The sequence below is a fragment of the Dermacentor variabilis genome, chromosome 4, assembly GCF_050947875.1.
Source record: "Dermacentor variabilis isolate Ectoservices chromosome 4, ASM5094787v1, whole genome shotgun sequence".
NCBI classification, from domain to species: domain Eukaryota; kingdom Metazoa; phylum Arthropoda; class Arachnida; order Ixodida; family Ixodidae; genus Dermacentor; species Dermacentor variabilis.
Genome location: NC_134571.1, coordinates 186665713 through 186737801, shown reverse-complemented (window position 1 = coordinate 186737801; position 72089 = coordinate 186665713). Strand labels below are relative to the sequence as shown.

Sequence of the window (72089 nt, the reverse complement as noted above, 5' to 3'; positions counted from 1 at the left end):
GGATTTCAACATTTGTCCCATTGTCCTGTATTCTCTTTAGCTTTTTTCTGGTGTCGTTGGCCACCGCATCATCTGTCGTAGGCCCCGTTAATTCGGCCACTGCTTCGTACGAATCAGTAAGGATCCGATAATTATTTCGCACACTCTGCTCTACAATGTCTCCCATGTCCATGGGAATGGTGTTGACCGCTCCCCATATAGCTAAGAGCTCAGCGTGCAAGGTTGCACCCCCAGGAAGCTGACATGTGCGATAGCCATTGTGTTGGGGTGCAGATGTGCTAACTCAGGCGATGCTTGCTATGTCGTTTGTGGTTGCAGCGTCCGTGTAGATGTCAGTGGTGTGCTGCGGCGTGCTTAATCCCAATCTCTTTTCAAATATTTTTCTAGCTTCCGCGTTTCTTCTGGCGATAGGGCGTTGTTGCCTCCGTATGCCCAGTGGTGCTTCCCATGGTGGCGTTATGGTCGCTTCCGCGGGCTCTGGCTTCGCATGGACTTGTTTATCCCATGCCATGATCTGTTTTCCTTGGGTCGTGTTTTCCAACCGGGATCGCATTCGAATTCGTGCTTCACTGATTATGTCCCGTATGGGTGGAATCGCTACGAGCTTGAGCAGGTCCTCGTTCCTCGTGTGCTTTGATAGCCCAGTGATCGTACGGAGGGTGGCCCTGTGTAACTTTTCGATGTCGCCGAGGTCTCGTTCAGAGAATTCGTACAAGGGTGCCCCGTAAAGAATCCTTCCAACCGCGACCGCTTTTGCAAGCGTTTGGCACGCTTTCTGACGCGCTCCGCCATACTTACTCGATATTCGTCTAACCATGTGCAACAGCGGTCTCCATTTTTGCTTTAGTGTGCGAATCCATAGCTAGGGGCTGTTGCAGCTAGCAATCTGTGCTCCAAGAATCCTAATTTGTCCATTGGCCGACGTAATATCGCTTTGGCCGATGTGTAAAGTGATCTGCTTGTTTACATTGGTTGCTTTCTTTCCGTCTACGCTGATCGATTCTGTCTTCTCTGGCGAGAGTTGCAGTCCGAGGTTATCTAAAGTGTTGCTAAGGCTCAGGATCGCTGCTTGCAGCTCAGTTTGCATGCTCTGTATGTCGGAATAATCCGCCGCTTCCGTCCATATTGTTATATCGTCGGCGTAAATTGTAAAACGGGCCGAAGTGTCTCGCTCAAGACTTTCTGCCACACGTGTCATGGCCAGATTGAATAGCATAGGTCCGAGGATGGAGCCCTGGGGCACTCCCCTATCCAAGTAATAGGTCTTCGGACTCCATCCCGGTGCCTTGCCATGGAGCTGGATTGGTCTGCTTTGGAGGAAGCTACGTATCCAATTGTATGTTCTTTGGCTAGGGTACCTGGTAGCCAGTTCCTGTAAGATGGCCTCTTGTTTCACGTTATCGAATGCTTTACGCATATCGACTGCAAGAATATAGTCAGGCATCTGTTTGCGAGACTTACGGTTGATCACTCTGCGGAGCAACCAGAGGCAGTCATGTGTGCCCATGTTCGGCCGAAAACCTGCCTGCGCAGGATGCACACCCGGTTGTACATATTCGATGTAGTGCTGCATTCTTGTGTGTAGCATTCTTTCTATCAATTTGCAGACAGTTGACGTTAGAGCTATGGGGCGTAGGTTAGCTGGTTTCGTGTGGCCTTTGCCCGGCTTCGTTATGGGGTAGATGAGAGATAGTTTTAGTGAATCTGGCACTAGTCCGGATTCCCAGGATTCATTGATAATTGTTAAGAGCTGTTCTTGAGCTTCATTGCTGAGGTTTCGAAGTTCTTGCCAAGTCACTCCATCCTGCCCGGGAGCTGATTTCGTTTTGCCTTGTGCAAGGGCTGCTACGAGTTCACCCAGCGTAAAGGGCGTGTCTAGCTCCTCTTTCGCGTTGTTTATCGTTGCAGAAGGCAGCGGTTCAGGAGGCGCCTCGGCAGCATGTGGGAAGAAAGTGTGGATGACGCGGTCCTCCAGCACGGCAGGCTCATCTCGCAAAAAGAGCTCCGCGAGAGGAGGTGCGCCTTTTTTGCTCCCAAGCAGGCTCCTTAAAATCTGCCATAGCCTTTTTAGGCCGGGTTCCCTGCCAAGCTTCGCGCACGTATTGTGCCACGTGTCTGCTTCGAGTTGTTGTTGGTATTCCTTGATGAGTCGGTATTGATGTTTAAGGCGCATTAGATCTTTGTGACGCTTTCCTTTATACCGGTATTGCTGTGTGAGGCGGTTGACCTTCCGCCATAGATTTGCAAGGTGCATATCCATGTGAGTTGCAGTGTCATCGCATGGGATAGTTTCCCTGGCCTCCGGCCGTGCCTCCGCTACCATAGCGCTGAATTGTTCAAAGTCCGCAAAAGAGTCCCCGGTAGCCATTCTAAATTTTTTCCAGTCAAAAAGCACCGTTTCTCTCCTCTCTCGGATCTTTTTGCGATTGAGCGTGATAATTATTGGTAAATGGTCGCTTCCGCATGTCGTCGATTCTACGTTCCATTGCCTTATGAGCCCTGGAGTGGCTAGTGTCAGATCGGGCGTTGTGTCCTGTTGTCGCGCGTGTAGCCCTATGCGGGTTGGTGTTTCTGGTGTGTTGCATATGTCCAGAGTTGACATTTCTATTGCATCGTGCAGTATGCGTCCTCTCGGGTCAGCTTTGGCGTAGCCCCATGTTTGGTGCTTGGCGTTAAAATCACCCCCCACTAGAATGGGAGGGCCTCCGGCTTGTGCCTGCACCTTACTGAGCCATTGGTAGGAGTCATTCCGGTGCTTGCCCGTTAGGGGTCTGTAGTACGTGGAGACTGCAACCATTGGCCGGTGGCCGCGTGGACATAGCTTTACTGCCACAATTTCTCTAAAATCATTGCACAAATCTGGTATCTGCAGTTGGGTTCCGGTGCAGTCATGTCTTGGCAGCTTGGCCTTGCGCTTGTTGGTTTCCTTTGCCCTGGTGTCGTATCGTAGCCCAGGTTCGAGTCGCCGGTGAGTTGGCCCTTGTGGTGATACGCGGGCGGCCGATGCAGTGCCTGCGCTGCCATGGCACGGGCCATGTTCGCCGTGACTGCAAGGTGCCCAGGTGCTCGAAGTGCAGACGCTACGGACACGCGGACGCTGACTGCGTCCGTACCTACGCGTCGGCAACCGGGCTGGGAAAGACGGACGAGATCGCGGAACTCATGGACGTCGTTGAAGCCGAGGATGCAGCGAGGGGAACGGACGAGGCGGGCAAGCAGACGGGGCCACTCGACTCGTCAGCGTCTACCGGCGGAGACGCCCTCACTGGGGATGATTCAGCGAGCCAACAACCAGCCGATGACTTGCCTATGTCAAACGAGACAACGGGAAAGGATGGGGAGACCACTTCGGAGCCCAAGGTCTCGAGCCCAAGGGTCCGAACGAGCTGCAACCGGACAAGAGTGGTGCACGCACGCCGACCAGTGTCTCCGCGGCGGCGAAGCGTTCCCACGCCCAAACCAGCACCGACGGTGACCAGACGGCGACGCCTGGAGCCGAGGATCCCCGGCAAAGGCGCCTCGAGGCCGGCGTTCATCGTTCCGGCTGCGCCCTAACGTTCCGGTAGACAAGCGTGCCGGAAATTCGGAGTCCCTAGGACACGCTCATGTTCTTCCGCCGGACCGCAATGGCGGCGATGGCGGCGTCTAGCCTCGTACTAGACGCGAGAGGTAAGCACCATATTGCCGGTCTCTGTTTATTGTTAATATGGCTCCAACGTGTCCGTTGAAAGTCGCTACTGTAAATGTTCGAGGACTGGCAGGGAAAAGAAAGCAAGTCCAGCTTTACCGGCTTATAACGGAGCACGACATTGATGTGCTAGCCGTGCAGGAGACGAAAGTCGATGGTGAAGAAGAGACCGGCGTTATGGTGCGGCGTTTCACGTCTAGGTTTTCTGCCGCAGTCTCTCATGTGGTGGGCACATCCGCTGGCTGTGTCCTTTTTGTTAAGAAGCTGCCGGGGCTAGAGGTGCATGCAATTTATTCGTGTGTCGTGCCGGTGTGTTGTCGTCGATTTTTCGTTCAACAACAACGAGTGGCGTATTGTATGCTTTTACGCGCGCAATAAGGTGGATGAAAGGGCTCAGTTATTTCACCACATTGAAGAGCGTCTATGCAAGCGAAGACAGCTCATAGTAATGGGCGATTTCAACTGTGTCCTCAGTGCGCGGGATAAAACAAGCGTTCTTGGTTTTAGAGACAAAAGCACGAAAGTGTTGTCGCGAATTGTAGAGAACTGGGGCCTTGAGGATGTGGCAGAGTGCCTCGAAGGAGCGCGTGCTGTGAAGTACACACGGTTTGAGGGCTCTAGTCACGCACGGCTTGACCGCATTTATGCGTCTGTTGACATCCTTCCGGAATGTAAGAGTTACGAAGTGGTACCAGTATCGTTTTCTGACCATTGTTTAGTTCAGTGCTACATAGGAATTCCAAAGCGAGGTAACGCTTTCTCATGGGAAACGTGGAAATTAAATAACAAGCTTCTTCAAGATGAACCGTTTAACCGAGCAGTAAGAGAAGAAATGAGGAAAGTAGACCCCACTAAAAACCTTCATGTATGGCAACAGTGGGAGCTGAGTAAGGAAACCCTAAAAATAAAGGCAATAGAGAGGGCTACCTGTATTCGTTACGCAGAGAAACAAAAAGAGACCGAGTTAAAGACGCTTCTTCATAAACTGCTCAGGCAGGAATCTCAGGCACCGGGCAAATGGATAGAAAACAAAAGAAAAGTGAAACAACAGTTAGAGCAACTCGAAGAGCAACGCTATCGGGGAGCCCTGGTGAGGGCAAGGGTTGAAGACACAGCTGCAGGTGAAGCGCCTTCGAAACGAGCGCTAGGGTTAGAAAAAGCACGCACTGAAAGGAACCACATCGACGGAATAGAATGGCGCGGGACCTTATCAACAGACATTGACGACATCAAAGCAGCTTTTCATGAGCATTACCAGGCGCTATTCTCGTACCAGAAAGTAGACGCTACCACATTTGGGAATGAGTTTTTGCGTGCTGTACCCCGACTGGACGACGAAAGAAAACAAAGATTGGAACTAGAGATAACAGAATCCGAAGTTCAACAGACCATAGACAACTTAAACCCCGGAAGATCGCCTGGACCAGACGGCTTTAGCGCCGGTTTTTATAAAGAATTTAAGCACGAAATTAGCCCTGTATTGAATGTAATCTTTAACGAAGCTTACAAATTGAACACATTGCCTCCGCCCTATGGGTCGTCACACACCGTACTCATTCCTAAAACTGATGATGCAGCGAAATTAAGATATGTTACGGCGTATCGTCCCATAGCACTCACCAAGATCGAGTATAAAATATTTATGAAGATATTGGCCCGTAGATTACAGTCAGTGATACAGGACATCGTCGGGCTTCACCAGACATGTGGTATAAAAGGCCGATGCTAATATTCACAAAGCGCGCAGTATACTTGAGTGCTGTGATGAAATTAATGGTCGGATTGCCATTTTACAAATGGACCTCGAGATTCCGTGGCTCATTAAATCTTGTTTGCCGTTTTACACTATGCCAATCTCGGATCTGTAATCTGCGAGGGGGTCGCCCTGGCGTACCGTAACTGCACGACCAGATTGATCGTGAATAAGAGTTTGGGGACTCGCATTAGGCTGCAGCGCTCGGTGCGTCAGGGCTGCCCCCTCAGCCGTCTCTTGTTTTGTATCTACATTGAAACCCTGTGCATGAGATTGATAGAAAACAATAGAATTACTGGATTTAAGCTACAAGCTGTAGAAGTGAAGCTGCTGGCTTATGCAGATGACTTCGCTGTTTTCGCTGAGGATCAGGTGAGCATAATTGAGGCTGTCAAATGTGTCCGTAAATTTAGCCATGTCACTGGTAGTGGAGTTTACTGGTCGAAGTGCCTAGGCCTCTGGCATGGATCGTGGCCAACGAAGCCAGATCATTTCGCCAACGTACAATGGGTGACGACCCCGGGCAAGTATTTGGGCGTCCCGCTCGATGCTTATTGTGATAGCGAGCAGCACTGGAAAGGGCAGGTCAAGGAGACGCGGGAGAGAGCTGAGAAGTGGAAAGGCACTAACATTTCTATTTTTGCCAGAGCCACCGTTTGCAACCTTTTCTTTATTAGCAAGCTTTGGTACGTACGTAATGCAGGTATAGCACTGTTCACGGTAAAATGTTCAGAAGCTACACAGGATTTTCGCCGTCTTTGTCTGGGCGTCGGAATAGGAGCGCTGTAGCCGGACCAACTTGTTCCGGCGGGTGAAAGTCGGGGGGCTGGGATTGGGCCACCTCTTTGTACGGCAGCTCGTAAACCGGTTTTTGTCTTTAGGAACGTAACAGACCCTTTCTTGCGCACGATATGCCAAATGAGGCTCAGTAGACGGCTGCCAGAGTATGTTGTTTAAACCGAAGAGTTTTCGGGAGGGATTCGAGGTTTTTACAAAGAAGTCGTATAGAGTGTCAGATTTCTTTCAGTGCGCTTTTCGAATGATTACCTGTCCGGTGTGAACAAAAAGAAACTGTATTGTGCTTTGTGCGACATTCTTTTCCCAGTGCCGTTGTACAGGTCCTTGTACGGTGGAGGTTCAAGCAGCGATGTTTTAGAAAGAGTGAAGAAAATGCAGTTTCCGCCAGGAACAAAAACCTTCTTTTTTAAATTACACACCAGAACATTACCAGTTAAGAAGTTTTTGGAGGGAAAAGGAGTATTTTTACCGTGGGGAATGCACTGTTTAATTCGCAAGCAGCCAGAGACAATAGATCATGTTTTTTTTTAAACTGTTGGGAAGGCGTGTTCTTCTGGGATGTATTGCAGAGGACACTTAAGAAAGAATTTCCACTAGACCCGTATGGAATTCGTTACTTAAGCATAGATACTGAGGATGGGGTGCCTTTTGATCTAATTATGCTCTTAGGCCTCCACTGTATTTAGAATGGCAGGATACCATGTTGATAAAGATGCGCGGCCTGCGCGGATGTATTTCAGGAAACAGATGCACTGGTTTGTCGCTCTCCATAAAGCTACATAGGCACCACCCGAGTGGCTCCCAAGAGTAGAGCCGTTGGTGGATTTGCGCGAATTTTGATTACACTAAGCCACTAAGCCAGTACGATAGTGGTTGAATACAAGCGCACACAGCAAATGTATATTGTACTTTGGTTATCGTTACGGTGATTTTTGTCTCTTGTGAAAAGTTATGTACCAAAGATCAGGCAATAAAGAAAAAATAGAACTCATGGCTGACTGGTAGCGTCTCTGTCTCGCACTCCGGAGACCCTGGTTCGATTCCCTCCCAGCCCATCTTGCAAGTTGTTTTTATTTATGAATTGCCTAACGCTATTTCTCGCTCACGGCCAACGCCGCCGTCGAAACCGGCTTTTCTGCGACACGAGCTCCTTAGCGGTGTCGCATTAAAAATTATTCTTGGGTTTTTTGTGCCAAAACCACGATCTGATTATCAGGACGCCGTAATAGGGGACCCCGAATTACTTTTGATCAGCTGGGATTCTTTAACGTGCCCCTAATGGACGGGACACTGGCGTCTTTGCACATCGCCCCTATCGAAATTCGGCCGCCGGGGCCACGAATTGTTGCCGCGACCCCCCGCGATCAATCCATCTGCGCGTACTGTCGTCGCGCTAGACCAGCACTGACGTTCGGAGCGCCGCCCTGGAAAGAAAAAATAACAAAAGCGCAACGCGTGCTTCCACGTGACACAGATTGGCCAATGGGGTAGCGGAGGAGGCTGGGGCGACAGGAGGCCTGAAGGAGGAAACGCCGCGGAGTGTGGGGTGGCGGAAAGATCTAAGAATGACGCTACTTTTGGAAAATTGAGGGGTTTTACAGCCCCCTCGTCTGCGTGCCTCCTAGCGGCGTCCCAACAGTAGTGAGACCACGGCCGGTCTCGACACGCTCTCCCCTTACGGCCTGAGCAGAGGCCGAGGGGCCAATGCATATTTTTCTGCGCTGCCGCACCGCTATTCTCTGCGAGAGGGCGCCACGAGCCAACCCTCGCTGCGGCGTGCGGCGCCGGGTTTTGAACAAGTCGGTGCGCGTCCGGGCACGTCTTTTCATGTGCTGGTTTCTTTCACAGTGTTGAAACGCGTGAGTGAAAGGTTTGTCCCGTGAAGTTACCTATCAACACGCCTGCCGCATGCTTCGCTCGCCTTGCTGACAAGGTCACGTTTCTTAGCAAGTTTCTGCATCTGACTTTTCATGGATACTCGCGTCAGAGACTTGTGAAGTTTCACATGTCAAGATCGTCGCTATTGTGTACTGCAGTGTGCCCTTTTGTCAGTCGCGGTCCGGAAAGACTCCCGGTGTGTCGTTTCACCAGTTTCCAGCTGATCAGGAACTGTGCGCCAAGTGGCAAAGAAACATTTCTCAGGAAAATATCGTCATTGATGACAAATCGCCATCTACTACAGTATGCAGTAGGCACTTTTTGGTGACTGACTATGTTAGTGATTGCAAAATAAGAAAAGTGGTTCCCGGTGCGATTCCAACCGTATTTGAAGGCTATCCGTCTTACTTAGCACCCAGTGCGAAGAAACCAAGCAGGATCCCAAAAGTCCGAGACACTGCTCCTCCTAGGAAGCGAGAAAAACGAAAAGCAGACCCAGAAGATCGCGACAATGCAGTTTTAGAGTCGACGAAGCATGAAACCGAGCAGAAAGCTGGTACATGTACGCAAACAGCAAACACGTACGGTCCGCAGCAGCCAAGTCGTAGCCGATTAATGGTGGCAAGGCTTCGTTCACAGGTAGCGTATTACCGCTTCAAGTGTTCGAAAGCACAGCAGCAACTAGAAGCACACACAAAGGTGATCTCTTCATATCGTAACGACAAGCGCTACTTATTGTTGAAAAATATTGCTGCGGACGCCGAAAACGGAGAGAAAAAGTTGTCTTCCTGCTTCCCCAAATTGACGGCTACAAGAAGAAACCCCAGTCTTACCCTGAAGGAGTAATCAGAGAGTGCATCATATGGCGCTTTCTTTCGCCAAAACGCTATGATCACGCCTGAACTGAACTGCTCACACTGCCACACAAGTGCACACTGCAGCGCTCTGTCCGCCCTAGCTCAACTTCTGGAATGAGTAGCGCCATAAGGGAGGTGTTGGTACACGAGGCTTACCTTCTCAGCCGCACACAGCACATGGCCTTATTAATAATAGATGAAGCTGCTCTAAAGCCGAAGTGCATATATGATCACAAGTCCGACGTAGTGTTAGGAATAAAAGACAAGCCAGAAAACGGTGCGCCATGCACTAAGAGCGAAATACTTGCTAACCGTGTCATGTTTCGTACTCCATGGAGTGTCCAGCTCGTACAAGATCCCATGTTCGTATTACTTTATAAAGCGGCTCAGCGATAGAGATTTGTATGCCTGGTCAAGATGCGTCATCTCTGCAGTTGAGGAATGTGGCTTTGTAGTCATTCGTATTGTCACTCATAACTACTCTGCGAATAGAACGATGTTTAAGCTCATGGCGAATGGGTCGTTCTCAACTGTCGTAAAGCATTCTCATGGCCATGAAAGAGTAATTTTTTAAGCTTCGATCCTTGCCACGTTTTCAAAAATGTCCGCAGTCAATTTTTGGAACGTGAGCTCACATATGGCACTGGCATCATCAGTGGCAACATTAGTGCAGAAACTATACGAGCACCGGAAGGAAATGACCATAACGTTGGCCAGAAATCTGACAATAAAACATGTGTATCCATCGAACCTTGAGAAAATGAACATGCTCCGCGCCGTGCAGGTGTTTTCACCCCAAGTCATTGCAGCACTGGAACCTCTCCAGCAGAACTCTCGAGCCAACTCTGCCCTCTTTGCTTTCAAGGATGCAACATCTACGATCATCTTCATGAAAGTGATGAAGTGTTTCGACATTCATTACACAACGTACAAGGGAAGCGATTGCAAAACGCCCATTTCCAGAGAAAATGATGACCGACTCCTGTGGCTGCAAAATGAATTTTGCACCTACGTGAAGACGATTCAAGACTGTTCCATCACAGGTGGCGTTGGGAGCTTCACAGAGGAAACACACAGCGCCCTACTTTTTTGCAGAAAGTCAACAGTGGAGGTAACCCGATTTCTGCTGAGAAGAGGGCTCAACTACGTTTTGACTAGGAAATTCAACAGTGGTCCTATCGAGGCATTATTCGGAAGGCTACGGTTTATGTGCGGAGGTAACGACGCGCTGGACGCAAGAGCCGTTTCCGCAGATTTGGATCACATTGTAAAGGAAAAGGCAGTGCCATCAAAAGAAGCCACCGTAGAAGGTGACGACGCTGAAGAAACGGTCACTTCTGTTTCTCAAGATCTAGTTCAAGAATTGGAAGGTCTGCGAGCACATTCACCAGCTCCGCCTCCGTCTGTTGCATACTCAGGCTTGGTGTATGTAGGTGGCTATTTTGCCAAGCTTATCAGTGATCTTGGGTGTGACGCTTGCGTCATGCTTGTGACGACGAACAAGGCAAGCAGTCCTCTGTACAAACTTCTGCGTGCACAAGAAAAAGGCGAACTCCACTATCCAAAGCCGGAGTTTCTTGCTCTCCTGGAAAAGATTTCGACCTTTTTTGAAAAGGTAGTCAAAGAACTTCCAAGTTCAATAATTCTCGAAGCCTTGCTGCTTATCGTTGAGTCGCATCTAGAAGACTCACCCCTCCTATGCTGCTCGGAGGGTGTTGGCAAGAGTCACAACAAACGCTTAGCACATCTGATCTCAGAAAAGTTTCTCCGAATTCTTCTCGTCAGCTGTGCAAAGAAATTAACGGACCAAAATGACAAGCCGCCTGGTTTTATCCACAAACCAACGCGGAAACATTTCAGGCTGTGAAGGACATGCCTCGGAACTGTGAGTCGCACGATAATGTTGTACAGTTTATTACAAGCAGTGCTTGTTACTGCTATCAGTTTTCTTAAGTATGTTTTCTTAAGTATGTTGCAAGTCAACAGATGCTTTTTCCTTTGAAACTGTGACAACCTTTGTCAGTTTCAAAGGAAAAAGCATCTGTCGCACCTTGTGTGTGTTGCACAATGAGAACAGATTCAGCAGACCCATCTGAATGTTATCGACTTGCAAATGTTATTATTGTTATAATACAAATTCAAGTACCGCCAGTCTGTGCTGGCCTTTAAGATTAAAATAAATGTTCCCTAACCCTTGTTTCTCACTAAAGTATCTTGCTTTACTGTTACATCTGGCAGTCACAAATGATCCACCCGTGCATGCTAATGCTATACACCATCACTAATTCTGCATGCTAACTTTAATGTTTTCAGCTCCATCTACCGGTCTCCAGCTTAGCATGCTTATTGCGTTGGCTGCAGAATTGTCAAGCTCTTGTTCAACGTTGGCAGCAGCCGTTCAGAAACCTATGCAAGGTGCCCGAACCAGCGTGCACCGTGAGGCTCGTGCGAATATTTCTGCGGCTACACTCGAGCGGAGAGGGTTGGCTCGCAGCGCCCCCGGAGAGTTGCGGCGGTAGCTGGCAGCTCTTGCACAGGCCATAAAAGGAGAGCGCGCGCGCGTCTCGCGACCAGCCGTGGTGAGACGTGCCACATAATTCCGTCGGAGCACCTTTTTTTTTTCTTAATGCGATTGGCTGAAACGCCAGCCGATCGATGCTCGCGCTACCACAGATTTACTATACTCACTCTAGAGGTTCAACCTACCCGTAGGGCCCATACATTGATATCGGGAACTGCAAGTGTACCGCCATGTTTCTACTCTGACATTGCCAGCTCCTGAAATCCTTGCTAAACTTGGCGACAGTAGCCAGTTTTAATGTGGCAGCCAATAGCTTCTAGGGGTGCCAGCAGCACAGAATACCTATGGTAGCAGCGTCTCCCTTTTAGTGGTGTGATGTGGTGTGCGTGCAGCCGTATGTGTGGGCTTTATAAGTGGTTCTTCATTCTATGGTGTGGGTGTGGTCGATGTTGGCCGTGCATGTGGCAGTTAAGCAACCGAAGGACGATTCTGTTAAAGTTCCCGGCGGTGTGCGGTTTTCAGCGGTCACACACTTTTTGCTGTTGCAAGTGTCACTCGACGAGGTCATGAGTTAAGAGCTCAAAGCTATGGTCGGCAGATTCATAGCTGGCGTTCCCTAATTCTCTTCGCATGGGCGCGGTATGTAGCAGAAGTCGCGGGGCGCTTTTTCCGTTGCAGGGTGCTTTTCTCGTCGCGACGATAGATGGCTCTCTACAAGTGCTGATCCAGCTGGAGGGCTCATGTAACCGATAAACGAATGTCTCAGGACAGCACCAGACATTATAACAAAGCAGGCGGCGCAGGATTTCCAGGGCACCCAAGGGGCAGTGAGAGGATCAAACCTCGAACCAGGGTTGTCCGTAGGTGCCAGAGAGCGTTCGCCCGGCATGTGCAGGGGTGCCTCGCAAAGTCGAGATACATTAAAGGCACCTGCGCCCGTGATCTTTCTTTTCTCTCGGTGCAGTGAGCACGATTAACCAGAAGAATATCGAAGGCATCCGGAGCAGTCGCGGATGCGAGTGAGGGCATATACAGCTCGCGTCGCCGGGCGTGTGTAGTATTACCAAAGTTAGTTGTATGAATTGTGTGCATAATACGCTTTGTTACTGTACCTTAAAAGAATGGGTCTAGAGCACGTTGTATATGCTGCATGCATTTGGTACTTTTCATTGTGCCGCGTCTAATCCTATCCCCCTTTTTTTACTATATAATCCCTTAATTCCCATGACAGATTGACCAGTTCATGAAGTCCACTCGCAATAGAAAATAACTGTCATATGCATTGCCGTAATTAATACAATTAGACGACGAGATTACTTGTGTTTATTTTTTATTGTAACACTGAGAACTCTACGTAAAACCTCATTTTGTATTTTTAAGAGAAGCATTGGCTTTTCGCACATGTGGATATCACAAGATTAATCCAGTGTGCAATACACAAACCAGCTACTACATGAACTGCAGCCATTGAGGGCCACACAACACATACATAATTAAATGTTTTTTTGGGAAAGATACAGGGAAGCTTCAAAATACGCTCTGTATAGTGCTGCAAAGTATAACATATATGTGTACACTAAATGTTCAAGAAAGCAATGCATCAATGTCCCATTTGCCTTCAAGTTCATGATCAAGTTCAAGTTTATTGAAGTTTATTATTAGCATATATGTACAACAGAAATCTGCTGACACAACCGCAGCCCAGGTGGTTGTTCGAGGTGTGCTGGTTGCCTCAGCGTAAGCAAAAGAAAGAAATTGCGTGAATGTCAACACCAGGGTTATTGCTTCTTGCCTCTGACCTGCACGTGCCTCCGCGGCATCTTTTTTTGGTAGCGTCTGCAAAGGTGGGCTGGCGTGGCGAGGCGTAGGAGTCAGTCGAGAGAAAGAGTATCGTTTACATGTGGAAGTGGCTGTTCACATTGCCTGTCGCTTTCCCTCAAACACCTGCTTGGCGACTTGGGCGACACACCCGCAGTCGAGGTGTCTGTTCGAGGTATATGTGATGGCTGCCTCAGCGTAAGAAAAAGAAAGAAGTTGGGTGAATGTCAATACCAGAAGAAGGTGGGAACCGAAACACGTCCGAAAGACGTCCAAAGACGTCCGAAGAAGTCGAAGGAGAAGAAGTCGTTCGGATCGCAACAGTGAGCTTTCGGGGTTTTGGCTAAGTGTCGGGCGGATTTAATCCAACTTTGTAGATACCAAGCAGGGTTTTAAGATAAATTTACGTTGTCTGCTACGGAGATGGAGCCACAAATGTCTAAATGTTCTCCAGGGGACGGCACGGGGCGATCTCCGCCCTGGTCGGCCTCGCTACCACCTGATCACATGCCTCTTGAAGCTTTCTTTCGTAGTGGGGTGAGCAGCATTCCTGTGGCGCTGGTGCCTCTGCATGGAGGAGCCATCCGGCTCAACCCGAAGGCAGTGCAGGCGGAACTTCAGGCGGCAACGCATCACTACTTGAACATCACTGATGTGCGACAGTTTGGCAGAGGTGGGATTGTTTGCCGTTCGCCAGACCAGGCGTGTGTGTACGACTTACTTAAGTGCTCATCATTTGGATCGATGCAAGTGAGTGCCTTCATTCCCCCGCATCTTGCCTGCACTAAGGGAATAGTTCGAGGTGTAGACTCCTCCTTAAGTCCGACAGAGACCCTAGAAAAGCTCTCCGCGGCTGGAGTAATTGCTGTTTACCGGTGTAACAGAATGGTGGACAATACACGCGTCCCTACTGAATCAGTAATTGCCACGTTTGCAGGTACGTCTTGCCCTACAGAGATAAAAGTCTGGCCTCTAATATTCAGAGTGGACCCGCTTGCCTCGCGCCCATTACAATGTCGAAATTGTTGGCGCTATGGTCACAGCATGGGTGGTTGCAAATCCAGCCTTCGTTGTTGCGTCTGCGGCGGGAGCCATTCCGCTAGTAATTGCTCGGCCGAGTCGGACTCTTGCTGCCTCTGCGGTGGAGCCCACAAAGCTGATTGCTCAAACTGCCCTGCGAGAACGCAAGAAGTCAAATAATAGAGGTTATGGACAAAAGGCGCTGCTCACGTGAAGAGGCAGTTGCGGCGGTAAAGGAAAGAGCCCACGGTTATGCGAGTGTGACAGCACGAACCCAAGCTGTCGTTGATGGAAGCCTGTCAGAGGTAATCGCACAAGCTATTGAAAAGTCTATGGCTAAAATTATGGAGCGCATAGTAGAAAGCGTCACGGAATGCTTCAATGGACTGGTTACCTCAAAGTTAGAAAAATTATTACCGAGTGTTACTGCCATGCCATCATGCTCTGACATGAATGCTTGTTTAACCCACTCTCAGGAAAATGGAGCAATTGCGTCCGCAACCCATATAGAGCAAGTCGGGTCTGTCGCAGGTACCTCAAACAAGGCAACTCATAGTCCAGACAACCCTGATTATCCAGATACCTCAAACATGGAAATTGACGTGAGGGCACATAAAAGGAGGTGTTCTCCCCTTGAGGCTACCACTTCACACTCAGTTAGTAAATCCAAGAAAATCCTCCCTGAAGTCAACCCGAAAGGTAATATATTGGAGGAAGCTGTGGCCTCTGCGGTGCTCTCATCACTGGAAGGTAGATGAGGGTATTGCAGTGGAACTGCAGATCAGTATTCGCTGCTTCTACAGATTTAAACGTTCTATCGTCTCAAATTTCTCCAGATGTAATTTTACTGCAAGAAACCTGGTTATCCCCTGAAAAACAATTTTCTCTGCGCAATTTTAGGTCCTTTCGCCTAGATCGTCCATAGAGAGGTGGGGGACTGTTAATTATGGTCTCAAGCAAGTTTTGCCACAGCTGATGTCTCCAGAATGTGAAATTCTAGCAGTAGAAATTACTCTCCCTGGCAGTAGGCCTTTCTGATTAGTCACTATATACTTTCCCTCGGGTGTGCAGGCCACATACCCACTAGACTCGAAATGCGGTAAAGATATAATTTTGGCAGGTGACTTCAACTCTCATCATGTATCATGGGGATCCAGGACAGACCCGTGCGGAAAGCGTCTATGGGACTGGGCAATCACAAATAACTTTTCGTGTCAAAATTCGGGATCAGTTACGTTTCTTCGCGGACAGTTCAGATCTGTGCTGGATCTTACATTTTCAGGTCCAGGTATTCTCACATCCGCATGGGAAACAGCGAATGTCGGGACGACCAGCGATCATTTGCCTGTTGTGTTTGAAGTGGTAGGTCCGCAGTCCACCGTGCAGGCTCGAATCCACTCTTTTGTGGATTACCGTACATTTAAAAATTGCTTGCGGACTACTTTCAAATCAATGGAAAATTCTCCATTGAAAGCCGAGGATATTTGCGGAATCATTGATACCTCGCGCAAAAGATCAGAGTTCCAGTTAAAGGCATGTAAAAACACTGCTTCTACAAATTGGTGGAATTACGATTGCTCGCGGGACTACAAGCGACGCAAGGCTGCATGGAAACAACTCATGCATAATCAATCTCCCAAAAACTGGAAAAACTATAAATTTATTGCTGGAACATTTAAAAGAACGGTAGGTAAGGCAAAAGACGATTACAAGGTCCGACATTTCGAATTCCTTTCGAAAGCAAATAATAAGCGTGCATTATTTCAGTTTTTAAGATCCCAAAAAATGATTCCACGCCCCTTGAACCGGGAGTCGGTAGTTTTAACCACAAGTGAAAAAGCTGACTCCCTAAATGTAATCGCGCAAGGGTTAGAGACCCGCTTCGCTACCTCTCTCCCCTTCTCTCCTTACGCGCAGGGCACTTCAGAAGATTTCGAAGAGTTTTCCATGGCAGAATTGTCCCAAGCCGTTTCCTGTTTACCAGCTGCAGCCCCAGGTCCCGATGAAGTCACTACCAAAATGATTAAACTTCTCTTTGAAGTCGCTCCTAACGGCTTGTTAGATACCATAAATTACTCAGTACAATATGCATGGTTCCCTCCTGTGTGGAGAATTGCGAAGGTGATTCCTCTGCTGAAAGACCAAACCAAAGGGTATGTCCTAGACAATATTCGGCCTATTTCTCTAACATCAAATTTCGTAAAATTAATAGAAAGATTATTAAACGCACGTATGGTTCAGTTTGTGACCACAAGAGAATTGTTGAGCCCCTGCCAAATTGTATTTAGACCAGGGATGTCCATTTGGTGCGCACATATCGACCTAGAAAGCCGAATTCAGTTGGCTCGTTACCAAAAACAATATGCTGCCTTAGTCACATTAGACATTTCTGAAGCATACGATCGTGTGGAATACCCTTTATTAATAAAGAGGATGCAGGATATTGGATTGCCAGACTACTTCGTGACGTGGACTGCAGAGTTCTTGCAGGGCAGGGAGTTTTACTGTGCACAAAGCGGAATTTCATCGGGAAAATTCAGACAAACACGCGGGGTTCCTCAAGGGGAAGTTTTGTCCCCGCTGCTGTTTAACATCCTACTCAGCTCCATTCCTCATCATCAAAATGTAAGCACGTACGTTTACGCTGATGATATAGCGTTTTTTGCATCAGCAAGTGATATTCAGTCACTGTACGAATGCTTACAGGAATACTTATGCGAGCTAGACGCATGGCTGGACAATATTCGCTTGTCCCTTAATGTAAATAAGAGTACCGTTCTTGTCTTTCCCCTACAAGACCCAGTTACTATATCCCTTTCATACCGTCACTCCACGATCCCACAAGTTGAAAAGGTCAAGTACCTTGGAATTATTTATGATGGTAATCTTGATTGGCGTCAGCATATTGAACATATAACTTCAAAAGCTTCTCGTGCAATGGGGATATTACGAAGGATAAGTAATTATCGATGGGGCATGCGCAGAGACACACTCATAATGATTTACCGCATGTATATTCGACCTATACTAGAGTTCGGTTGTGTGTTATTCTCCGGCGCCGCGGCTTACAAGCTACGCCCACTAGTTTTGCTGGAACGGGAAGCGCTTCGCTTATGTCTGGGGCTACCAAAGTTTGTAGCCAACGCTGTGCTCTACAAGGAAGCACGATTACCTTCCCTTGAAATGAGATTTAAAATACTTACCGTTCAAACATTTATAAGGCTCTATGAATCCCCACTAAGAAGATCCCAGTCCATCTTCATCAAACAACGAATCCAATTTTTTGGAGTCAGATGGCCACGGTTTCACAAGCCACGAGTCATTGTATCGCAATCGTTATTGATTCCGTTAGACGTAAATATAAATGATATAATCACGGAAAACAGCCTCTCAAATTCACTAGTTATTACTTATGATGACCAATACCCAAATAATGCAAAGCAGCTTCCCTCGCATATTCTTAACGGCTTACTCCAGGATCACTTGAATCAACTCCACACTAACGTAATTATAGCAACGGATGCTTCGCAGAGTGAAGAAAAGGCAGGAGTTGGAATCTTCTCATCATCATTGGACTGGTCTTTTTCTATTCGGCTTCCCGACTTCACTCCAATATACCTAGCGGAATTCCTAGCTGTTGTCCTAGCTTTACGAAAGCTACAATCTTCCAGGTCAACGGCGGCAATAATCACAGATTCTTTGTCGCTGTGCACCTCACTTACTGCTCCCGGCGAGACACACATATTGAAAACTTTGTACTCACTGGCTCCAAGTCATTTGAGAAGTTTACGATTAATATGGGTACCTGGGCACAGAGGCATATTTATGAATGAGGTGGCAGACAGCTTGGCCAAGGCTTCTATCAGCGGCCCAGTGCTTCCCCTTCTTCCAACGATGGGCTTGATCACATCCGCCAGGTTCAGAAGATACATCCTTTTAACATCTCAATCGAACGTCAAATCATCCTTGGAACTACGCCACTTACAATTCCCTTGGAGCAGGAAGTTTTGCAAAACAAGACAAACGGAAGTTACATTAACGAGACTACGTTGTCGAGTCCCATCTCTAAATTTTTACATGAACCGATCTGGTCTGGCAATATCCCCATTGTGCCATTTTCGCAATGCATTAGAGACGATTGAGCACTACCTACTGGAATGCCGGCGTTTCTCCTCCATGAGGAAAATGAGATTAGAAATTACAGTGCGACAGCTTGGCCTGCCATTGAACACTCCGGTACTGCTGTCTTTCGGAGCGTCTGAGCTTGGGCACTGACACAGGAATGTGTGCTTCGCCTTGGAAAAATATATTATTGCATCAAACCGATTTCATTGAGGACCGTATTATTCTATTCATTCCTCCTCTATTGCCTCATTGATATATTATAGACAATTACTTTTTTTCCTCTACGTAGCATGACAATCTACTGAACCGTTTCGATTTTTCCTCGCCTAAATTCATGTAACAAAATTTTAGATTATTACCTCCATTTTCTGAACACATAAGCAAAGTCTGCCCGACTCTTGGCCAATCCCCGCGAGTGGATAAGCGCCAAACTCATCAAGGACATCATCATCATCATCCAGTGCCATTGCTTCTTCTTACCTGCATGTGCCTCCACGGCGTGTTGGCTTGTGGAGTCGGCATGAGAAAGCTGCTGCGGATAGGCGTAGGCATTGTCTAAGCGACAACAAAGGCCATTCAAATGGGGAATTATGGAAATAAATGCAGTTCCTATGTCTGCTTCTTGCACTGTTCTCGCCTAAAAGTTTTCAAACATAAAGTCCAGAATGCGCCAACACTTTTACTGGTTTTGTTTTTTACCTGCATACCCGCCGTGTTTGCTCAGTGGCTATGATGTGCTGCTGAGCACGAGGTTACGGGATCGAATCCCCGCCACGGTGGCCGCATTTCGATGGCGAGGTGAAATGCGAAAACACCCGTGTACTTTGATTTAGGTGCACGTTCTAAATTCCCCAGGTGTTCTAAATTTCCGTAGTCCTCCACTACGACGTGCCTCATTGTATAACATTTTTTTTTACCTGAAGATGTTGCTGTGAGATCCTTGGTCTGACTGCGTGCAGCATTGTAACGCTTGGGGGAGGCATTTGAAGTGGTAGCCAAAAATATTAAGAATCATCCTTGTCTGCATGGACACTTTCAATTTCTAAAAGCAGTGATAACTATCACTATTTATGCAAGGCCCTCTACACCTATGTGGCAAGTGCGATGGCTCTAAATTGAATTTTTACTTTATTGTTTCACAAGGTCTCTGATATGTACACATTAGACGTGATCCATTTTTATGGACTCCAGTGTGGTGAGCCCATCATTAAATAGTTTTATTTTGGCGTGGCTTGTTTTTTGGTTTGTTTATGAATTTATCAAGCAATGAACTCACGATGCTAAAGTCACTCATGTAATGACAATCATCAGCGTACGTTTTGCAGAAAAACAACACATTTCTTGACCCACTGTTTGCTGTCCCCTTACTCGCATAATTTTGCAGAGTAGTCTACGTAATTGACTTGCTTGAACTCCACTAAAGAGTCTTGCATTTTCAAATTCCATTCTTTCCTAAACTCATTTGACATATTTCTGTACCGTAGGCTTCTGATACTATACATTCACCATTTTTGCTTGTTGTTTCTGACTAGAAATGCCTTCTTTTATTTAGAGCTTAAATTTTTGATTTAGAACGCACAGAAGGGCTTCCCACTGCATATCTGCATAACCGGGAACCATGTTTCATCGAACATTTGCAAGATCCAACGGAAGATTGATGAATGCAGCTTGCAGTGCGATTTGACAACGGCAACGGCAGTCGTCACCTCCATCGATAAACTGGTCACAGGCACGTCGATATGGACGACGAATACGGCCGAAGCTGAAGAAGTGGCCGTGGCCCTCGCACAACCGGTAGTCAGGACCGTGGTCACAGACTCCAACACCGCATACGCAAGCTACCGCAAGGGGAACATCTCTCCCGCGGCACTAGCGATCCTCGCAAAACGCAAAGCACCGGGACGCGCCGTTGAGCTCATGTGGGTCCCCGTTCGCTCGCAAGTAGAAGGCAACGCACTCGCCGACCACTATGCCCGAGAACTGTCAATCCGGGCCGAGGACGAGCCAGAGCTACCGCACACCGTGGCAAATTGCAAAGACATCACCCAAATGTATAGAGGCGGCAGATTTAGACTTCCCCGTCCGCATCCGCAACTCAGCCGAAGGCAGCGAACGATCGTGCGACGCGCGCAAGCGGGGTCACTAGCGCATCCAGTGCTCTTGCACAAGATGTTCCCAGCAGAGCATGACACTTCATGCCCGTTTTGCAGACGATCGGAAGGCAATCTAGCACACATCCTTGCAGAGTGCACTAAGCTCAAGAACCCTCCACCATCCCTACCCCCCCCCCTCCCCAGCCCCAGCCCCCCCCCCCGAGCGATGGGAGACATAGTTGTCCAGCACCGACCTGTCGACTTAGCTCGCGCTGGCGGCTAGGGGCCAGGAACTGCTGGACGCATATGGGACCTGAGAAGATGGTTCCACCCCATCAGGTGCCAGCGCGCACCAACCTTTACTAAGGGCTCAGTAAAAGTTGATTCTCTCTCTCTCTCACTCTCTCTACCTCTGACTGAATAAACCACAAAAATAACTCATCTCACTTGAAGTACGATACTGTACACTTCTCAGGCTATAATTATTTTTCACTGTCCCGAAGATATAAAAAAGAGGGTGGTGTAACTTTTTTGCAAAACACGATCTATGCATTCATGTAATTTCTGAGTTTTCTGTAATGCACGAACACTTTGAATCCCTCATGATCAAGTGTGCTAATACTATATTTGTGGTTATTTACAGGCCTCCATCCGGTGTTGTATCCAGGTTATCAGATTTCATTGAATGTATGTTGGATTTCTGTACACAGCTTGGCACTCCCTTCATTGTAACGGGCGATATTAATATTAACCTGCTTTCAATAGACCGATCCAATCGAGCATTTCTTCATGTTTTCTTTTTATTTGGCTACGAAAATGATATTTATGTTCCAACCAGGGTGACGAACAATTCTGAAAGCTTACTTGTGTTTTACAACGCGATTAACTGGATTAGATTCGGGTGTCCTCATCTCTGATGTAAGTGATCACATGCCTATTTTCCTGTTCTTTACACGTGAGACGAAAGTATGCCGACAGCGCAAAAGTGACAGGCGCTCACAGTACAGACTGATAACCAAGAACACGATTGCTGATTTTGAAGCATCAGTCAGCAAAGCGGAATGGTCCAAAATATACGCATTTACGGATCCTGTCAAGGCATTCCATCGCTTTCTCGGCATAATCAAAGACCTTTATCACAAAGCTTTCCCTCTAAGAGAAGCTAGAAGAAGCAAGAAATGCTGGAAACCGTGGGTTGACACTGAACTTCTAAAACGAATAAAGGAACGCGATAGACTTTTCGCTACTTTTATAAAGACAAAGCAACCAGAGTACTTAACGAAATACGAAAAGGTAAGGAATAAATTAGGCCGTGGTATAAAGCTGGCAAGGGAGACGTATTATGAGAATAAGTTCGCTCATATTCTTAATGATCCAAAAAAAGTTTGGAAAACATTGAATGATCTGCTTCCGAACAGTGACCGAAATTCTGTTTTTGAGGTTATGGATAAAGGCGTATCTTTCACTGGGACTGCGCTGGCTGATAAGTTTAATCAGCATTGCTTACAATGTGGTGAGTCTCGTGTATTTGATGCTGAAAGCCCAACTTGCAGGTCTCATATTCCATGTAGTATAAGCAGGGCGCTATTTCTTGCACCGACAGTTGAGGCTGAAATAAGTGACTTATTTCTAAAGCTAAAGAATTCCACAGCATGTGGTGTGGATGGCATAAAGGCAGGACCAATAAAAGCTGTGCCGCTGCATATTTGTAAAACAATGTCACACATATGCAATTTAATTTTGTGTACTGGCACATTCCCCGATGAATAAGAGATTGCACGGGTATCGGTAGTTTTTAAAGGGGGAGACAGGAATGACGTGAACAACTGCAGAACGATTTCAGTTCCCTCAATCTTTTCCAAAATATTAGAGCAGGTCATTAACGAAAGAACATTAAATTTCTGTACCCAAAATAATATTATAAAAGAAAAGCAATACATTTTCCGAAAGCACCAATGTACTGAAATGGCGTTGTTAAAGAAAAAGAAAAAATAATGAGTAACTTTGAGGACAAGCTGTACACAATAGGAATATTGACGCGAAATAAGTTTGCACGTGATGACACGGGACCCTGAAGGCGAGAACGACGAAGTTTGTGGTAGCGCGCGCGTTTTCCGAGGACCAGATATCGCTAAAGGCAGACGTTTTTTTGCCAATCTGTCAGTGGTAAACTGTTTTAGTTGTAATTGCTGGGTGACATTTCTGGTGGAGGTGCTGGGTACGGTCGATGTTAAGATCTCCGGAGCATACCCCAGACCTATGCCCGGCGAGTAGTTCAGCCGAGCTTACGCATGTGCACGTACGTGCCAGCCGACGTCTCCAGGGACTCCAGCCAGAGCACGGTCTGCTACCCGAACGAACTAGAAAGACGAACCAAGCAACTCCTGCCACTCCTGCAGCATCGCACGTTGTCGTCAATTACATCCGGACGCCGAATCTGTTCCACGGAAGTGCTTCAGGGGACGCCGACGACTGGCTTGACCATTTTGACCGGGTTGACAACCTCAACGACTGGAACCACGAGCGTAAGCTACGCTACGTGTACTTCGCTCTTGAGGATTCCGCGAAAACATGGTTTGAGAACCACGAGGCGACACTGACGTCATGGGAAGAATTTCGTAGGCAGTTCCTCAATGCCTTCGCCAGGGCGGACAGGAAGGAGAGGGCGGAGTTAGCGTTGGAGGCAAGAATTCAAGGCCCGAATGAGCGAGTGACGGCGTACGTAGAAGACATGAATCGGCTTTTCAGACGTGTGGACCCTTCTATGACTGAAACAAAGAAGGTGCGCCATCTCATGCGCGGCGTCAAAGAGGAAATCTTTGCTGGCCTCATTCGAAATCCGCCGACGACACCTGCAGGGTTCCATGACGAAGCCACTACTATGGAAAAGGTCCTTCAACAGCGGGCCAGGCAAAACAACTGCGACGCCGATTCAAGGGAGCTCTCTGCCGTTATCCTCGGTAACGACGTTGGCGCCTTGCGAGAACTCATCAGGGCTGTCGTCAAGGAGGAACTGCAGAAGATGCAGACGACCACTGCCCCTGTGGGACAACTTTCCATTGCGGTAATGTTGCGCGCCGAGGTCCGACAGGCCGTCCATATTCCTGGACAGTACGAGGCACCACAGCAGGGACCGCACGCCGAAATGAGTTACGCCGTCCGCCACCTTCAAGTGCGTGCAGTATGGTACACCCCACTCAACAAATGGACGTAAGCTTCAGGCCGCCTCGCAGCCCACCGCACACCACCTAAGCAAGGACTAGGAAGAGCGATGTCTGGCGCACCAGACTACAAGCCCCTTTGTTTTCATTGTGGCGAAGCCGGACACATCTACAGAATGCGTCCTTATCGTCATGTGGGGCTCGGTGGATTCTCGCCGAACGCACCTCGTCCACGAACTGGTGAGCGGCCGCCGGAAATAGAGAGTTTCGTCGCGAATCGTTGCAATGTTGATCAGCGATGGCAGGAGTGGCATTAGTCGTCTCCTGCTCGTTACAGGTCACCATCACCAAGCCAAACCTTTACTAGCGGTGCTCTGAGACGCCGCTCGCCTAGCCCGGCGGGTTGGGACGAAAACGACGAAAACAGAACGATGCAGACGTACAGACGGAGTCAAACACCTTACGAGAGGTAGTAACGTCGAACATTCCCGCCACCATAGACGACGAAAAAATAACGGCGTAAATCGACACTGGAGCGGACACCTTAGTTATGAGCATGGACCTTGCCTGCAAGCTGAAGAAAGTTTCTACCGAGTGGACTGGATCGCACATTCGCACTGCAGGAGGCCATCTGCTAACCCCGCTAGGAAGATGCACAGCGCGGGTGAGCATTCGTGGGTTTACGTACCTCGGAGATTTCGTTATCCTCCCAAGCTGTTCTAGGGACCTAATTCTGGGAATGGACTTTCTGCAGGCTAATGGAGCTGTGATTAACTTACAAAAGTCGCAGGTAACGTTTTAGACGGCGCAGGCCTTAGCAGGGAGCAGCACCGACGACACGTATGTCAACGCCTTGATGATTGTTGACGAGAACATCACGGTGCCGCCAAGGAGCAGCGAAGTGACCCTCGTCACCTGGGACGCATTAGACGGCTATGAGGATATTGACGGCTATGAGGCCGAGGCAAATATCCCGCTGCTGCTCGAAAGACACATCTGCATCGCCCGGAGCCTTGCTCGAATACAGCATAAGTGCTCGCAAGTTTTGTTGACAAACTTCAGCCATGAGTATCAGCACGTTCCTCAAGGTACAGCTGTGGCATTCCTGAACGACATCGCTGACTTCTCCGACATCGGCACGTTACAAGTGACTTCACCGGATGCAACAACTCACGCCAGCCTGAATACCTGCGTCCACATTAATGCTGACTTAACAGATGTACAGAAGGATCAGCTGCTGGGCCTACTGACAGAATTCTCCGGCTGTTTTTCCACGGAATCTAAAGTCCAGCGCACTTCCGTTAAGCAACACCGGATCCGTACATAGGAGTCGGCGCGGCCTGTTCGTCAGCATCCGTATCGCGTGTCACCTATGGAGCGGGAGGCGATTAAGCGTCAAGTTCAAGAAATGCTAAATGATGACGTCATCCAGCCGTCGACAAGTCCGTGGGCATCGCCTGTCCTACTAGTAAAAATGAAAGACAACACACTCCGGGCTTCTGCGTTGACTACAGACGGCTTAACCGAATCACCAAACGCGACGTTTATCCCCTGTCAGGGATCGATGACGCTTTGAACCGTCTGCGTCATGCTCAGTTCTTTACTTCGTCAGACCTAAAGTCAGGCTACTGGCAAATCGAAGTGGACGAGCGTGACTGTTAAAAAACCGCCTTCGTGACTCCCGATAGGCAGTATGAATTTAAAGTGCTGCCTTTCGGTCTCTGTTCCTCTCCTGCTACGTTCCAACGAATGATGGACACTCCACTCGTTGGACTAAAGTGGCAGACGTGTCTAGGGTACCTAGTCGACGTTGTTGTGTTTTCCAGCACGTTCGATGAACATCTCGCCCGGCTACGAAGTGTCCTTACCGCAATACGCAAGGCCAACCTCATCATCAAGCCTGAAAAATTTTACTTTGGCTTCCAGGAACTAAAGTTTCTAGGCCACGTGGTCCGCTCCCAAGGAGTATGACCAGACCCAGAAAACTCGCTGCCGTTGCGGAGTTTCCTCGTCCTAAAGACAAAAAGGCTGTTCAGCGGTTCCTGGGCCTCTGCGCTTACTACCGTCGTTTCGTTGAAGGCTTCTCAAGGATTGCTGAACCGCTCACGAGACTGACGCGACAAGATGTGCCCTTTGCGTGGACGGAAGACGAAGAGCAGGCCTTCACCGAATCGCCTAAACGCCTTCAATCCGCACCAGTGCTGGCGCTTTTTGATGACACCGCGGCAACTGAAATACACACCGAAGCCAGCAATGTAGGACTCGGGGCCATTCTGGTTCAATGGCAAGATGGCGCAGAACGTGTAATTTCGTACGCGAGTCGTAGTCTGACAAATCGCGTCGCATTCGTATTCATTGGCTGAACGTGTGGTCGAGGGCAACAAAGTGTCTAAGGGCAACGCGGGTTCTCGGCGATAGGAGATAGAATGGTGAATAGCCGGCGGTGTCGTGACGCGATGAATTATACGCGAACGTCACATATGGTAAGTGAAGATCCCAGTCGTGAGTCGTGATGGTCGGTCGCGACGTACTTGGATAGCATGTCGGTGATGGTCCGGTTGAGGCGCTCCGTGAGGCCGTTCGTCTGTGGGTGGTAGGACGTGCTAAACTTGTGCTTAGTCGAGCAGGAATGGAGGATGTCCTCGACGACTGCCGACAAAGCTGCGGCCACGGTCAGTGAGTAATTGGCGCGGGGCACCGTGCACTAAAATGATGTCACAGAGCAGAAAGCCAGCAACGTCAGTAGCGCAACTTGTCGGAAGGGCTCTGGTGATTGCGTACCGCGTAGCATAATCAGTAGCGACGGCGACCCATTTATTTCCGGAGCCCGAGAGGAAACAGTCCAAGAAGGTCTACACCAACACGGAACAAGGGTTCTGGTAAGATGTTCTGGTGATGGTGGAGGGCTTCTTCCGGCGCTGACATGGCTCACAAGCGGCAACCTAGCGCCGCACGGAGCGGGCGAGACCCGGCCAAAAGGATCGACGGCGTACACGGTCGTATGTGCGCGAGACGCCCAAGTGTCCAGCCACGGCAGCGTCGTGAAGTTGTTGGAGGACAGTCGAACGCAGGTGTGATGTAATTACGAGCAGAAGGTCATGGCTGTGTGGATCGAGATTGCGGCGGTATAGGGTCCCTTCCTTAAGGAGAAACATCCGGAGAGAGGCGTTGCCAGGCGTTGACTCCAGATGGTCGATGAGGGCTCGTAATGAAGGATTGCGGCGTTGCTCGTTGCCAATTTCAAGCAACTGGGACACAGAGAAAACGCAAGCGATGGTGTCCGCATCAGCCGGGTCGTCGACGGGGTAGCGGGACAACCAATCGGCATCCTGGTGCAAGCGTCCCGTCTTGTATACCACGGAGAAGGTATATTCTTGCAGGCGTAACGCCCAGCGAGCGAGTCGTCCCGTGGGGTCCTTGAGCGAGGATAGCCAGCAGAGCGCGTCGTGATCAGTGATGACAAAGAAGGGGCGTCTGTACAAGTATGGACGAAACTTGGCAACAGCCCACACAAGAGCGAGGCACTCGCGCTCTGTGATTGAATAATTGCGCTCGGCGGGTGATAGAAGTCGGCTGGCATAGGCTATAACGCGATCATGTTTACGCTGGCGTTGTGCTAACACTGCTCCTATGTCGTGACCACTGGCATCTGTTCGAACTGCCGTTGAAGCAGACGGGTCAAAATGGGCCAGAATTGGAGGCGTGGTAAGGATAGTAGTGAGCTGCGAAAAAGATGCGGCATGGTCAGGTCCCCAAGAAAATAGGGCGTCTTTCTTCAAGAGGTCGGTAAGGGGACGGGCGATGGTCGCAAAATCCTTCACAAAGCGTCGGAAATAAGAGCACAGCCCTACGAAACTACGAACGTCCTTGGTAGACTTCGGAACAGGATAGTTCGTAACGGCGCGAATTTTTTCCGGATCAGGTCGCACGCCTCTGGCGACCACGAGGTGTCCAAGGACGGTGATTTGGCGGCGAGCGAAGTGACATTTTGACGAGTTCAACTGGAGACCAGCGCGGCGGAACAAGTCAAGAATCGCTGAACGACGGTCTAGATGCCTGTCAAATGTGGGTGAATAAACGATGACGTCGCTCAGATACCACAAACAGGTGGACCACTTGAACCCCTGAAGCAAAGAGTGCATCATTGGTTCGAAGGTGGCGGAGGCGTTAGAGACCGAAAGGCGTCACCTTGAACTGATAAAGGCCGTCAGGGGTAATAAATGCAGTCTTCTCTCGGTCCATGTCTTCGACGGATATCTGCCAGTAGCCGGACCGTAAGCTGATAGAAGAAAAATAGGTGACACCGTACAGGCAGTCGATAGCGTCATCAATACGTGGCAGAGGACCAGCCAATGCTAAAGGCAGACATTTTTTTGCCAATCTGTCGGTGGTAAACTTTTTTAGTTGTAATAGCTGGGTGACAATATTGTTACGTGTACCTGATGTACAAGTCTATTTACAATATATTTACACGTAGACAAACGGTGGCAAGGATGGCGATGCTATATCAAGCGGTGGTCACGTCGTCTTCTTTCTCCTCAGTGCAGCCGCACTGTGGCGGCTGTTCCGTAGCAATATTTCTTGACTTTAAAAAGTCATTCTATTCCATTAAACACGATATCTTGTTACAAAAATTAAATGAGTACGGCATTAGGGGAAGTGCTCTTCAACTAATTAAGAATTATTTAACCAACCGGCTACAGTACACATACATTTGTCATTCCAAATCAGCAATGCGTGAAATCAAATACGGTGTTCCGCAGGGGTACATCCTAGGGCCACTTCTTTTTTTTATTATACAATAATGGCATCACAAACGTGCATCTAACACCTGAAATAATCATGTATGCTGATGACACTAATATCTTCTCTTCTGGTGGAAACTTGCTTACTCTCGAGCAAGAAGAAAATATTTGGCTCAGTAATCTTTCAGACTGGCTTAGAGCAAATAATTTGGAATTAAACACTAAAAAGACAAAATAAATTATTTTTCGGCCTTGTAACAAGGGTAGTGATGATAGCTTAGTATTACAATTCTGCGAAAAAGTCATTATACGTTCTACGTCCCAAAAGTTCCTTGGTGCTACGTCTAAAGAAAACTTAAACTGGTCCAGTCATGTCGGTAACATTAAAACCAGCACTGCAATATCCATCGGTGCTACTAATAAATGAAAGCTTCTAGTACCTTCTAGATTAATATCACAATTATACTATAGCCTAGTGCATTCGTGCCTCCAATATTGTTTATCTGTCTGATGTACCCCGACGAAAACCAACATCCATAGTTTACTAACCTTGCAGAAACGCGTGATTCGGGTAATTGAGAATGCGTCCTATAGAAGCCACTCCACTCCGCTTTTCAAGAAGAATGATATTTTAACAATAGAGAACCTTAGTAACGAAAAAACTGCCATTGAAATTTAAAGAGGTAAAACTAAAAAAAGCGCCTTCTTAAAAGCATACCTCCCGAATAAACATAAGTACAACACAAGGCAATTAACTTAGAAGGCAAGAACCGTACAAATTACGGCATGCAAAAGCAGGAATTCATAGTTGCAGATTTTCTTAATCATGACCCTAGCATACTCACTATAATAAATGGACCACCGTCCCTAAGCACTTTAAAAAAAAGTGAATATGTATTTGCTCTCGCTTCAGGTTTGACTGTTCATTCTTTTGTACACAAATCGCATTCAATATTTCTGTTACGTTTTTCATATACTTATCATTTTTTGTATATGTATCCACTTTGTGTACCATGCTTACACTGTGTGCTTGAGTGTTTTGTGCACTGGGAACGGGTCGGGGAAGGGGACTGACACTTAGTCAGCCATTCGTGTCTTTTTGTCAGCCTCTTTGACAGAGATTCTTTGTATTTTTTCTGTCAAAATAAACATCCATTGATTCATAACTTAAAGCACATATTAGTTACACTCATGTCGTGGGTTCTCTTACTTATACAGCAGTATAATCGGTAATATAATATAATATAATTTGCATGCTCCTTGTGGACACTTATTTATGGAAAAGGAGCTTGAGGTGGTACGCATGATCTGGTTATTTTACCTGCGAATATACTGAACAAAAATGTGCGTCCCACCTGCTTAGTGGTAGTTGAGATTATGTCAGTGTAGCAAACGTGCGTGCTGTCTCAAACAATCGAATTTTGAAAATGCTCGTAGGGATCTGATGTGCATATCTGCAGTTTATCGATAGGTGTAGAAGACAGCATCAAGTGCAAATGAACGGTCCCGCAGGCCCAGAGTCGACCATGCAAATAGATTCGCTGCACACATTTGTGACCAGAAGGTATATGTCACATGAAATGGTATCCAAGGAAGTGTTGAAAATATTTCACAGTTAATAACACGCCTACGCTATTAATATCTGGTTTCATGCACTCAATTTCGTCCTTATTAGGCACTCACGTCTTGCTTCCTGGCACAAAAATACTCGGCACACCATAAGGTTGTCTTTATGCTGTGACCGTTGTAGAAACATGATTGTTCAAAGTACAACAATTAAACAGATTTGATGACTTGCTTCTAGATTTACCACTACAATTCCAGTTGCGCTGATTCACCTGTCCAGCAATTTTCTATTACTGAAGGGAAACCTGCAAACAAAAACAACGCTCCTCATGTAAAAAGATGATCTACTGTGGCGCTTCTCAATCGATTGTGATGCATCACGAGAGCTGTCTAGTCGTTGTGATCTGCTGAACAAGATACATGCGTTTACATACATGCCACGGTAAATGCCAGAGCCCTATGGGCCCCGTAGAAGGGCTCTGCGTCAGCAGGTGTCTAGTGTGTTGGGACACCACGTACCCGAGCACACGAGGGTGGAACCCTCCCGCGTCTTACCGTGCGCGGCTTAGCCGTGTCCGGGGAAAAGGGGATCCTGGGGGTTGAGCCAATGCCGGGTGTTAGGACCTTTACGGCCCCTCGGCGGCGGCAACACACCCCGTTGGCCTGGCCTTCACGTAGACGGCCCTCCCCCCACACTGACCCATCCGGGGGAAATCGGCAGTTGCCTTTTCCTATCCTCCTCTCCAATCTTCGTCTTTCTCTCTAGCCTTTACGTCTTTCCTCTCTTCTTTTCACATCTTCTTACTTCCAACTTTCCTGGCAGGAATGGTTAACCCTGAGTGGTTAGCCTACCTAGGCTACGTCATATTCTTTTAAAGTGGTAACGTACCACTGGCGTTTGTTTCACATCTCCTGCAGCGTCTCCTTGTAGGACTCCATAGGGGGTGGCTTGCGTTGCTCCCGAAATCTCCACATATCCTTATGGCTAGTTCCTTCACCCCCTCCCTGATCGCCCTCAGAAAAAAGGGTGCACCAATGAACTGTTCCAGTTTTTTGGTGGACAAAAATTGGAGGACGCTTAAGCTTCGCCTTCAAGAGTGGAACGCGACAGCGTTGCCGTCGACCCGCCAAGGGGTGTAAGACAATGCGCTCAGACAGTGATCACTTACGAGGCGCCCCGCATCGGACTCTGCGCCCACCTGTCACGCGGTGAGCGTCGAGCAACGCAGCGTTCGGCGCGGCAACGAAACGCGCGCCTGAACAAACGGAACGAAGCAAAGAACTCGGTGTCTCGGAGGGGGAAACGATCTACGCCAGCCAAACGTCGTGATCGGCACGGGCAGAGAGATAGATAGATAGTAATCTAAAGAAAGGAACGGCGCTTGATTCTGCAACCCGTGTGGGAGCACGGCGAAGCGTCGTCAGGGGAGAGAGAGTCGGGGACGCGAGGCGCCTGGCACCGGTCCGCGCACAGCCCCAATGCGCGCGCGGCGCGCCACCTGTCGGGGCAGCGCCGTACATTGAGAGGAGGGGGTCTATTGTTTGCCGCAAGATGGCTCTGCGTGTGTGGTAAGCGCAGAAGAAATGTAGCGGAAACGTACTTCGCTATTCGTGTAAATGCGACTTCTGTAAGTTACATGCTCATAATTACCGATATAGACGAGGCAACCTAAAGTTTGCCCGCGCGGCACCAGCGCCGAATGCTCCCCTAGCGGACCGATGGAAGTTCCGAGGGTCGTCGCTGCGCCAGCATGCGCCCGTGTTCTGTACGGCAGGAGCGCTCGTGCGCGTGTTTTTTGCGATGCCGAGTGCGACCTCATCGGCCAGGAAAGGTGGCACGCAATACTGATGTGTTGTTCATTGCCACAGCAGCCTCGAAAACACGAAAGGTCGTAAGCCGCCCGTGAAGTTCTACAGATTTCCTGGGAAGTGGTACGAGAAGGACAGACGACAAGCATGGATAACTGCAGTGCGTCGAGTCAAGTAAGTCTCATACTTTCGCATTCGCGTGTAATATCTTGAAAGCGGAATAGTCATATGCCTGTTTTTACTGCACGGCCGTTTGTTTAGTCGTGTCGCGTTGTTGAATTGTGGTGGCATCCGCCGTTTGTTAGCGGTAAATGCATGCGTGTTGCGCCGCTAAGCTCTACGACGCGTGCTCGATTCCCAGCCACAGCGGCCGCATCTCGATAGGGGCAAAATGCAAGAACACCCTTGTTACCGTGTGCTTTGATTTTTATGCACGTTAAAGAACCCCCAGAGGTTAAAATTATTCCTGAGACTCCCCATTACAGCGGGCCTCATAATGATTTTGTGGTTTTGGCATGGTTTTGGCACTTAGAACCCCCGAATTTATTTGATTGCACTGTACCTTCCCTCACGATCGGCATGGACGAGCTCAAGAGAATTATTTCCCTTTTCCAAACGCTGCAACTTAAATTACTAGTTGTGCAGGTAACGAAAGGGGCCGCGCGCTACTTTTGTGTGGTAGCAGACCGTATGTAATGCAAGGCGCGGTCGTCGCGTGCGTCGGGAAGCGGCAGATCGGAAAGCAGCCGCTCGAGACGTGCGCGTTATGTTTGCTGTTTGGCCATGCTTTCTAAGTATCTAAGTGTGCAAGTATCATAACTTGTAGTGGTACCACTCTTGTAGAATAATATATGCACACAATCACAGGAACGTTACCTTTGCAAACATATTAATGGGAGTAATTTAATCCCCACAACAAATAGGCACACATACTGTTTCATTTATATGCGATGCAGATGGAAGCGGCGCCAAACAGACCAATGACAATCACAACAGTCTTCTCAGCAGTCAGCACCGCCGGGACATGTGCTTTCGTACTGCAGCGACACAGCTCTTGAGCAGCAGCAAGACACGTGTGAAACAGACTCCAGAACATGCCTTTGTGAAGTGACGGAACCGTCAAGAAGCAGCCCAATGGATCTGCAGTGATCGAGTAGTATGACAACAGAAGTTCCTGCTGCCAGTGTGACTTATGTTGTAATTGAAATAAAGGTGGCTAAATTTCTGAACATGGTGCGTACCTCTAACTCGACGTCGTCTACGATCTTGTCGGACACCTGTGACACGCACTTGGCTTTCGCTCTCACATCACCGTCCACAATTTGTTCAGCGCCGTACACGTTCGGAAGCAGACGCTCCCCTATCGTGAGGTTGCCGCCACGAAAAAAAGCTGTCGGCGTCGGCAACCTTCTTGAAACCGCACGGCAATCTTTGCATCGCTGTTGCGCAAACAGGCGATCTGCCGCCGTCGAAAACGGAGCGCCGTGAGAACGAGCAGCGAAGAAAAACGCGGACGGCACAATGTAAACAAAGCGGAGACTGCGCCACGACGCGACCGCGCTGCTTGGCGTTTCCACATTGGGGCGCTGTCAGGAGGCGCAGTAGCGCCGCCTGGCCATGGTTTTCTCGTCTATACACCGCAGTATAACTTTCTACGGCTCGTTTCTAAGGCAACACCGCATTCACTAGACGCGCTTTTGTACCGCTTTCAAGCATCGAACTCGTGGCTGAGTGGTAGCGTCTCCGTCTCACACTCCGGAGACCCTGGTTCGATTCCCACCCAGCCCATCTTGGAAGTTGCTTTTTATTTATGAAGTGCCTGCCATGATTTATCGCTCACGGCCAACGCCGCGGACGCCGACGCCGACACCCGACACCGACGCCGACGACACCGGCTTTTCTGCGACACGAGCTCCTTAACGCTATCGCGTTAAAAAGAATCTTTCCCTCGTATCCACGCCATTCATTCTGAAAAGCCAGATAAGCCAGTGCGCAAAACCTAACCATTACTTGTTTCGAAATCTCTTACTGAAGTTTTTGGTCCAGGTTATCAGGCGTCGAGGATGGCAAGCGGTGACTTCCTCTTGGAACTCCGCGATCAGAAGCAATTTGACAAACTCCTTAAATTATAGGAAGATTGGGGCGACTCAACTAGTTGCAACCCCGCACTGCACTATGAACACAACCCGCGGCGTTGTCTCGGACGATGATTTGCTGGAGCTCACCGAGGCTGAACTCTTGGAGGGCTTCAGTAAACAGAATGTTATCAATGTCAATGGAATTAAGATAAGGCGCGATGGCAAAGAAATCCATACCATGCACTTCATAATCACCTTCGGTTTAAGTGTCCTGCAGGGTACATCAAGTCAATAAAGGCAGGGTTCATCAAGCTTCGTGTTAGGCCATACGTGCCCAATCCCCTCAGATGTTTTAATTGCCAACGTTTTAGCCACAGTTTGCAGAGCTGCTGAGGCCGCCAAACATGTGCGAAATGCAGTGCCCAGGAACACACCTCTGAAGCTTGTGAGAATGCTCTCCACTGTGTAAACTGTGATGGGGAGCATTCCGCGTACTCGCGGTCGTGCCCATCCTGGAAAAAAGGAAAAAGAAATTGTGACCATAAAAGCAAACGAAAAGATAAGTTTCAAGGAGGCACGCAGGCGGGTATCCTACCTGCCTAAGAAGACATCCGGCGATGTGATCCGCCAGGGGGCGGCGACACAACGGCTTCCGGCAGCCGTCCGGCCCACACACAGTGAGCCGGCAGTGACGCCATCCGACCCCCTGGCGGCTACGGTTTGTGCTGTTCCGCCACTCGAGAAGAATGGACCATCAACCTTCGAGCAGGTGGCCTCAAAGGTCTCGTCCAACGTACCGAGGCCTTCACGTCAAACATACCACTCGGAAGAGCGCGTGTCCAGCGCCTCGCAAGAGGCAATGGACACAACGACCAGCCAGACGGCGCCACCACCGCCTGAGGAGCAACGAGCCTCTCTCGATTGCTTCTCGACAAATAGTCACATCGATAAAAATCACGTCATGGCGCCTGGAAAGGGCCCATGAAATAATCTTCGGCTCTTAAACACACAGCACTAAATACATCTATCATAATGGATACACAAATACTACAATGGAATGTTAGAAGTCTTCTTCATAACCTTGGCGATATTAAATAACTCCTACACATGCATAATGACAAGTTGCTGTGTCTTCAAGAGACATCTAAAACGCACACAAACTTTCTTCGTCAGTACGCCATCTTCCGAAAAGACCGTGACGAGGATAACACCTCGTGCGGTGGTGTAGAAATCCTTGCAAACAAGTCTGTAGCTTGTCGCCACGTAGTCTTAAAGACACCCCTTGAAGCAGTGTCAGTTAGAGGCGTTCTATTCAATCAGTTGGTAACCTGTCCATTCTATATATGTACCCCGAAACTATCACCTAAAAAAACGGATTTCTATAACCTTATAAATCAGCTCCAGGAACCCTACATATTTAAGGGTAGTTTAAACGCCCACAACACGCTATAGGGAGACGCGCGATGTGATGCAAGAGGTCGACTCATTGAAAATTTCCTGTTTACATCGGGTGCCTGCCTGTTTAATAAGCAGGAGCCAACATATTACAGCATCCAACAAATTCATAATCATCCATAGACTTAGCAATATGATCTGCTTCTATTCTGCATCATCTGGAATGGAATGTGGTTAATAATCCTCTTGGAAGTGACCACATCCCTATAACCTTAAGCTTCATAATGCAGCATGACAACTATCCCTGTGTTTCCATTTCGAATTTAGCATAGGCTGACTGGGAGCATTTTAAAGAATCAATTCATTTATCACCCATTTTATAAAGAATTTTAGTATAGATGATGCTGTTGCATATTTTACCGCTTTTATAATTGATACTGCTGAAAAGTTTATCCCGCAAACGAAAGGTGGTTCACTTAAAAGACGTGTTCCCTGGTGGAACGAAGACTGTAGAGAGGCGCGAAAGAGACAGAACAAGGCATGCGGCGTATTGCGCAGATCGCCAAATGCGGAAAATCAAGTTCAATTTAAACAAATAAAATCACAGGGAAGGCGGACACGACGCCAGGCAAAGAGAGAAAGCTGGGCAATGTTCCTCTCACGTGTACATTCTTACACGCAGGAGGCGAAAACGTGGAATGGCTTAAGAGCGCTAAAAGGGCAACAAATCCATCCGTTGCCTCTGGTGAACAACCAAATGAATACCTTGCAAGACCAGGCAGACTCTCTTGGGGATCACATTTAGCATCTGTCGAGCTCAATCAATTATTCTGAACTTTTCCTTAAATACAAACAAATAGAAGAACTTAAACTAGTCTTACGTAAATTCAGACAGAACGAACCGTACAACCGGCCTTTCAGTATTGCCGAGTTGAGAGCTGCCTTGAACACATGCAAAAGCACTGCACCGGGACCTGTCAGGGTTATGTACGACATGATCAAAAACTTACACACTAAAACACAAGTTACACTTCACGCAGTTTTCAACACTGTTTGGGCTGCCGAATACCCTCCATCCGCATGGAAAGAAGCGGTTGTGGTCCCTGTTTTGAAGCAAGGTAAAGGCCCTTCATTGGCGGCAAGTTATCGCCCGATAGCACTTACAAAATGCCTGTGTAAGCTTTTTGAAAAAAAAATGATTAACCGTAGACTCATACATTTCCTTGAACTCAGCAATATACTTGATCCTTGTCAGTGCGGCTTCAGAGAATGGCGGTCCACAACTGATCATCTTGTGCTCATTGAAGGATATATTCGTGATCCATTCGTACATAAGCAGTTTTTCTTTTCAATATTCCTCGACATGGAGACGGCGTATGACACAGCACGGCGTTACGTGATCTTGCGACACTTGTGGGAAATGGGCTTTCGTGGAAATATGCTAAACATAATAGAAAGCTATTTGTCGACTCGTATCTTCTGCGTGAAAGTCGGCAACGTATTGTCCCGAACTATTATGCAAGAAAGTGGTGTACCACAGGGAGGCGTGCTTAGCTGCACGCTCTTTATCGTGAAGATGAACACGCTTCGGCTTCCTTACCACCAGCCATTCTTTATTCCGTCTACGTAGACGACATTCAAATAGGCTTCAAATCCTGTAACTTCGCAGAGAGACAGGTACAGCAGGGCTTGAACAAGGTATCGAAGAGGGCAGTCAAAAATGTATTTAGAATCAACCCCACAAAAGCTCTTGTATTCTTTTTACAAGAAAGAGAGGCCTGGTTCCAGATCCGTGTGTGGAACTGTATGGAGAACAAACGCCTGTCAACAAAGAACATAAATTTCTAAGTATTATACTTGACTCCAGGCTTACTTTCATTCCACACATTAAACATCTTAAAGCAAAATATCTAAAGACAATGAACTTGCTGAAGATTCTATCCCACACAACATGGGGTAGCGACAGGAAGTGTTTGATGAATCTTTATAAGAGCCTAATGCGATCATGATACGATCATGGTTCTACATAGACGCTTCCAAGTCAGATACCGGGGTGTCCTATGCAGCGGTCAGTCCATCCTTCGCGGAATATCATGTACTGCATGCTGAAACAAGTATATTTAGGGCCCAGGCCTACGCACTATTGTCGGCTGTGAAGCATATGAGTAAATCGAAACTGCAAAAAGCAGTTATATATACAGACTAAGTGTCGTGAAGGCCTTGATGTCGTTCTGTAATCACAACAATCCAGTACTCAATGAACTCTATTCCATCCTGTGTAAAGCTTATATATCCAACCAGCATGTCATTATATGCTGGGTGCCTGGCCATGGGGTATCCAGGATAATGTTCTGGCGGACGAGATGGCCACGTTAACTGCATTGCAAGCTATTAAACCTACCGTTGCTGTCCCTACCACAGATATGCGGACTTTCTTACGAAGGAAACTGCGAAGCCACTGGCAACGCTTGTGGGACGCGGAAATAAATAATAAGCTGCACGTGATAAAGCCACAGTTAGGTTTTTTGCCCTCCGTAACAAAATCACGGCGAACAGATGTCCTGTCGTCTCAGAATAGGACACACATTTGGGACCCATAATTGTCTACTTTCTGGAAATGAACCTCCAAACTGTGGTAGATGCGGGCAGAGGCTGACCGTGCTCCACGTAATACTGGAGTGTCGTCAAGCCGAAGCTGAGAGAAAGAAACATTTTCCTGGCATACCGCTATTGCACCCCAATACACCCTGCTGATTCTCGGCAAAGAACCGCTTTTTAACGCCAAAGCGGTCCTCGGTTTCTCGAGTGATGTTTTCCTGCATTTTATTAGTCCCATACATTCTTAGCGCTTCCTCTCTTCAGAGTTTGCGGCTGCGATAGCAGTATTGTAGAGCACATACCTCCAGGCCCTTGTGTCTCAAGGGCTCTGGTGAGGCCGTAGTGCTGTGGCCAGCCTTTGATTCTGACATGTTTTGTACATCATATTATTTTCGCTATGTACTTTAAGGTTGATAGTACATGTCATTAGTCATCGCCATAATCTTATTACACGTAGATTTTACGCACTTTCCAATGACTATTTTTAGGCCCCTTTACCGCCACGTCACATGAACTTCATAGAATCCATCACTCCACTGCGAAATCACTAACACATGCGTGGCGCTCTTTGGCCATACCTGGCCCTTGCACCAATAAAAAGCACTAATTCGTTCACAGCCGTACGGGGCTTGGGTGCGGCACAAAAGCCACGAAAGTGCCATAGCGTCCTATGTCGTCGCGCGATCACATGTCAAACCTAAACTGTACGAAACTACTACGCATCCGAAAACACAGAGATTCAAAACCGAAATTCGCGCCATGCTTTGTTGAATGAATACGTACAAGTCACGCACTTAGCCAGCGCTTTCTGTAAACTTAATATATTGTCACGTAGTGGTGACGTTGAAGAACACAGTAGCACCACTGTGAACGACAAAACTAAATTTTATTGGGCGAACCTGTGCCCACAAAACAGGCTACACTTATAGCACAACGATAGCGGCGAACACAGTCGGCGATCGTCGAAAATCTGGTCAGCGGGTCAAGAGCGTCGGCTTTCATACAACAGTCGTCGAATGTTCCAGACTAATCGTTGGGACCCGCGTGCCTTCCACAAAGTTCTACACTATTCGCGTCGCGCATACATGCAATAAGATGACACAAGTTGCGGTGAAAGACAGTGTACGGAACCATCGATAACATTCCAGAAACTTCTTTTACATGCAGGCGCGTCCTGCGCTGTGCGATAACATTTGTTAGGTGGCGAAACGTGGTCGCCCGATAAAGATAAGTACGCGTGTCAATACCCCCCTCTTAAATAGCATCGACCCGATGCTGCATACAAACGAAAGTAAACAAAACACCCGTAGCGAAGAAAACAACAAAACAAAATAAAGAAGTTCGTCAGCGTGCGTAAAAGGGTTTCAGACGCACCACGTGGACCACTTCAGATCGTGCGCGGCGCCGCTGTGAATGCGAAATTCCGTCTGGCACGACCTCATAGTCCAGGGCGCCAATACGTCGAATGACCTTGTAGGGTCCGAAATAGCGGCGCAATAGTTTCTCACTCAGTCCTCGTCGGCGTATCGGGGTCCAAACCCAAACACGGTCGCCGGGTTGGTACTCGACGAAGCGTCGTCGGAGGTTGTAGTGTCGGCTGTCGGTCCTCTGTTGGTTCTTGATCCGTAGGCGGGCGAGCTGTCGGGCTTCTTCGGCGCGCTAGGGACGTCAAGGTTCTATTCGTCAGTGACGTGGGGCAGCATGGCGTCGAGCGTCGTCGTCGGGTTCCTGCCGTAAACCAGCTTAAACGGCGTGATCTGTGTTGTTTCTTGCACCGCCGTGTTGTACGCAAAGGTTACGTACGGCAGGACCGCGTCCCACGTCTTGTGTTCGACGTCGACGTACATTGCTAGCATGTCGGCGAGGGTCTTGTTCAGGCGCTCCGTGAGACCATTCATCTGCATGGTAGGCAGTTGTCCTCCAGTGGCTTGTCTGGCTGTACTGCAGAATCGCTTGGACGAGCTCCGCTGTAAAAGCAGTTCCTCGTTCCTCCACTTATAGCACAACGATAGCGGCGAACACAGTCGGCGATCGTCGACAATCTGGTCAGCGGGTCAAGCGCGTCGGCTTTTATACAACAGTCGTCGAATGTTCCAGACTAATCGTTGGGACCCGCGTGCCTTCCACAAAGTTCTACACCATTCGCGTCACGCGATGAAATCTGATAGCATAAGGTTCGGTGACAACAGACAACGGGATAGAAACATCGATAACTTTCCAGAAACTTCGGATGCATGCAGGCGCGTCCCGCGCTGTGCGATAACATTAGTTAGGTGGCGAAACGTGGTCGCCCGATAAAGATAAGTACGCGTGTCAATATACACATGGCCTTCATAAAGCCATCAGGCATGCGTTCTTTAATGACAACGCATAAGGCGACCTGCACTTGTTTTCAGCTCTTTCAATAGTAATTCTGCTGGCCACATTGACGAGTAGCAACAGGGCGGCGTCCACGGAGGAAGGAAACTAAGGAGAGGCCCTACCCCCCCGCGCGCTACGAGAAAAGTGTGGCGGAAATGACGTAGTAGGTTCTCATTTTTGCTGCTTTTTTATTTTTATTTCTATTTATTTATTTATTTTATTTTTTATTTTATTTTATTTATATATATTTTTTTTTTATTATTATTTTTTGCTGTATGGCCACGCCTTTTGGGCCACAATGGCGGCGTTGTTATGGTTTTGAGCGCTCACACTTGTTGGTCTGGTAGATTTCGTGCCGTGGCAAAGGTGCTGTGTGGGCGGGTTTGCGTTAGTCACCGTGTCTTGTTGCGCTGTGTTACCTGCACCGTCCTCTGCCGGATGTCGCTGTGGCCATGTGGGACAGGAAGAGCTAAAGCTCGTGAAATGAACTCGCATATGTAACGCTGTACGCAATGTACCGCGCCACGGCACTGACAACGGACGAAGGAATATCCGCGGAAAATTTTGCCTCCACTTCAGCGGAATCATGCTAACGTGCCATCGCAGACCGAAACCGATGCGTTTCAGAATCTGTACAGTGAACGCCTTGCAGGTCAGTGATTCCTGCTTTTGACAGCGCATGTTGCATTTGCGGCACGTAGAACGTGCGTTATTCAAGAATGCATAATCCTAGTTTCAGAACTTCGTGTTTAGTAACAACTTGCTTTTGTGCATATTAAAACACGTGTTGCTCAACTGTTGCTTGTTTCTCGCATTACTCGCCACAGCGCCGACTCTTCTAGGCAGAGCACGTTCGAGGGTCATGCACACCTGCACAGGTGTACCACAATTAATACACACGTGCTGATAGAGATTTACCCAGAATATGTGCATTTTGCTGCCCTCGACATCGACATTTTCACAAGCTGCACGCCTGCTTTATACCAACATGTAGTATTTCATGACCTAGATTGGCACGTCGATGTGTACAGTAACCGTTAAAGCGCTGCATTCATGTAACGGCGCACCATACAGAGAAGCACACGGGTCTACTAATTTTTTTTTAAAAAAAGCTACCAATATTTTACAAACTATTTGGAAGGCATTCATGGCATGTACAAGTGGAAGTGAAATTTCAAAGTGCACAAAGAGCAAGAAATGCACAATCCTCGCGAGCCAGTTTGCATAATGAGTTTATTAAGCAAGTTCTCCAAATTGCGTCTTTGTCTAATACGATTTGAGCGTAGAGAAAAAAAAAACATTAGTTTAATTCGGTCACCTTTTCTATAGGCACTTGTGACTGGCAACTATAAAAGTTTGCACACCCTGTGTCTTAAGTCCAGAAAAGGTTTGTTTATCTTCAAGCCTTTCATGGGAGGGGTTAAAGATTATCATTTAAATACAACATAGCAAATGCAAACCACTGAATCAACAAGTTGAATGTAAGGAGTTCTGCGCCATATAAATGGGACTAATCTAATAAGGAATATACGCATAAGATACTGCTGTGTATTGGTATGAATCAAAGAGAAAGGCGTGGCAATTGTATTCATATAATCAGTTCAATAGAACACTTAAACCATGCAGTAAAAATGTTGTGCATTAAAACAACTTAGATTGGCAACACAATCCGTTCTTTTCATCCATTTTTATTTCCCTTTCTTATTCATGCACATCAATTAAGTGTTGATTTCTCCTATGCTTCAATTTCTTTTGGTTTCCTACCATTTTAACTAGCAGACATTGAGCCCCTGGATAAAAAATGTTTTAATATGCTGCTGTCACGTGACAAAATCACCTCAAATTATGTGACCGTGTTGGACAATGCCTAATGGAACTAATGTGTGTTTTGTTTATTTCTTATATTGTGTTGGAGAAAGGAAACGTTCAAAGAAGCAACTCGCACCACAAGATAAATGCGTATGAAATTGTATACGTCCCATACAACAGCAGCATCTTCTAGCAATAGCCCGATATATTATTTTTTGCAGACTTGCGGAAGCTCTTCTTAAGTGCACCAGTTTCTTCCTTGCTTTTTTTCCACTATGGTTTTTCAAGTGTGAATTATTCTTCCTAAGGCTATCAGAAATATCTGACAGGCACTTATAACTAGATACCACGGATAGTAGATGATGACTGATGCAATGAGGAAAAGGTTCTTCTAGGTATTGGTCAGTCGGAGTTCTTTATTTTTAGCATGGGATAAAAATGTGTTTAATGGAGCCCATTTTAAGGCAAAATGATTTCCTGGTACAGGATTGAAACGTCAGCAAACTGCCGTATATCCATGGCCATGTTATGGACACTGTTATTAACAAATAGCAGATCGAAAAGAGAGGCACGCACAGAACATGTCAGAATACTCAACTGTATAGTAGCGCATGAGTTTGTGGCAACACAAATTAAACACACATTGTTGTTTACAAAAACAGTATGCTTCATCAAAACGCTGAAGTCCATTTCTCAGTATTAGTTTCAACTTCAGTAGCTAATCCATTATTTCATTTTTTATACCCTCAGTGCTTTCACATTGCATAGGGGAATGTTTTTAGACACTTGTAAACAAAAACAATAGACGGAAGTGTGATATAGGAACAATCTTGCAATTAACAAGAACATTTCAAGATGCATGTATGAAGAACAGTGAATGCAGGGCTAATGAAGCACTAAATAACGCCACTGGTGTATACGCATTGGAACATCAGCAAAGTCAAAACTTGATGAAAAGATAAGCAGGAAAATGAGAAAAAAAAACACCTTGAAGGTTTCAGTACACATTCAACACAAACACATATTTGGCATTACCTTGACTGGAAAAATTGAAATGACGTCATTACTTTCCTTAGTAAATAAAATGTTGCAACAAAATTTTATCGCCCTTTAAATTTATTTATTTATTTATTTATTTATTTAAAATACCTTACAGGCCCCTTTAAGGGCATTGGGTAAGGGGGGACACAAAGTAAGTGTTTCAACAGGAGTAAATAATATAAACATCAATACAGGCTTTCACAAGATAAGTAAAGCAGTACAGGAGTAGAGAATATAAATATCTATACATGCATTCACAAGATAAGTAAAGCGAAGTTCAATAAATGTTTGTCTAGGCTAAGCTTTAGAGAGCGTAAACACAGTAATATACTCATGCTCACAAAAATATAAAAATACAAGTGTAAAAACAGCGAAGGAAAGCAGGTCAATAACATCCTTATACAATGTTTCTACAGACCCGCCGTGGTTGCTCAGTGGCTATGGTGTTGGGCTGCTGAGCACGAGGTCGCGGGATCGAATCCCGGCCACGGCGGACGCATTTCGATGGGGGCGAAATGCGAAAACACCCGTGTGCTTAGATTTAGGTGCACGTTAAGAACCCCAGGTGGTCAAAATTTCCGGAGTCCTCCACTACGGCGTGCCTCATAATCAGAAAGTGGTTTTGGCACGTAAAACCCCAAATATTATTAATGTTTCTACAGGAAATTCAGCAATTCTTCGCGAAAAGCGCCACGATCTGTTATGCTCGCCATGTTATCAGGAAGGCTGTTCCATACGGTTATGACACGTGGCAGTGCTGATGCGTTAAATGACAGTGTATTACCGAATATGCGCATGAAACTATGGCTATTGTTAAGGCGACGTGACGTGCGCGCTGGTACTTCAAGCGGCAACACATGAGCTCGATTACCGTGGACGTATCTATGGAAAAGGCAAAGGAGACTTATCGTGCGACGAGTTTCAAGTGGCTGGAGCGAAATATCTGCTTTGATCTTGGTCACGCTGCAAGTTCTGTCGTAGTTACTTGTGATGAAGCGCGATGCCCTGTTCTGAATTTTTTCTAGCATATCAACTAAATAATTTTGATGTGGTGACCATACTGATGACGCAAATTCTAACTGTGGGCGAACAAAAGTCTGATATGCTAATTTACGAACTGTAGCAGGGGATTTTCGCAAGTTCCGTCGAAGATAACCCAGAGTTTTCGAAGCTTTTGCGCAGATAGCCGTTATATGTGTACTCCAGGAAAGATGAGTTGTGAGTTCAATGCCAAGGTACTTGTAGGACAATGTCGGAGGTACGGCGGTGTTATTTAGGACGTAGGAAAAGTGAGAGTTTGAATGTTTACGCGAGAAGGACATAACTTTACATTTGTCTGAGTTCAGGGTCATCTGCCACGTACTGCACCAGAAACTGACAAGGTTAAGGTCGTTCTGCAATACTAAATGGTCATCAGATGTTTTTATTGTACGGTATAATATGCAATCGTCGGCGAAAAGCCTTATCTGCGATGATATGTTTTGTGGAAGGTCATTAATGAAAATTAAGAAAAGAAGAGGACCAAGGACACTGCCTTGCGGTACGCCAGATGTAACGTCAGAAGTAAGCGATGAGTGGTTATTAACAACAGTGAACTGTTGCCGCAAGGAGAGAAAGTTCCGGAGCCAAGATAAAGTTAATGAATCCAGCAGGAGCGCGGATATTTTTGAGATGAGGCGACAATGAGCGACACGATCAAATGCTTTGGAAAAATCTAAGAATACACAGTCAGTCTGCTGTTTGTTATTCATGCTGGAATGTAATTCTGTTGTAAATTCAAGCAACTGAGTTTCACAAGATAAGCCTTTTCTGAATCCATGCTGGTTAAAATAAAAAAAAAAGTTATTTGATTCTAAATGGCGGTAGATATGCGATGCTATGATATGTTCCAGTAGTTTTCAGCAGATGCATGTTAATGAGATGGGACGGTAATTTCGCGGAGAGTACTTGTTATCCCCCTTGAATACAGGGATAACCTTTGCGATTTTCCAGTCCAGGGGTAGTTCGCCAGATGCTAAGGATTTCCTAAAAATATGACACAAAGTTTGGCTTGAAATTGTAACGGTATTTTTAGTATTTTGGAGTTGATATTGTCTATACCGGAAGATGTGGATAATTTCAGATTATTTATTAAAGACGAAATGCCATCTGCTGTAATATCTATTGGATCCATAAAAGGATATTCAAAGTCGGGAACTATGGGAACAGTGGAACAGTCTTCCTGTGTAAAAACAGGAAGACTGTTGAGTCAGTTTTGTGAACATTGGGCGCACTTGACTGCTGTGGAAACTCTGAGTTGTCTCTTTTCCGACATGATAGAGGCGTACATTCAAATAACATTCTGCTACACTTCTTAAAAGATGGACATAATGATTCTCCAGTGGAGAATTATCAAACATGTGCGAGTGTAGCTCTGCAAACAGCTCTCTTTGCTGCAGTGATTCAAGCACTTGGTGTACTAAGTCCTGCAATAGTGTTTTTGATGACAATTTTTTCATATGCACAGCCCATCGAAGAAGAGATTCTGATTTTTGGCAAATTGAAATGACACTCTTTGATGGGTAGTGAAGCCTTCCTCTGCTCTTTCTTTGTATAAATGCAGTGTCTGCTGTTCCAGGTGTACTAAACAATGCCGCTGTGCACTGCCTTCACATCAGCTTTTGGCCCAGCTTGTATGCCACGTAGCCAGCGACGTAGGCCACAACCCGACTCCCAAAATCACTGATTTTTTCCAGTGATGCAGAGTAATCATGTTCACTGGCTATTTGTCTCTGCTCAACCACCGACTCCTCGGTCAAAAGCTGCGTCCTCTGTATGCTTGCATTCTCCACATCGGTTGGTGAACGTCTTATGGCTGAACTGCATGACAATATTGTAATACTGTCCAGGACATGACAATTTCCCGAGACATCAGAAAGTTCATTTTGGACTGTCACTTTCTTGAGTGCTGCCTGAAACTGCTTTGATGTGGGGTTGTCGTTGTGACCGCCATGTGCTCTAATTAAACCAAAAAGTAATTCCAAATGGTCCTGGCAAATCTTGTGCACTGGAATGTACTGTAGTACTTTCTTTTCAACAAGGAAATTATACATGGCTATCGCACTCTTCATGCATATAATAAATCCCAAGAACCCAGTCTTCCGCTCTGTTTCTATCAAGTTTCTTATATTTACAGACTCTTTCAAAACAGAAAGGTACTGTACTGCAGTATTAAACATATCTTTTACATTATTTATATTTTCTTTGCATAGTGGCTTCTTCCACTCTCTTTGATTCATACTGCGGGAATCCAACAAATCAAAGAGGTTGTTGACAATGACTAAAAATTCCTCGTTTGGTTCTGTATTGGCAAACCCTTCCACGTGCATGATCCTGCATTCAGCAAGTGCCGTCGCCACGGACAGGCTCATCACTTGGGCTGCCAGGCGAACCTTCGTCGGTTGGCTTTGCCACTCAATATGAGCCGTTCGCAACTTGTTTGCCAAATGGACACCCTCATTTTCTTGCAAATTGTGCAGCTTCTCCACATTAGCCCAGGATACGACCCTTCCATCTTGGTTGATAAAGTATTTGTGATGAGCAAGAGCATTCCTCACCAACTTCAGCATATGGCAGGGATCTAAAAAGGCTGCAACTGGTTCTTTGGTTGCTGGGTGCTGGAAGGTTGTTTGCAGATTGTCAATATCTGTAAAATTGCAGCCAAGCTCTTGAAGCATTGCTATGTTTGCTGGTGCACCATCACGAGTTATTGAGACAACCATGGCCCACTACGTTTGCTCGCTGTTCCCCTACAAGTCCATCTACAAGGAAGTAACCCAGAGGAACCTTCCAGTGCCCATTAATACAGACAACCATTATAACAAAGGCAGCTTTTGCCTGTGGCAAGCAGTCACCTTCGGCTCCTGTGCCCATCTCCACGCAGCCTTCAATGTGGCCCCCTTGCCATTGGACTTGCTGTCTGATTGACATCTCATCAACTATGAGGCTGCACACCATTTGATGGCCTCCGGTGCTGTTCTCTGAACACTTCAGCTTTAGAGCTGTCGCAGCCTCTTTAGAAAACCCTGCCTTCCCATCAATGCTTCCGTAAAAGTACGAGGATGTGGTAAGCATGCGTCGAATACCTTCCTCACATAACTGTATGTCCGTGGTAAATAAAAGTTGAGAGTGAGAGCAAATGTTCTCAACTCAGGCGAGTACTCCTTTGGTTTTTGTTATCCTGTCTGCTTTGCTACCTGTCGTTGCAAAAGCTGTTGATTTGCAGCACCAAGACTGTATAGCACAGAAACCTGTTCTCTGAGCAAAATGTTCTGTGTGGTTAGTGTCTTGAGAACTGATTTCAGTTCGGCATTCCGTTTTTGAAGACGCTGCCTTGATTGCTGCAGTCTTTTGATCGCTTTTCTTTACTGTCGCTGCTGTGAAGCAAGTCTTGCTGCACGAGCTCGCAAGAAAGCTTTGTCAGGGGTGTCGACCTACAATGAAAAACTAAGTGTCACAAGGAAAGCCTAATTTATTATATTATAACCAATTTATCAACTAGTAACTGTGACACCTGTGCAAACTTAAAGTGCTGTTAACAATGATATAACTAAGCCCAAGGACAGATTTCAGGCTATATTTTTCCTGCATTCCTGTTCTTTATTCAAGTGGTGTACTGTAGCGCGATTAAAAGACTGGACAAACGAAGACACACAGGGACACACAGCGCTGTGTGTGTCCCTGTGTGTCTTCTTTTGTCCCGTCTTTTAATCGCGCTACCGTACATCCCTTGAATATGCATTACCAACAAGCCCACATTTCAACCCTCCTGTTCTTTCTATCCACATTCATGCTAAAAAATACGTCAAACTTACACATGAATGACAACCTTCTGCCATCATATCATGGTCTCCTCAAAGAACATCTTACCATGACTAGCCAACCAGTTTTGTGAGCTCAAAGCACAGATATTAAAACACTTAATATTACATGCATTTATTGATTTATACATCATGCAGATAAATACAGCATGAGTAGTTAGTATGCATTGACTGGAATCAAATTATGCCCTTACATACATATCCCTGTCTGCTGTTGTTGCATTACACTGAACTCAATAAATACTTATATTTATCAACATAATTTTTTTTATATCACCCATGACACGGAGCACAGTTCTTCATCTTGGGCTAGATTACTCACAGACAGACTATAATTGTACAAGGAATTAAAATTAATATTTAACTAATTAGGTTTTTTATCTAATTACTGTGCAGCACACGTTGCAATTTATCACTGGTAGCCGATCCCTTCGGAAGTCATCTGCTCCAAGTGAATTATGAAGACGCCAGTGTTGGGATATGCATTCTCAAGTTTCATGACGAACTGCTTTGGTGTTCCAGCAGTTTTTTTGTGCCTCAGTGTGTAAAGAGACATAGTTAAGAAAAGTAAGCAGACGAACAGTGCATTTTCATCGCAAGTTTGACAGTGCTTATTTCAAAAGGTGTGCAAGTTTAAAAATTCATTCCAAGTGGATGTGCCTTGTGAAATCACCGGCTTCAGTTTGTATATTGCAATATGTAGGCTAAACTTATTAGCTCGAAAGGTTATTAGTGGAATTTTGTTAATTATTCAATTATGGTTTTTAATGTCTTATGTAATTAATTGTCACCTCTTCCAAGCCATCCAGATCGATGAGTATAATTGTGCTGTTTCGCCACAGGTGACTTAAAAAAATGATAATGTCAAAATAAGGACGCCCAGTTACTAGAACTGCTCACATTCATTTACTTGGATGCACATACATCGCTTTGGTAAGATAGTTTCCATCTGTAGATCTCCCTCGCCTTTGCCAGCTTCCTTCTTTTGGCGTTGTTAGAGCAGCTTCCACATTCGATGACCTTTGCAATTTCTGCAGAAGCAGTCGATAGCACCTCATTATTTAATGGTTAAATGATTTGCAATGAGCACAAGTATTTATATTTACTGGGACTTCCATAGCCAGTTATGGCAGACACTACTGTACCCTTAATGCGATTTGACTAACACGTGAGATGATGACTGATAACACTAGTGACCCTGTTACAATGAATGCACAGCACTAGTTGTTACATGAGCAATGCACCTCAAGGTAGCAACGTGATTGATCATGAGATGTGGACTGAAGTTTCTTAAAAACATTACACTACAGAATTTTTAACTGTTGTTAACCTGTAGAAGCATACTGCAACCAATATGAAAGCTGCATGCTAAGTTTATCCTATGGAAAAAAGGGAAGTGTCGGCAGATCGTGAGGTGTATATTGTAGGTGCTCCATATTAGCCCATACCACACTATCACGAGTGCGTGACTGCATGTAGCAGGCTAACGCCCTCCAAACATGAGTACCAAACAGTCAGCACTAATCAGCCATGTTTTCAAAGCAGATCTGTAAGCTTGCATGTATGCCCTTGCTTGCTTGAATCAGTTTCTCGAGAGTAATAGCAATCATATAGGTTTTATTAGGTAATAGCTTTATCAAAAATTAGTTGGGCCCACAAACCTGTTCTACTTTCATTTCTGTATTCATTGTGATCAAACGGGAGGAGCACAGAACTTCACAGTCACTAAACCAGTGTCTTGTGACTAGAATACTTTAAGCTAGGCTAGTTCATGCACCCCTTAACATCAGAATAATGCAAGCACAGAACTAAATGGAAAGTGCTAACTATGTTAGCATAGCCTTTTTTTACAGAAAAGACGTGTTTACCTGCGCTGGTGTTACCTCCAATTGAAGAACAGCAGCTAGGCTGGATGGGTCGGTGACATAGAGGCTCTCCTGTACTTGACTGTTGTCTCCAGTATCCATTGCAGCCTGGTAGCAAGAGCACATGTCGGCCATTTCCGTTTAAACTTCAATTGCAACCACTGTATGCCTATAACACAATAACAGTGTTGGGTGAATTGCACATAGAATAGATACTCACCTGCGCAAGTTGTGGCTCAATAGGAAGACTGGTACTTAGGCCAGATGGACCGGGCTCAGACAGGCTGGTCTGGACTGCACTTTCATATTCCAAATCTTTGGCAGCCTGAAAACAAGAGTGCTTATGTATATCAGCTGTTCGCCCTACATCACAGTGTCTACTGCCTTCTTGAAGTACTCAGCAAACATGTAGGAAAGAAAGCATCTATGTATTTAAAATAGTTCATGTATAAGTTTGTGTGTATTGACAGAACAGTGACCGCACTCACTCAATGTTGAACTCATGCAAGAATGCTAGCTTGAATCAGTTTCTTCAGCAGTCATATAGATTTTATTAGGTATTAGCGTTATCAAAAATTAGTTGGGCCCACAAACATGTTACATATTTCTGCTACTTTCATTTCTGTATTCATTGTGATGAAACGGGAGGAGGACAGAACTTCACAGTCACTGAACCAGTGTCTTGTGACTAGAATACTTTAAGCTAGGCTAGTTCATGCATCCCTTAACATCAGAATAATGCGAGCACAGAATCAAATGGAATGTGCTAACTATGTTAGCATAGCCTTTTTTTTACAGAAAAGACGTGTTTACCTGTGCTGGTGTCACCTCCAATTGAAGAACAGCAGCTAGGCTGGATGGGTCGGTGACATAGAGGCTCTCCCGTACTTGATTGTTGTCTCCGGTATCCATTGCAGCCTGGTAGCAAGAGCAACTTCAATTGCAACCACTGTATGCTTATAACACAATAAAAGTGTTGGGTGAATTGCACATAGAATAGATGCTCACCTGCGCAAGTTGTGGCTCAATAGGAAGGCTGGTACTTAGGCCGGATGGACCGGGCTCAGAGAGGCTGTTCTGGACTGCACTTTCATACTCCAAATTTATGGCATCCTGAAAACAAGAGTGCTTATTGTAATCAGCTGTATGTCGTAAACTGCCGACTTGAAATACTACAAAGGTGTAGGAAAAGTGCAGCACAGAAAGAAATAATGTGCACCTGTTCAAATGTAGTCTGACTGTAGAGACCAGCACCTAAGCCAGACAAACCAGGGGTAGGTAGGCTGGCCTGAGCTGTGCGTTTATCAAAACTTGTGGCAACCTGAGAGAAAGACATCAATGAGTAAATAACCGCTTCAAGTAAAACTGTGCAGCATGACGTGGACTAAGCGAGACGTGGAATTTACAGGGATGAGCGTGCGATAGCCGCATTCATCCCTATTATGCGTTGTGCAGTCTTATTTGAAACTGATATGCACCAAATGGCCTGATACAATTTTGTGTTCAATAGCAACTGCTGACTCTTATTAGTAAACTGAAATGTTAACCTGTGCAAGCACCATCAAGCCTTCATGACATCCTTGCGTGACTTGAGAGGATGCAGAGTGCGAGTGTGCAACATGGCTTGTTGCATCAGATGCACTGTCACCTTATATTACACACGATAAGGAAGGGATGTCAAATAGCAGTAACTGAATATGTGCTTGGCCACTTTGGAACTGCTAACAACATATCCTTTGTTTGCTCTCACAAAATTATTTGGCATCGTTTGGCAAAATTACTTCTGAAATTGGTGCTTGCAGTAGAAAGTTTAAAATGCATGCAGTTAATTTTTTCCATCACTCCAACTCATGTACTGGGTGCCACGAATAACCAGAGAAGCAGGTACAATATGCATAATTAAAATTTATGAGAAAAATATAGTTTCTTAAGTCGTGTTAAAGTTGGAAAACTTGTATAGTGAGTAGAGTACTGTATACTGTTGAAAATTTATTTATTTGTTTCGGTAAGTCGGTTGATTGTGTGTAAATTTGCTTTCTAAAATTCCATCCTCTACTAAAATTCTGGTCGCATACAGGTATCAGCATTGTTTACCAGTTTAAAGAAAGCCCGCCCCCCCCCCCCTTATATGCATGTGTGTATGTATTGAAAGAGCCATGCCACAAAAAAAGCATCAGTTCTCACCAAGAGCGTGGGCACTGCATGTTCCCGCAGACGGACTCTACTTAGCGACGTGCGATCTATATGTTCATCCCGAAAGTGAGCTGAACAAATACGGGCTTGCTTCTTAGGCTCTCGATCAACACTGGAGGATGGCCAAATTGCCTCTATCCACTTTTTCCGATGAACGGTGTCACCGGGAAACCTGATAATGAAGAATAACGCGCATATGTATTAGATGATAACGTATACTGTGCGAATAAAATATTTTACTGTTATACTATAACTATAGAATTATTATCGCTATGTAAATGCGTGTATCATAAATTCTAGTTTTTCCTCCGATAAAACACCTACCACATAAGGAAATTTACTTGCACGTGAAAAGATATGGGCGGTCCACTGTTCGGCGTGCGCGACTTGCATCCTGGCACACAACAACTAGGCATTGGATGAGCGGATACCTAGGCAAGCGTCCGCACAACTCGTGCGCGGAACGAAAACTGAAAAAACGGTGCCTTTCGCGCATCGTTCGCTGGGAAAGAAACGCAGAAAAAGCAGTCATGGCCAGTCGACTCTTCATCCGGGACGGCTGCTTTGACTTATTAAGGAACGAATCCTCCCTACCACAAGCTTATCTCATCTGTGCGTGCGAGAAGCGCAGGGAAGTGAAGGTTAGCGGATGCGCCGCAAGAATATGCAAGGCTCCACAGAACGTACACCTGCGAACACGTCGAACGGCTAGCTATTCCATGCTCCCACGTAGGCCGGGTCCACGCGCGTATTGTTCGGCACCGTGCGCCGGCCAGTCGACTCTTCATCCGGGAAGATGGGAAAGAAGCGGCTGCTTTGACTTATTAGGGAAATAATCCTCCCTACCGCAGGCGTACCGTATCTGTGCGCGCGCGAAGCGCAGGGAAGGTCAGCGGATGCGCCGCAAGAGTGAGGAAGGCTCCACAGAGCGTACCTGCGAACACAGCAAACGGCTGTTCCATGGTCGCAGGTAGGCCGGTTCTACGCGCGTACTGTTCTGCATTGTGCGCCGGCTATCGCAAAACTTTGCTTCCGTGACGCTTCACTCGCCGTGCGAAGATGGCACCTCAAGCCGCAGTCAATGAACCTAAACGCGGAGTCAGAAATGACATTCTGCCTCCTCGCCGGCGCGCTGTCGAAGTGATGCGCGGCCACCAGAAGTTTGTTCAATAAAGCACGACGATTCCTCAAGCGAGAATGTGTTTGTGCTCATAAACTCCAAATGGATCGCAAATGGGTTGGTGTGTCGTACGTGTCTCCAGTGCGTTCTTGCAGTGCACTAAGAATGCGTACATCTTTTTTCGCATCGCCAGACGTCTAGCTCGCAAGGCCGTATGAGAGCCCCAGGAATCCCAAGCAGAGAAAAGCAAGTAGAAGGCAGCGATAAAGGGGACCTTCTTTTTTAAAAACACGCAAGAGCTGGGTAGCGGCCGGTACCTGCGGTTAATGAGAACAGTTCAGTTGGTTGGCCTTATATTTAAGGCATGTTTATTTTCATAAAAGCCGGTAAAAGCAGCCGATTCGACCTCACGGCCCAATTTGCAAAGTTCATTATGAACTTCTTTTAACATGGGTTCGGCAACGGCAACGCAATGAGACATCGCGATTGTTTAGTATTGCTGCGGAGCGAGCGCGCGCTCCGCGCGCGACACCACGCGCAGCGCGGCGTGGTTTCGCGAAAGATGTAAACAAGAGAGGAGGGTGGCCCAAAAAGCGGAGAATCGCCATGAGCAACGCCAACTTCCGGCTTCACTTTTGCTTCACAAAGAGTGACGTCAGGGTCTCTCCTTAGTTTCCTTCCTCCGTGGCGGCGCCCTAGCGGTTCCCGATTTTTCGGCCCAGCTTTTCCTCTAGAGTTCGTTACATTGACTCTATGCGCGCGACGCCTTCAACTGCTGTGAGCCGCGCCGCCTACAGCCTGTTTCGCGCGGATGCGATTGCCACGCCGAACCATACGCGGCACATATCGCCACGATTTTTCGTCGAAATTACGCCCGTAAGCTATTTCGCAGATTATTTTGGAAAATGACGCTGGTCGCCGAACACAACGTTTACAGATACTTCAAACTGAGTGGAGCGTGGATGCGCAAGTGGTACGTACCACCAGCACCGACACCTGAGCAAGACGGCTAAAAACTCGTGGGTCAGATTCGGTTCTGCGATTTCTATGCATTTGTTGACCGGCAGCCCATCAAGTGACGCTTCTCGCTCTCGTGATTTCGTCTTGTGCGGGTTGTGACCGACAACCACCAAGCCAATATCTCGCCGTTTAAGAGCCTTTCTGATGACGGCGCGCTTTCGTGTAGGCGATCCGCTCTTTCTTTCTTTTGATCAGATCCATCTCATAAAGAATCTGCGCAACAATTTCCTGGAAAGAGCACTGTTAGACGGGGATCAGCTAATCGAAGGGTCTGCATTAATAAGGTGTTCGAAATACAGTCTCAGCTGCTCGCGAAGCCACTATAAAATTCCCCCACGCGTGCTCCTATTGAGCCAAATAACCTGGAAACACAGAAAGTGCCAAGAAAGTGGCACTTCTTCCGAGCCATCATGGAAGATCTAATAGCCACGCTAAATTTCCTCCAAGTAAACCCAAAGCGCCATCTTGGCGCCTGAGAATTTCAGAACTGCCTCACCACCTTTAGAGTGCATGCTTGGGTGCGTGCGAGTGCGTGCGAGTGTGTGTGTGTGTGTGTGTGTGTGTGTGCGCGTGTGTGTGTGTGTGTGTGTGTGTGTGTGTGTGTGTGTGTGTGTGTGTGTGTGCGTGTGTGTGTGAGTGTGTGTGCGCGTGCGTGCGTGCGTGCGTGCGCGCGCGCGTGTGTGTGTGTGTGTGTGTGTGTGTGTGTGTGTGTGTGTGTGTGTGTGTGTGTGTGTGTGTGTGTGTGTGTGTGTGTGTGTGTGTGTGTGTGTGTGTGTGTGTGTGTGTGTGTGGTAGCTAAATGGTACGCCATGGCAGTAATTGAATACCTCCTAGATTATGCCAAGTAAATTTATATCGCATCAGCATCCAATTTCTGCCTGCCTCAGTTGCGATTTAATTCATTCGGCCCTGTCGACTGTTCCCAGCTTCCGCCATACTCTGGCTCGAACATTCGACAGCGACTCCGTAGAGTCGTTCGTCACTTGTCTCCGACAATTTAACGGTGGCCACGACAAAGTCGACGCTCGGGCAGCTGCCTTCTCTGTGTAGAATCCACTAAAGGTGCGAAAATGTTATAAATAAATATTAGGAAACCATAATTTTGTTCGTGCTCCTTTGTGTAGGTCGGGATCTTACGTACCACAAAGACAGACAACGCACCGTCCAGCTCTGAGTCCAATGCTATCGTCAGAGTTCCAGTGCAATGCAATGATGATCGTGATTGTCCATTCGCAATTGAATCTGCTGCCAGAGAGCTTTCAAGCGACCTTGAGTACGTGACTTGCTGTTCACAGGCGCAAGATGAGCTTGAAATTGCTACAACCGCCTTTCTGGCTGGGTACCTCGCCCGTCCCTGTGATGGGACGGTATGAACTCGAATGTTTTAAGAGCCACGCGACGTGAAAGAACTGATTTGTTGAACTACTTCAAAAGCATTCGGCCCCCCTTGTTTTTTTTTCTCTCTTAAACACATTCGTTAGGCAGAACAGAAACATAATTTGTGGTTCTAGAACAAAGAAAAGCTTCATGTCACATGACTCAATCGGCGAATCCCCCCTCAAGGGTAAGCGCTGCACATTATTTAAAGGCAGCAAGCACAATGTGCTTATATTCATTTGCATTGCCACTGTTCCAAGCATCACAGATCCCACTCGACTAAGCAAATTGCCGCATCTATGCGCTTATTCGAAAATTTGTATTAATGTAACCTTCCTAAAGATTGCAATATTGTATCTGTATGCATTATACTTTAGGAAGTTCCCTCGTGTGTGATCATATTCTATGTTTTCAGAAGGCGATGAAGCAGACGAATCAACAAGAGAATATAATGACAACGGAAAGTGAGAGATTGGCATTTTCTTCCCTGCTCTGGAATGACCTTTCTCCTTTAAAGCTCCTGGTGGTATTAGCGCTCAGAAAGCTTAGTTCACCACCTTGACTAGTCATCAAAATAACAGATTCGTTATCTTTACGTTCACCACTCACTGCCCACATAGTATCTCACATGATGCATGCATTCCATTCTCTTGCGCCTGCCCAATAAAAATTATAAGGCTTGTCTGGATACCTAGGCATAAAGGATTATTTATGAATTAAAATGGTAGATAGCCTCGCAAGAGCGGCTGTTAGTGGCCCAATTCTATTGGTACTTCCAGTGTCAACATAATTAGTACAGCGAGATTCAGGTCATCAGCTATCATGAAATGACATTGTATTCTCAGCCATAACAAATTTTGCTGAGTGTCGACACCTACTATTCCCTTGACGCAGAAGTTTGTTTCGAACTCGTGAAACTAAGGTAACAGTCATTCGGTGATGGTGTGGTATACCTACCTTAAAGTTTTATCAGCACAAAGCTGGCTTTTCTCCCTCCCCGCTGTGTCCGTTCTGGGGTAAAGACGACAGAATCGACCGTTTTTTTTTATTGCGTAGAAGATTTACACATGAAAGGAAAAGCATTTTAAAAACACCATTTGAAAATTTTTCAATGAATTTTTTTCAATTCCTGAAATTCTCCCTCTCAGAGCCACCTCTCTTGGGCAATGTCATAAGGATGCTTTCTCAGCCGCTAAAGAGTTTATGATACTTTCAAAAAGTTTTCTTCAATAAAGTTATAGTTGGAAGTTATTTTCACTTATTTTGATTCTGTCCCAACTATCTCCGTTGTTTTCGTGGAATCAACCAATCGACTTCTAATTCCACCCGCATCTTGGCCAATCCCGCATAGTGGGTATGAGCCAGTGACAGGGCGGCACACAAATGCACAAGAATGTCGCCTGCGTTTCGAAGCCTCGTTTCCCTCGCGTTCACCTTCCACGTCGCCTCGTGCGCCTCCGACCTGTTCACGGCAACGGAAGACATGCAGAAGTCCGTGGGCACCGAACACGTCGCTCTCGAAGACGGCCACTTCTACATCCTGTCGCAAGAGCGTCAGCTGGCCGCTGCCGTAAGCCGCTACGAAACATTAAGGAACGCCAAGTCGCTGCGAACCGGTCAGGGCGCCTTGGGAACGTTCCTCTTCCTGAGCGGGCTCACCAATTTCAATTCGTACGCGACCCTGAGTGCCGCGCGTCGCTCTCTAAGAAGCCTTCCCACCGCTTTCCTTTCGCCGTCCTTCAGGGAGTGGTGGCCGACGGACAGTGATGTCGCAGGAGCCGCTATTGGAATCTGTAAGTTGCAGCACCTGTACAATATCCCCGCGACTAAGATGGCAGCCATGAAGTCGCGCCTGCTGCCAGCCGCTTCACCCGAAGACTTCGCTTGCGTGGCCAGGGGCTGTTCGATTGAAGCAGAGTATGGAAACACCTCCGCCTGGGTTCGAGCAGCGCTTTCAGAGACGTCGTCGTCCCCAACAAGAGGCTCTTTCCGGAGCCTTCGATTAGGCCTCGGTTGGTTACAGGCAAACGACGAGCGCTGGCCTCGGTTGCAGCGATGGGCAAAGTCTATTTACACAAAGGCGGGAAGAATCTACCCTTCTTCGCCGGAGTCGGATATCAACGAGTACAAGCATGTCTGTGTCCAACAAGGATTTTTGAGGCCGCCTGGAAGCCGACTTGTCTGCAAGATGTCCACGAACTTTGGAGACCCACGCTTGATTCTTCAGCCGCTCAAGTTAGAGGTGCTGTCGCTCAAGCCACGAGTGGTGGTCATCAGCGACTTCCTCTCCCCATCGGAAGTGCACTTCATCCGATCAGCGGCGCAGAAGGGATTCGAGCGTGCAGGAATTTATTCCCCGACTACCGTTGAAGGAATGCCAAGCTGGAAACGGATCGGCAAGGTAACAGCGCATCGATTTTGTCACCATCTTGCGGTGGTTTAAAGCGAGGCTTTTCTTTGCGAACCTCGTCGAGTTTCCTGGCCGCGGGAGCTGAGCACCTGTTCAATCGCCGAATAGGCTGCACAATTACGCCAGAGCGCGAGTTCCGCGCTCTCCGCCGGATTCCTTGCAGCAGCGCCAGATGGCGCTCACCTCCAAGCATTCGTATCTTTTAAGAGGCCCACGTGCACTCAGGAGACCAGAGTAGCTAGCAATGAAGAAGGTCCCGTAGGGGAACATCATAATAACATCGCCGTCAATAACAGAAAATGGAGGAAAAGAAGAAAGCGAGCTCGCCATGAAATAGGCTACATCAATATGCAGGGTGGCGCAAGAAAAGCGGGCAGAGATTGAGGAGCAGTTAAACAGATAACAAATATGCGGTTACGGAAACGCACCTTAGAGACTCGGAAGGGTCGCCAGTGATTGAGAATTATGTTTGGGAAGGGTGCAACAGAACTAAGTCGGAAAGAAATGGCGGGGGAGTCAGAATGCTCATCCACCAGGGAGCCAAATGGAAAAAGGAGTAAATTCGAAATGTCATGAGCATCTTTGGTTATCAGGTACAGTGAGTGGGAAGAAAACAGCTAGGCGTAACGTATTTGCGGACAGCAAATAATTGCACAGAGAAGAATCAAGAGTTAATGGAATGCATAAGCGCTGATAATAAGGGTTTCTGGAATGATGCCGGAATTATCCTATTAGGTGACATGAATGCCCACATAGAGGATCTAGATAGCTCTACCGAAAAGAATGTGAAGTCAATGCTCGATCTCTGTGAGCAACATAACCTCGTTATCGTGAATACAGGGTCTAAGTGCGAAGGGCAGATCACGTGGGAAGTGAGAAACCGGCAATAGGCCATTGATTACTGTCTGATGACAGAATGAATTCATGATGAGTTGAAAGAAATGGTCATTGGCGAGGAAGGGCAGCATAAGCAGCATAAGGAGTGACCATAAACGCATCATTTTGAAAATGGCTTAAGTAGTTGGGAAAGAGAGCAAGGAGTGCAAAATGGCCAGTCCAAATTTGAACGCTGAACAAATAACAAATATAGTCATGAAGAGTCGAGGAAGAACTTGGCTAATGGCCAAATGAAGAGTGGGAATATAATGAGCTTCTAAGTGTAATAACGACAGAAATACGGAAAGAGAAACAACATGTTCGTTGGAAAGGAAAAAAAAAACAGAAAAGTTGGTGGAACAGTGAGATACGAGAAGCGATCGCCGAACGACAAAGCATCCCGAGAGCACAGGCAGGCAGAGAAAGCGCATTTGCCGCAGGATGAAGTAGCCAGTAAATGGGAAATACACCGGGAGAAAAAGTGTATTGTTCAAATACTGGTGCAAGCAAAGATAAAAGGCGAAAGTGAACGTTAGTTCTCAGAAATACGTGAGAAAAAGAAGGCCGCACCTATAATATTTTGGAACCAAATAAAATTACTAGGCAAGAAGTCAACAACAATCAGTAACATATCCTAGACGAACGTGGAAACAAATTGAAAGGGAAAGCCACATTAAATTACATACGAAAAATAACAGCTAAATCTTTCCAAGGCAATGACGAGGTTGTATTTGAAGAAAAGAGAGCATGAAAGAGAACCAGATGGAAAAGGAGCTGGTGCTGACAAATTTCAACTAGAAGAAGGCCAAGAGAAAATTCCTAAGCACACAGCCACACGGCTAAACGAGGTTCCCGTTTGGCTGATTAATGGACTAGGACCAAAAAGCAAGGAAGCTCTGGTGAAAGCACTGGAAAAAGACTTCAATAGATAGAAGAGTACCAGACAGTTGGCGACAAAGCAGAATGAATGTAATTAATAAAGTTAAGGGGTAGAAAGATAGAATTCACTAGTATAGACCGTTCACCATTACATCGGTAATATACAACTTAGCCATGCAAGCAGTCAAAATAAAGGTGCAAGCATGGGCACAGAATAAAGGCATTTTGGGAGAACTTCAGAATGGCTTCACAACAGGTAGGCGCTTGGATGATAATCTATTTGTTCTTGCTCAGTGTATTGAAATATCAAGAGTAGAAAGCACGCCGCTATATGTTTCCTTTTTAAACATTACAGGAGCGTATGACAACGCAGACCGCAACATTTTGTGCGATATTCAGGAAGGGGAAGGCTAATTTAGGCGACGATTACCTACAGTTTGACAGAGCTTTACCTAGAGAACACCGTTTGCGTTGAATGGGACGGGATGAGGAGCGAGGAGAAAGTTCATATCAACAAGGCCCTGAGGTATGGGTGCCCTTTATCCCCACTGCTGTTCATAAAGTACATGGTGAGGATGGAGAGGGCGCTAGAAGGAAGTAATATCGGGTTTAATCTCTCATACAAACAGGCGAGTACAGTACTAGAGCAGCAGCTTCCAGGTTTATTTTATCCGGACGACATTGTGTTGCTAGCTAACAAGCAAAGTGATTTGCAACTTCTGGCTAATATCAATGGACAGGAAGGTGAGAATTTAGGATTGTAATTTAGCGTTAGCAAATCAGGTTATTCAAGGAAAACAGCGAACAGACAGTGGCAATACAGGGACAAGAAATACCTCGGGTAAACGAATATAAATATCTTGGTATATGGATACACAAAGGCAATAGATATATGTAAACACAGGAAAAAACAATAACAGAAAAGGGGAAAAGAAATGAAGCACGGAGCGCAATTGGGATACAATAGATACGACGGGATCCGGGGTATGTGGAAAAGTGTAATGTTTCCAGAACTTACTTTTGGAAATGTGGTTGTTTGCTTGAAATCAGGGGTAATATCAGGACTCGATCGAAACCAAAAGTCAGTGGGACGCCTCGCATTGTGCGCTCACGGGAAGACTACAAGGGAAGCTGTGCAGGGTGATATGGGCTGGACAGGTTTTGAAGTGAGGGAAGCTCACATTAAAATTGATTATGAAGAACGATTGAGGAATCTGCAAGAAAGTAAATGGGCTGGTAGAGTGTTGAGGTATTTGTACAGAAAAAACATTGATTCACAGTGGGGGAAAAGAACTAGGAAGCTCACCAGCAAGTATGCGGCCTCTAGGTGAGCAACACAGCAACAAATGACGTCAAGCGGAAAGTCGGAGAGGCTGAAATAATCTCGGGGGTGGCGGCAATGGAAAAGAAACCTGCCAGGAGTAACTACTTAAGAGGAAAAAACGGAATCAGGAAAGAAACAATTTATGATAAGTCGAAAGGAAGCTCATTATTTTTCGAAGCGAGATCAGGATGCCTCAGAACACACACCTAGAAAGCGAGATAGAAGAAGGAAGAAGAAGCATTTGCTTGCTGCGGTAAAGCTAAGGAAACGATGGAGCATGTTTTAATAGAATGTGAAGATATCTGCCCAGCGGTTGATTTAGCCCCCAATGGACTCCCTTGGGTTTAGCGAGAACAGGGGAAAAGTAAACATGTCCGCGATAGGGATTAGTAAGAGGCGATTTGAAGATTGGTGGAAGTAGGGAAACGGCAAAAAACGGAGACGTACAAAAGCAAAGTTCACATTAAGGGGTCAGAAAATTTGGTTATGGGAATTCATAGTGCGGTTTTTTCTTTCTTTTTCTTTTTTTACCTAGGTAGGACATTAGGCAGCATAAAAGCCAGAGCTTGGTGGCACAACCGACCACCCCGTTCCAAAGGGGACGCTCATAACATCCATCCATTCATTGTATGCATTCGCGCCAGCGGGGGCGCCGGTCGTGCGGAGAAATGAAGAGAAAATGAAGCTCAACGCTTCGCCTTCGCGCATCCGCAGCTGTACGTAATGAGGAAGTAAACTCTTCTTGCAGATAGAATGGATTGCACTTACGCTACTCACGAATGCCCATACTGCCGCTGAAACCATGACGCGTTCAAGGCGTTCGCTTGTAGTCGACAGCACTGCTGAATAAAAGGCTCGGTAAAATTTGTGTTAGCACGTGCTTGCGTGCGCGTGTGTGGCGGGCGCGCATCTACTCGCGTGTCGGTTCTTTGTGCGCTCCCACAAAGCTTCGCTATATATAGATCCCAACTAGCATCCGTTGTATTTTCTTTTCTTAGAATTTATGCAGCATGAAATTCACTAGCATTTCTTCGGGTATACCTTCTGGACAAAATCTCGTTGTCTTGCACCTATAAATGAACCAGTGAGAACAGGATAGTGCAGAATTTAAAACATGAAGTCAAAGGGTGTGAAGAGGAACTGACGTCATCAGAAAGCAAACCAGATAAAAAGCAAAGAGGAGGAGATGCTGGGAAGAAAGGAAGTTTGAACATCACCAGCCCCTACTTCGCATCGTGCATGAGGAAAACAAAGAAGGAATATAAGAGTGTCTGCAGTCCAAGTTTGTGATGTGGTCATAAGTGATACAAAATTGAAGTTCCATTCTTCAACTTTAAATATCTTTGAAATCCTAACTTTTCTTTGTAAGTCGTCTGTCCCTTAAGCAATAGATGGAGCTAGAGGTTTCGGACAAATGGGTTCAGACATGGCCAAACACGTGACAGAGAAGTGATCTCAAAGTTAATCATCGATGGTTAATGCAGCTCTAAATTTTGATGTGAACACATTCTGTATCAAGCTTTAGCCATAACCATGTGAAGCCAACAGATAATGATAACAAGGAAAACATGAGGGAAATTACCTAATTTATTCGTGGAATTGACAGGCCAAAGGAAAATCAACTTGACCCAAGCAACGACCTGCCGCCGATGAAAGTAGAATCTTCATTAGGTTCTCCTACCACCAGCGGCAAACTGTTCCATCGTTGACTTTCGATTCCCGTAAGTTTATCATTTCTACTCATCAACTAAAGGCAACAAATGCTTTCCTTTGCTTCATTATCTATTGGATTATATCGTTGTAGTGAACAACAAATCACTTCCCTTAGTTTCCCTTCATATCTTATTATTTGCCTATTTTACACAATTTGAGTAGATATTTTTCTGAAGTCTCATCATCATCATCATCAGCCTGGTTACGCCCACTGCAGGGCAAAGGCCTCTCCCATACTTCTCCAACAACCCCGGTCATGTACTAATTGTGGCCATGCCGTCCCTGCAAACTTCTTAATCTCATCCGCCCACCTAACTTTCTGCCGCCCCCTGCTACGCTTCCCTTCCCTTGGGATCCAGTCCGTAACCCTTAATGACCATCGGTTATCTTCCCTCCTCATTACATGTCCTGCCCATGCCCATTTCTTTTTCTTGATTTCAACTAAGATGTCATTAACTCGCGTTTGTTCCCTCACCCAATCTGCTGTTTTCTTATCCCTTAACCTTACACCTATCATTCTTCTTTCCATAGCTCGTCTCATACGCCGACATAATGATCCAAGTTTTCTACTAGCTTGTGCCATCCCGCGTCACCACATCGCCGTAATTATGCAGCCGTCATTCAATCATGCACGTGCTGCCCCTATCAGGTCCAGGACGACATTCATTTGGGCTAGATGGTGCATACAGGATGGCGCTTGTCCTGTGTCGTTCTCCCTCTCGCGATCGTCGTAGTTGGCGCTGTTCCTTCCTAATTCATTGTAGGGTCATGGTCGTCATCCCACTGTCGCCATGCCGTGGCCGCCATACTGCATTCGTCGTTTCATCGGCGCCGTTTTTTTTTCGCATTCATACTGTCGTCATGAGCTTACGTCGCCTTTATCATGCTATTGGCGTCATTCCCTAGTCTTCGTACACTCGTTGTCATGTCTTTCTTATGCCATCACGGTCTTTCCATCCATCCACCTTTTCGACCCGTTTATTCTCATACCGTCGCCACCACCCCGTACAGTCGTCTCGACATTACCGTCACAAAGCGGTCGTCGTCACCCTATCGTCGTTCTACCATCGTCCCGCATTTTAGAATCACCCTTCGTCCCACTGTCTTCATACCGCCTTCGTGGTTCCATCGTCGTCACTGCCCTGCCATCATGCGGTCGTGATGACGCCGTCATGTTTATGGGCGACCCTGGTGAGCCAGTATCTTAGCAAAGTGGACGGATCCCGGGCAGAGTGTGTCGCACAGCCGAAGTGATGGCACACCCAGATTGACCTCCACAGATTGCTAATAAAGATGCCTTCAGCAATGCCCAGTATCGCTACATTTCCTGAACGCTAATCGCATTAACGTTTACAGACATGGTGAAGTGGGTTCGGTCGCAATATTTTTAAGCCTCGATCGCCAGCATGGCTCGTTTTATTTCATTTTCTGCTCTGAAACAAGAAACCGATATTGAAAGCTACAGTTACATTCCAAATTAGTAGTTCAAAATCCATCTACATTATTTATATAACAGATAAAACAATTAGAGATGAATAACCGTTGTCATGAAACTGGAATTGAACCTCTTGCGTGTTCCCTGGCTAAACAAGAGACGAGAAAATCCTATATTTCGGGCCAAAAAATATATACAGGGCCTCGAAACTACGAGTAACTAAACTAAATATTCTATGCTAGGAACATGAATTATGCTTCAACAGATCCTTTACGTGCTTTAGCGCACAGGCTTATTGAGAACAAGTCAACAAATACTAAACAAAAAATGAGAATACCCTAATAATTGGAACGTTATTTCATTCTTCCTCACTATTTTATACACCTGCAGGTGTCCTGGCTCTGGGACTCCGACCACAACTTTCTGCAGCGCCTCTCTCGGCGCATTGCGGTCACTACTGGTGTGTCGCTGGAATCTGCAGAGGCGTATCAGGTGGCAAACTACGGCATCGGCGGACACTACACGCCCCACATGGACGCCCACGGGTTCGACAAGGTGGCCGACCACGTGGACATTAGGGACGGCAACCGACTGGCCACCATGCTCATGTACCTCACAGACGTCGCCGCGGGAGGTGCAACCGCGTTCGTCAGGCTGGGCGTCGCGGTGAAGCCGCGCGTCGGCGACGCCCTCTTCTGGTACGACGTGGAACCGTATGATGGGGACGAGTTCCCCACTGAGCTTTCCTTCTGGCACCAGAAAAGGAAGGCGGACGAGCTCACGACGCACGTTGGCTGTCCCGTTCTGTCGGGTTCCAAGTGGATCGTGACCAAGTGGATGCACGAGCGAAACAACCTCGTCGTGCACTACAACACGCCCGGCTGACGCCATGGTTACGACCGCCTAACAAAATCGAGAACCTCGCTTTGGGTCTGACTCGATCAATTTATACACATTTCATCCTTTACGAAATTACGAGTTCAACGTACGTGAAAGGCCTCGCCTCGCCGAATTGAATAGAGTGCCAATTCGTTTTCTTAAAGAGAGAAATGAGCCGAGCAGATCCGCCCTTTGCTTGATGGAACGCACTGAGTAACCGGTAAGGGAGAGAAGAGAGTGATTGGGTTTCCTGAAAGGCGAAACATTGATTGAGATAGGTAATTATTAGAGAGCCATACGCATAAGTTTAGTAGTTTTATCAGCTGCATAAACTACTGCAAACATTTGCTTACTAAATTAACAAGCGCTGATCACATGGAAATATGAACGCATCTCACTCGATGCATGCGGACGCTCGCTGTCAGAACGCTGACGTCATGAGCGGCCGCATCAGTGAACGAATTCCCTTTCCACCTCATATTTTACCCCATGAAACGCTGCGCGCGACCGCAGTAAAAGTGAAGGGCCGATTTGCGCTCGAGTGGCCCATCGCCGCAAGCCGCACCGCACGCGGGCGGTACGTAAAAAGCGGGCGGTCGTCGCGATCGGTCACAAAATTGCATTTATGCTGAAACCGCACGGTGCTGGGTGGATGAATCGATGGATGGATGTTAAGAGTGTCCCCTTTGGAAGGGGGCGGTGGCTTGCGCCACCTAGCTCTTGCTATTATATTGTCTAACGGCCTACATAGGTTAAACAAAAAAAGAAAAAAACACTATGAACTTCCACCACCAAATTTTCTGGTCCTCTATTGCGAACTTTGCTTTTCCAATCCTCCAATCGCCTCTTACTTATCCCTATTGCGGACATGTTTACTTTTCCACTGCTCTCGCTGAACCCAAGGGTTTGAAGGAGGCTACTGGTGCCGAAATCGACCGCTGGGCAGACGTCTTCACATTCCAATAAAGCATGCTGCATAGTTTCCCTAGCTTTACCGCAGCCAAGCACACGTTTCTTCTTCCTTCTTATATCTCGCTTTATAGGTGCGTGTTCTAAGGCATCGCGATCTCGCTTCGAAAAGTGATGAGCTTCCCTTTGAGTTATCATAAATTGTTTCTTTCCTGATTTCTTTTTTCCTCTTAAGTAGTTACTCATGGCAGGTTTCTTTTCCAGTGCCGCCGCCCATGAGATTATTTCAGCCTCTCTGACTTTCCGCTTGACGTTCTTTGCTGCTGTGTTGCCCATCCTACAGGCCGAATACTTGCTGGTAAGCTTCTTAGCTCTTTTCCTCCACTGTGAATCAATGTCCTTCCTTTAAAATACTTCAACACACTCCCCACCCATTCACTTTCTTCCATATTCCTCAGTCGTTCTTCGTAATTAAACTTACTGTGAGCTTCCCTCGTTTCAAAATTTTTCCAGCCCACATCACCCTGCACTTCGACTATTATCGCACGACAATTGAAAGTCGTGCGAAAACCACGACGTCAGAGACAAAGCGAAGAAGCGGACACTTCTCCTCACGCTTTGTGGAGCCGAGATTTTCGAGACTGTGTGCGCGCTGATAGCACCGAAGAACCCGGGAGAAGTCAATTTCAATGATTTAGTGACACTTGTCAGGCGGCACTTCGACACCAGGACATTCGAACTTTACAGACGGTACGTGTTTCAAAGACGCGGCCAATGGCCAGACAAGTCGGTCGGCAGCTACGCTGCGGCCCTCAGAACCTTGACAGCCGACTGCAACTTTGGAGTGCTGCCTTCTGCTGCAGTATTGACGACGTCACCTGACACCCAAACGACCGCTTCAGCAGCGAACCCAACTATGTTGCCCCAAGATGGGATGCTCTGAGACAGGTTCGTCCGTGGCGTCTGGGATGAACATCTTCAGCAGAGACTGTTCGCAGAAAAAAAACGGACATTTCAACGCGCTTTGGACATAGCCCTGTCAGTGGAAAGTGCGTCAAGGCATCAGCGAAGAATCAAGGGAGTATCAAACTTTGGGGAAATTAACAGGGCGTCGCAAATCAAGACAGGAGGCAAGCATACGTCAGCACGACATTGCTATCGATGCGACGGCTTGCACGACCCTAAAACAACAAATTCAAGACAGCCGAATACCGTTTCTGCTCCAAGAAAGGTCACATCGAGCGTGCCTGCATCTAGAAGAAAAGCAAAAACGCGGAACCTCTCTCTAGACGCTCTAGACTGGTCATTTGCAATCAGGATTTCGGACTTCTATTGCGTATTTTAGCTGAATTTCTAGCGGTAGTTCTAGCCTTACGCAAACTAAATTCGTCAATATCGGCGGTAGCAATAATAACAGATTCTTTATCCTTATGTTCCTCGCTCACAGCAAATGGTGTCACTAACCTTTTACGTACATTTCATTTTCTAGTGCCTGCCCACATAAATTTAATTAGATTGCTTTGGGTGCCTGGACATAAAGGATTAGTCATGAACTAAATGGCTGACAGTCTCGCGAGAGCGGCCCTCAGTGGCCCTGTATTACCATTACTTCCTACAATGGCTTACCTGACGACTACTAGATTCAGGATATATACAATTATTCAAGACTTTTTGAACCCAGCTGTAGCTAATTTTTCAGAATATCGACACCTCCTATTATTCCCTTGGCCCAAAAATTCCTTTCACACCAGAAAAACTGAAGTCATCTTTGCCCGATTACGTCGTCGAATACCAAAATTATACTTCTATTGTCACAGGGCTGGTCTGGTGCCCTCCCCTCTGTGCCCAGTCTGTGGAGAAGATGAAACAATAGATCATTTTTTCATATTCTGCCGCCGTTTCACTTCATTAAGAAAAAATCTAGAATCAAGATTTACACAGCTCGGTTTGAGCTATATTCAGTTATAAATATCCTTTCTCTAGGAGCCTGCTTTCTTGGAAAGTTCCACAGGGATATTTGCTCAACCGTGGGCGATTTTATAATTGCTACAAAGAGATTGTCTTGAATTCTTAAACATTTTATTTTTGTTCATTTCCCCCAGTTTGCTTTACCAATTTTAGTTTTTAATAAAGATAGCCTAATTTCATCCAAATCTTGGCCCAATCCCCCACAGTGGGTGTGCGCCATCGCATAAGGAATACCATACCATACCATACCATGCTCCGACAACAAGCAGCAACGGGCACACAGTGTTAACCCACTACCTGTCAGTGAGTCCTGCTGCGAGCTGCACACAGTAAGTGTACGTACACACTGCCCCAAGTTCCTCGTGGACTTGAGAGTGGACGGAAAGCCGCTCCAGTTTGAAGTGGACACAGGTGCGCCATGCTCCCTGATAAGCGAGGACACGGACTACAGAACGAGGAAGGAAAACACTCGGTGGATTTCAAGCGAGCCACTCAATTTGCTCCGCACAATTTCGTGTGAGGTTGAGATCAAATGACTATCTACTGCCGTTGTCGGTTATGAAGGGCACTGGGTGCTACCTCCTAGGAAGAGATTGGTTTTCGGCACTTGACATTCACGTGAAGGAGATCAACGACGTTGGAGAGCCAGCACCAGAGATACAGGTGTCCTGGGATGACACCCACATGTCTACAAAGAAGACATTATACGGATCCTTTAGTTCGCCTGGAACTTGAAGATGGCGCAACGGTGAAGTTTTGCAAGACTTGTGCGGATCCAATGGCGCAGCACGCTCTACAGCGCCAAGGCATCCTAAAACCAACGCAGCATACCGAATGGGCAGCCCAATTGGTACTTGTTTGGAAGAACGACGGTATACACTTGGTGTCTATGGCGACCAAAGGAGTAGTGTTAATGCAGCAGTGAAGAAGGCATCGTACCTGCTACCAACTACAGATGAACTGTTCGCAAACCTACATGGTGGAACCCTCTTCTCAATGTTAGATCTTTATCAAGCATATCAACAACTGAAAGTTGACGAAGAAACACCAGCACTGCTCACAGTGAACGCAACAAAACGACTATTGAAGATGGAATGCCTCCCGTTCTAAATTTCCGCTGCAGCTTCCAGTGCATGATGGAGACAACGTTGGCTCAAATTCCAGGGGAGAGTATTTACCTTATCGAAATCATTGTCAACGGGAATGGTGCAAATGAGCTTGCATAGCGTCTGAATCAGGTTCTGGCGAGGCTAAGTGAGAAAGGCCTACGCCTCGGGAAAGAAAAGTGTAGGTTGGAAATTACGTCAGCTGAGTGTCATGGGACATCGAATTATTGCCAATGGTGTTGGCACCACCGAGAAAAAGGTTGAGGCTATGCTTCAAGTGCCCCAATCATCTGACAAGACATATCTAAGGGCTTTTCTGGGTCTTATTTCATTTGACGACCGCTTTTTGGAGAACAGAGCGGCGGTCGCAGTGGAATTGTATAGGCTTCCAAAGAATAACACGCCCTGGAAGTGGGAGAGCAAGCATCATGCCGCTTTCGAGGCGCTTAGAGAGATGATCTGCGCATCTACAGCGTTCGCTTACTACGACGAGGCGAAGCCCCTTCTTTCGTCCGTGCACGCATCGCCCTACGGCGTCGGTGCCGCCCTCGCTCAGGAAGACGCTACTCGCCGAGAGGCGCCCGTTGCATTCGCTTCGTGAACACTGGGAGGCGCCGAAAAGAACTAGGTACCCCTAGCTCAACAGAGAATGTGTAGCAGTAATCTACGGCATCAGTAATTTTCACAAGTACATCGCTGGCCGGCATATGACCATAATATGTCACCGGCCGTTCAATGGAATCATGGGTGAAACAAAGCAAGTACCCCGGGTCCTTTTACCAAGGATGACGTAATGTTGCCTTAAACTAGCAACACACGATTGCAAGTTGGTGTACAGGCCTGGCCGACGGCGCCAAACTGTGGACGCTCTCGGCAGACTTCCGCTACCGACACAAGTTAATGAGCCTTATGTCCCTCTAGATGTGCTCATGTTGGCTACCACGCCGAGCTTCGAGCTTTCAGCGTGTCAACTCGCGCGAACGACTCAAGAGAACTCACTTTTTTCCTATGTGCTGGAGGCTGTCTCAAGCGGCGAAGTTAATAAACTGCCAAAAGAACAGATTTCATCCTACCGTAAACTAGAAAGAGACCTTTCAGCACAGGAAGGGTGCCAGTGTATCATCCTACAACGAATGGCCAAGTAGAAAGGATGGTTTTTGAAACGAAAGAAGCATTAGCCAAAAACAAGGACGGAACATTCGCGTGCAGGCTGGCCCGGTTCTCGCTAAAGAAACACACCACCATCTCCACATCAACGGGCGAAACGCCAGCTGCACTCATGTTCGGGCCTGAGCAGGATACAGCTCTCACGCGCATTCAGCCCCAAGCAAAAGCGAACAAAACCCATGATTTTCAGGAAACACCCACCTATTTAATCCATGCACAGTTAAATACGCGGGTGTTTCCTGACAATCAAGTTGAATTTAGCGAATTGTGGTGTCGTTTCCCTTCAGAAACGCTGGAGCCTTCGCAATCATGAGTGACCAAACCAGAGATTGGCACTGCCCCTGAGACCAAGCCAAATACGACTGCACCCCGCAGGGGCGTCTGCCTCAGCAGAAATTTGGTGTGTTGCTAAGTGGCAATTGGTGGCATGGCGTTTGCTCCAGACTTAACACCTTCCCTAACCCTCTAGCTTACAGCCGCTGTTACCCAGGACTGTATAAGCCGAATGCAAAATCTGCAAAGGCAGAGCAGACCTTCAGCACATGGTTTGCTCGTGCCCCCTCAAATGTAGTCACATCCAACAGAAAGATCACTGTTCTTTAGAAATCAGGTCTGTGGAGCCGTGGCAGACCGTGCTGCTCAGCTCCGATCCGGAAGTGCAAGTCCGACTCGTCCGGATGGCTGCAAACGCTACCGGGGCCCAAGGGCTCCTGGCTGGCGCCGAAAGGGGGAAGAAGACAGAAGAGGATCTTCCACCTCTTCCCCTTCCCTTGACCCCATGTCGGGCAAACAATAAAGTTGTTATCTCTCACTATCCCTCTCTCAAATAATATGTAACATGCAGATAAATTTACATTGGTGGCGTTTATTTCCATGAACCATTGGGTACACCAATTAGTTACGGAATCGAGGTCAGAGAAGGCTGTAATAATATCTTTAACATTTCTTTTTATTTCTCTATAGGAGGTATGCACTGAGCTCGACCCGCGAGGCGGCGACAGTGTCGCTGGGGCAGCAGCGCCATATTGACGGTCGGGGAGCATCGAAAAAATGGCAGCGGTCTTACTCGCGCGAACATCTGATCCCTATCTTTTGGCCCGCCGTTCGCCTTGTTTTCTTATCCAGTCGCTGATATATAAGCAGGACGTTTCAGTGTCTCGAGCGCAGTGCTGTTCTACGTCTACGAAAAGGTCTACGTACAATGTTTACGTATCCGGACAGACTACGCTCCGGCTTGGCCGTGCGTCAACTGAGCTTCGGTGTCGCGGTGAACTGTGCTATGTTCGGATGCAGCAGTCACACAAGAAAGAAACTCGGTGATAGGAATATGTTGTCCAGATTGGGTTCCTCTCGACACGTGGTTATTTCTCTTCTTAACTGCAACCTTAATGTAAAAGAGCACAGCAGCTATGTGCGAGCACGCCTCTACCAGGCCTGCCTTGCAGGCGCACTGTGCCGCCAGCACCTCGCCGTTTTATTTTGCGAGAAACCATGGCGCGAGTGCGCTTTTCATCGAATGATTGTGATTGACAAACCTGGGAGGGCAAAAAAAAAACCGTTTTGGCAAGACCAGAATAATTGACGTAACATAAAAATTACGAAGGCTGTGTAAAATCAGTGTTTAGTTCTCGGGGAGGGGGGTCTTTCTTTTTTTCTTTGAAGCAAATTTAACGCTATCCTTTGACGACGCAAGTGTACAACGCGGTGTAAATTCCGTAATGAAGGCGATCATGTTACGCGAGCACTTTGACGCGCGGCTGCTGCACCCAGCCGCTCGCCAGATTATTGTGACCTTCCATCGACATGTAGGATTTCGATTGCTCGCGAGTCGCGAAGCTCGTTGCATTCGCAGTGTAATCCTTGATGTCTGCGACG

General features: G+C 46.9%; 1 protein-coding gene and 1 long non-coding RNA gene across 2 annotated transcripts; both read left to right on the top strand.

Annotated features, from left to right (window-relative positions):
* Positions 1 to 31682: 31682 nt before the first annotated feature.
* LOC142578099 (uncharacterized) lies at positions 31683 to 33057 on the top strand. Its single transcript, XR_012827166.1, has 2 exons — positions 31683 to 32006; positions 32789 to 33057. It is a non-coding gene; the product is annotated as an uncharacterized LOC142578099 (long non-coding RNA).
* A 23884-nt stretch (positions 33058 to 56941) lies between these two features.
* Positions 56942 to 65070, top strand: LOC142578466 (prolyl 4-hydroxylase subunit alpha-1-like). The gene is made up of 2 exons (XM_075687849.1): positions 56942 to 57949; positions 64576 to 65070. Exons 1-2 carry the CDS (start codon positions 56942 to 56944, stop codon positions 65068 to 65070), a joined length of 1503 nt encoding a protein of 500 aa, XP_075543964.1.
* The last annotated feature ends 7019 nt before the right edge of the window (positions 65071 to 72089 follow it).

Excerpts from the sequence above, each read along its gene's own strand:
- LOC142578466 (XM_075687849.1), top strand. The coding sequence starts at position 56,942 with ATGTCGCCTGCGTTTCGAAGCCTCGTTTCCCTCGCGTTCACCTTCCAC. Across the intron at positions 57,950-64,575 it reads GCTGGAAACGGATCGGCAAG|GTGTCCTGGCTCTGGGACTC; the intron begins GTAACAGCGCAT and ends ATACACCTGCAG.